The sequence below is a fragment of the Vipera berus genome (assembly GCF_964194415.1).
Source record: "Vipera berus genome assembly, chromosome: 5".
Classification (NCBI taxonomy): domain Eukaryota; kingdom Metazoa; phylum Chordata; class Lepidosauria; order Squamata; family Viperidae; genus Vipera; species Vipera berus.
Window position 1 is genome coordinate 95,207,861 of NC_138207.1, and position 64,085 is coordinate 95,271,945.

At 44.2% G+C, this 64,085-nt stretch overlaps 1 protein-coding gene across 1 annotated transcript; it reads left to right on the top strand.

Moving 5' to 3' along the window:
• Positions 1–14,320: 14,320 nt before the first annotated feature.
• FAM13C (family with sequence similarity 13 member C) lies at positions 14,321–59,068 on the top strand (the record flags this gene model as incomplete). The annotated part of the gene is given in 16 exon segments (XM_081329134.1): positions 14,321–14,380; positions 14,382–14,426; positions 14,429–14,682; positions 23,949–24,129; positions 26,033–26,154; positions 27,536–27,599; positions 38,220–38,307; positions 41,630–41,840; positions 43,622–43,760; positions 45,329–45,410; positions 49,220–49,422; positions 50,822–50,905; positions 54,113–54,208; positions 54,980–55,164; positions 56,223–56,324; positions 58,945–59,068. Coding segments are annotated over 16 exon segments (2,040 nt in total).
• Between the last annotated feature and the right edge of the window lie 5,017 nt (positions 59,069–64,085).

Consider the following 64,085-nt stretch of genomic DNA (forward strand, 5'->3'; position numbering starts at 1 on the left):
GCAGCTCCTTTGGGAGACCTTCTCTCATCAGTCCATCTACTCTCTTGATGGCTATCCTCTGCTTCCCTTCCACTATAGATTTCCTGAGACCTTCACATAATGTGCCTAAAATATAATAATAATTTAAATCAAATCATTTGTGCCTCCTCAAATGCGAATGCCAGGTTTTGTCTGATGATTCATGTGATTTTTTTCCCTTGGCTGTCCATAATGTTATCAGGAATACTCTTGTTACCCTGCTTCTTTAAGGAGAGTCATGTGGAAAACCCTTGCCTCCACGGATCTTTGTGGGCATAAAGGTAAAGGTTCCCCCGCACATGCGTGCTAGTCGTTTCCAACTCTAGGGGCCGGTGCTCATCTCCGTTTCAAAGCCGAAGAGCCAGCGCTTGTCCGAGGACGTCTCCGTGGTCATGTGGCCGGCATGACTAGATGCCAAAGGCGCACAGAACGCTGTTACCTTCCCACCATAGTGGTCCCTATTTTTCTACTTGCATTTTTACGTGCTTTCGAACTGCTAGGTTGGCAGAAGCTGGGATGAGTAACAGGCGCTCACTTTGTTACGCGGCACTCGGGATTCGACCCGCCAAACTGCCGATCTTCTGATCGACAAGCTCAGCGTCCTAACCCACTGAGCCACCGGGTCCCTCAAAATATAATAATAATTTAAATCAAATCATTTGTGCCTCCTCAAATGCGAATGCCAGGTTTTGTCTGATGATTCATGTGACTTTTTTCCTTGGCTGTCCATAATATTCTCAGGAATACTCTTGTTATCCTGCTTCTTTAAGTAGAGTCATGTGGAAAACCTTTGCCTCCACGGATCTTTGTAGGCATAGACATCAGCGTAACATCTGGATAACTTTTCTAGGATCTTCATTGCTACCCCACCAAGTGCCCAGGCTATCTTAGACTCTAGAATTTCCTGAAGGTCTCCCATGCAAGTATGAACCAGGCCCAATTCTGCTTAAATTCTGAGACTAAGTAAGGTTTGCCAGATGCTGCTAATTGCTGACTTTCTTTGACCAAAAATTCTGCTGGAGCAGCTTTGTTGTGTGTGCTAATGCTGTTGGCTTGCATGAAGGTCCTGATAGCTGTTCAACTTTCTGTTCATTTCATGCGCCCCGCAGCTGCAAAACCCACAGATTCAAAGGTTATGATCTGTTGACATTCTAATAAGCAGTTGAGCTGTTTTCAAGAAAATATTTTATGGCTATTGGTTGCCACAGCTATAGTTTGGTTACTTGTGTGTGTAAACACCATACCAAATGGAGTCATTGATCCATTCCATTCTCCAGTAAGAGAAACATTGGAGGAGAGCTATTTTTAATGTACTTTTTTTAAAAAAAAAACAACCTTCAAGTTAATCTTCTGTTTGCTGGTTTTAAGCCCTCTGGTTACCATGGAAACTGCCACAGCTCCTAACTGTGTGCTCCTCAGAGACTTAATTGCATTCCAAGTTTCATAAACTTTCTATTAACCTTCACCTGGCAGGGAGACATGTGTGAAGCCAGATAATGAGCTGAATTAATTGTCTAATATGATGGATCTCTTCTCCTCATCTTTACGTTTCTTTCCTCAAATATCCTTCCTCTCTATCACGTCAGATTTCCTGTAAATGCTTGCAAGGATGCGTCTGGCCCTTTCTGCCATAGCAACTGACAGCAACATCCAGGGTGAGAGGTACTCAAAAAGTCCAAGATGGCACAGGCTTGATGTGACCGTGAAGAATGACCACTGACTTAGTATATATCTTGTAATGATTTGTAGAGCTTGGCAGGTAATCCAACTGGGCCCGGACTCTTATCATTTTTTTTTGCCTTTTAATGGCCTCTGTTATCTCCATCATGGATTTTTCCCATTTAATATGTTTTGCATATTTTCTGGAAATTTGGTAAGTCTGCTTTTTTTAGGCGCTGCTGTATTTTTTCTTTTGAAGTTGCCTCCGCATCGTACAATATCTCGTAAAAGTCTTTGATATTGTTTTTTTTTAAATTGTGTCATCTTGAAACTGTAATTCACCTTTTGAGTCTTGCAACTTGTTTATCAGTTTTTTTTCTCTTTTTCTTTTTTCAGTCTATATGCTAACCATCTCCCCGGTTTTATTGGCATTTTTCAAAAAAGTTCTGTTTAGCCCTTTTATTCTGTTGAGCCATTATTTCTGCCTCTACTAAGTTTAGTTTATGCTTTGTTACCTCCATTTGCTTCTTAAGTATTTTCTTTAAGTATTTTCTTTCGTGGGTCTATCTGGCCTGGACTGAGGGGTTTAATGTTTTAAATTGTGATTTTAATTTTTTGCGGCTAGACTTAATTTTATTTTATTTTTATTTTATATTGTATTGTTTTTAAATTTTGCCTTGTAAACCGCCCTGAGTCCTTTGGGAGTAGGGCGGTATATAAACCGAATAAATAAATAAATAAATAAATATTTGCGCTTCCAATTCTAATTTTCTAAATTCTTCCTTCAACTTCAAGTGGAGCCTTGGTGGAGCAGTGGGCTAATGCCTCCCTAAGTAACACCAGCTGCCGGCAATTAGTGCAGGTTCGAGTCCCACCAGGCTCAAGGTTGACTCAGCCTTCCATCCTTCTGAGGTAGGTAAAATGAGGACCCAGATTGTTGGGGGCAATAAGCTGACTTTGTAATAATGCCGCTTGTGGGGGGGAAAGCCCTAATAAGCAGGCATATACATAGAATGAAGGCTATTGCTAAGCACATTGGTTTGTGCTTAAATTGTAAGCCGCCCTGAGTCTTCGGAGAAGGGCGGAATATAAATGGGATTAAAATAAAAAAATAAAATAAAAACTTTTAACTGTTGGTGTTTCCTTTCTTTATTCTCTTTAGCAGTATAGGTTATAGCCAGCCCTCTGAAATATGCTTTAGCTGTGCCCCACACATTTATTTTTATTGAAAAGTTTTTCAATACATTTTATCTTTAACAACCCCTCCCCACCCACCCCCTTCCCAACCCCACCCAACCCTCCCCCCTCCCCTTTCCCCCTCCCCTTCCCCGACTTCCCAGAGCTAAATACAAGGTATAAAAGTAAAAACAATCATAAACAACCATATGCTAACATCAATGAACTATTAAGTCTGTCGCACTTTAGCTCTTATAAAGTGACAACAAGCAATACAAATATCACATCAATACTTATTCAAATGCTAAGTGAAACTTTTTAGTCCCTCTGAAATATGCTTTAGCTGTGCCCCACACATTTTGAAGTGACGTCTTTTCTTTCTTATTTATTTTAAAAAAGAAGTCCATTTCCTTTGTCATCTTTATTGGATTGTGATCTGCCCAGATATTAGTTTCTATCACTGTTCCTTGTATCATCGCGCTAAGTTCCGGGGATGTCCGTATCATATCAATTCTAGACCATGATTTATGTCCATTTGAATAATACGTATTTTGCAGTGTGCCAGGACACAATGGAAAAATTTGGTCTCTCTTGAGAAGAACTTGGAAGAATGGATAAGGACATCTTCTTTTGGGATGGCCTAGCTTGATTGCTTTTGATCACTGGGTGTTCTTGGGATACTGGTGGGCAAGCTTGGCCTCTCTTGGAAAAGCTACTCTACTCAGTGGCAGGACGTGAACATCTCAGGATTGTAGCTTGTTGGCAACACACTATGCAATTGTCAGACTGGCCCCAACTTAGATGTCTAGGAAGCGAAGCTCCTTGATTCCATTTGATTGAAGTGATAGGTTCTTTTACTACAGTTACTGTAAGTGGTTGTACCGAAAGTAAAGCTAGATCTGAGTATTCCTGTGCAAAGTTTACACTTTTCCCTGTTTACTGGCCCTCCCCTCCCCCTTGACCAGTCCACCAGTGTCCAAGAGTATGCCATTTTGACATTTTGGGAACTGCTTGGATGCTTGGCACCTCTCGATGTAGTTTTGCATTCTGTTCCCAGGCCAGGTGTCCTTGGCAGCTGGTTCATGCTGGTTTGGCATTTCTGGTTCTTGTCAATGTGTCTCCCCTCCCACATTTGTCTTCTCATTCCCATGCCTGAACTTTGCCTTCTGCCTTTCTGCCCTCCCCTGCATTTTATGGCAGGATGCCAGTGAAGTGAAGAAGCTGAAGATGGCAGACCTGACAACTATTTAGTGACAGCAGAAGGACTAAAAATGGGTAACATTGGGGCCCCTGCCCTTCCTTGCAGGCCCAGATCACTCCTGTAATGTATTGGGCTTGTTTTGTTAAAGGAACACCATGTGGGTAATTGCTGGGAGATTGCTTGAGCAGGGAAGCTGGCTAACGGCTTCCAGCTCCTCAGACAACCCATCTCCAGCGCCGATATTGGTTGCCTCTAGGGCGGCAATAGGTTGCTTTAAACCTATTGGCCGCCGCCTAGAGTCCAGGGTATAAATTGCTGCATTCACAGCCTGGATTCTCAGTTCAGATCCTGCAAACAATAAACAATGTTCTTTGCTGAACTCACTCGCCTCGTCTTCGTCATTGAGCAACAAACCTAGTACATAGCACTGGTGACGAAGGTGGGATCCTGCTCCTTCAACTAAGCTGAAAGTCACTAGGGGAGAGGCAGCGTACGCCTGGCGGGAAAAGCAATTCCCCCCCCTACGGTCTGCTAGCACAGCCACGCTAACGACCACGCGTCCAAAGGACCAGTCCCTGGGCAATGGAGGAGCAGGATTCAAAGATGCTGAGCACCAGCCACGAAGACCAGCAGAAATGGCTAAGGTTGGAAAGCTGGAAGAATTCAACATCAAGCAGCCAGAAGAGTGGTCCTCATATCTGTCCAGGGTCGAGAACTACCTTCAAGCGAATCAGGTCGCCGAGGACGGACTAAAGGCTGCCACGCTCCTGTGTGTGTGTGGCCCAGCAACGTTCAACATAGCAGAGAACCTGTTCGTGCCAACGCCTTTGGAGTCCATATCCTTCGTGGACTTGAAGAAGAAGCTTGGAGACCACTTCCAGCAAAGCTGTCAGTAATCGCTTGGTGCTATGCATTCGAGCAAAGATTACAGCAACCAGGTGAAACTGCGGCCGAGTACATTGTGGCCTTGAGGCAGGCCGCATGCCTGTGCCAGTTCTCCGACGTCGAGGAGAGACTACAATACCGGCTTGTCTGTGGTCTCTGCAATCGAGAGCTACAGCAGAAGCTCTTCACCAAAGAGATTCTATCGTTTTCAGATGCACAGAAGGAAGTCATGGCGGACAAAGCCACCGGTGGGGCCATACGAGCCATGCGGCCTGCCAAAACTGCACAACACGAAGAAACCGTCCACCACAAGGACACCGAACACACAGAAGACCCTGACGACGACACAGAAGTTGACAAGCTACACAGACAACTCAACCAACAGCATAGCAGCAACAAGCAACATGAGGCCACTTACAAGGCAGATCCCTTCCTTAGATGTCCAGGTTGTGGTGGCCGCCACCAACGCTTGGACTGTAGGTTCCGGACAGCCACGTGCCGGCCCTGCAGGAAGACAGGCCACATCGCGTCTGTCTGCAGAGGTCGCCAGAGGGACTGGCCGTCGAGTCGCCAGTCGGAAGATCCGACCAGGAGAGGTACCAGGGCCCCTGGACAGTACAGCGTGGAGTTTTGCTCTAGCCACAGGAGCATTTGCCGCATCGGGGCTCACTGCCCAATTAAGCCCAAGTATAGACTTCAGGTGGAGCTGCAAGTGGTCCCCTGCAAGATGGAGCTGGACACAGGCTCCGCCATTTCTATTATTTCCCTTGAAACATTTAATTTCGTTTGTAGTCGCAGTAAGAGATGGGCCAAGCTGAGGCCTTCTGACATTGTACTAACTGATTTTCACAATGCCAGAGTCGCAGTCAAGGGTGAGGCCACACTAGCCGTTAAATTTAAGGGGTTTTCAATGTGTATGTACCTTTATTGTGCTGCTAGCTAGGAATCACTAGTATTAGCTAGGATGGAAACATATTAACTCACACTATTGTTGTACCTTTTCTTTTGTTGCTATAATGTTTGTCCATTCTAAGGGGGAGGGGTGTAAAGTATTGGGCTTGTTTTGTTAAGGGAACACCATGTGGGTAATTGCTGGGAGGTTGCTTGAGCAGGGAAGCTGGCTAACAGCTCCCAGCTCCTCAAACAACCCATCTCCAGCGCCGCTATTGGTTGCCTCTAGGGTGGCAATAGGTTGCTTTAAACCTATTGGCCGCCGCCTAGAGTCCAGGGTATAAATTGCTGCATTCGCAGCCCGGTTTTTCAGTTCAGATCCTGCAAGCAATAAACAATGATCTTTGCTGAACTCACTTGCCTCGTTTTCGTCATTGAGCAATGAACCCAGTACATAACAACTCCTTCTAAATTGTTTGTGAAGCACGGACAGCTCCAGTATATATATTCCTCAAATGGGTATACACATTTGCATCACATGCTTTCAGGCTGAGATGTAACAGACGGAAAGTTAAAAAGAAATTAAACCAAATAATGCCACATACACTGCAATATATTGTAAGATTAAAAATAGATACAGCAGTGTAAAGATACAGTTAAATTATAGAACATTTATACCTTAATATGCTTTCATAAATAAAACAATTTTAACCAGGAACCAGAAAGGAGAGATAAACTTCCTGTGTAATGTGTATTGCCATTCGAAAATCAGAAGCATTTAATAAACGTAGTAAATTTAATTTAATAAATGACATCCTGAGAGCCACCCTCTGTCCAGACACTTTTGAACATACTGTGTGCTTACTTTTTGTGATGGCCAGCCGTTTGGGACAAATACAAAGCCACTTTCCCTATTCAGGGCATACTCTGAGGGAAGGAAAACAGAAATCAGATGCCTTTTTTTTTAAAGATACAATCTGAATTTCTAGTCAGAGAAAATAAGTGCCAGGTGATGACATGATGTTTAGCCTCAGTAGCACAGATGGTAAGAAGTAGAGATTGTCCTGTAGCAGAAAACTGCTCAATCTGCTCCTTCGTATAATATGCATAATCTAATTACACATTGCAACCTGTTTTAAAACTAACAATTTATCAATGTAGCACTGAACAGAGAAGCTGAGGGGTAAAAATGGTTCCACCCAAGTGCGCTTGTTTGGGTGTATGCACATAATTATGAGTTGAGGACAGAATAAATAATCAAATTTACTTCCAGGAAAAACTATGAATTGAACATTCAGATGCGAGCCTTTTTTTTTTGAAGGCTTTCTCTCTGATTTACCTCCTGCTTTGTGATAAGCAGGGTAGTTATTGCCAGAGACAGATTATCATTCAACAAAGTTCAGCTCAGCTTAGATCTGATACTCAAAACAAAATCCTGAGCAAAAGAGTTTTGAGTCAGGTTTGTGCTTATATCAAGTATTGATGGATTTGGTAATTATAGTCAACAAATGAAATTGTCCACAAATCCTGTCTACCTTGAATTTGCCCAAGACATAAACAATAATGGCAAAATTTGGTTCAACAGAAAAGAACTGATGGAGCCCATTCTGGAAGCTATTTCAAGGGGAAAATCCAACACAGGTTTGTGTGCAACCCAATAGACTTCAAATGAGACTGAGCAGACGTGGCCTTCCAGATTCAAAAGAAACTCGGCCAGTGTATCAGAAGCTCCATTGAAAAGATAGATATAAGTTGCTCTGGATGTCTTCTAGGGTTGGGCCCCAGCATCAACCTAGAGCTGTTGGTACATGTTAACCTCTTCTTGTTGGGACTTCCAAAAGGGAATTGCCAATTAGGCCAATCAATCATTACTCAAGAGAAGCAAAAGTCCTCCCGTTATTTAATATTTATATGCTGCGTTTTCTCATCAGAGAACATGATTTGTGAGGGCACTTAATTCAAAGAACCCAAGAAACCATTAAATACAACAAAATGTGTATGTTTGTGTGCCACATTTGTACTTCTTTTTTAAATCACACATTACCAATCATAATTAAAAAAAAATCAGAAAAGCTGTTGCCAAACTTTTCTGATTCATAATGAGGTATGAATGTATTCATTCCTGATGTGCTACATCATAATTTTTATCTGGCAAGTAATTGTTGATACCCTTTTGGTCTTCAGGGTATTGCTGAGAAGATGGATCATTCCTTCCTATGCAGCCTTTACATGATTTCTCATTCTGGGGTCAACTCAAGCTTCCAGGATTTGTTTGGGGGTCAAATCAAGCCACTAGAGGTCATTTCAGGTGAACTCAGACTTGTGGAATGATGCTGGCCCGAACACCCAGTTCCAGGCTTTGGGGGTTCAACTTCTACAGCTCTTTGGTGGCCAACCGAAGCCTCCATGGGTCATTTGGGGGGGGTGTCAACTCAAGCTTCCAGGGCTCATTACAGCTAAGTGTTCATTTTATTGGTCTAAAGTTTAAAAATAGTAAAGGTTTTTTTAAGAAGTTCCAACATATAACATTCCTAGAATTTCCTTTTTTGCTTTACTTAAGTTACTAAAATTTCAGACTCAGGTTTATTCATAAACTTTGTTTTGCCATGATGTCGCCTGGTAGTTTATCCAGCCTTATCAAATAGCACCTGAGCAGACATCAGCACATAAATTTATCTACAGTGGCTTAAGCAATAAGGCAAGGTAGAAGCATCAGGAAATATGTCTTCTGTTTTATTGTGATGTGAAACTCCTTCAGACCCTGAAGTATTTTCCTTCAGTGCCAACACCCATGCCCATTTTCATAAGTGTAGGGAGAGAAGCCTTAAAGGAAGAGGAACAATGAGCTAATAAAATACAGCCTCATCCTTTTTATTTTTGCAACTCATCAGCTGGTTGCCAATTGGAAAAAAGCGGATAAAATTCCTTAGAGAGATGTGATGGGGGAATATAGTCTGCAATGCATCACAAAAATGAAAGATGAAAAATAATAAAAAATATATACTTTTATAAGGAGCACAAGGAGCTCCTTAATACATGGTGCTGTAAGGATTGTTGTTGTTGTTGTTAGCTGCGAAGTCATGTCCGACCAATCGCAACCCCATGGACAACGTTCCTCCAGGCCTTCCTGTCCTGTACCATCTTCTGGAGTCCATTTAGGTTCACGCCTACTGCTTCAGTGACTCCATCCAGCCACCTCATTCTCTGTCGTCCCCTTCTTCTCTTGCCCTCAACCTTTCCCAGCATTAGGCTCTTCTCCAGTGAGTCTTTCCTTCTCATTAGGTGGCCAAAGTATTTGAGTTTCAGCTTCAGGATCTGGCTGTAAGGATAGAGGTCACAAAGGTCACATTATTTTAAATCTGTTAAATGCATGCAAATCAAGGAAAAGACTATTTAAAAACTGTGTGCTTATTCACAAGATCAGTTCTTTAGCCAGGCAAGATCTCTTCCTCTGTTTTTCCCTAATCTCTGAAACTGTTCCCACAAGGAAGCTTAAAATAATACAATTTTGATACCATTTTATACTTAGCGGCATATCAAAGTGGTGATTCCCCAAAGACCTAACATAACAAGGGAAGCAACAGAACAGCAACCACAGACTCTGGAAAGTAAACAACATTAGGAATTGGCTGGAATCTTTGTCATATATTTTGCAAATGGGAAGTTGGCACCCTGAAGAGTGTAATATCCTGCTTCAGAGATGGATTAAACTGCCTCTAGGCCCTGGGCAGTCTCATAATTTCAGCCCAGCAAAATAAATCCATGAATAGTTTACTTGTATGCAATGTACTGTTGCTAGAATAACACATTGGAATCCAATTATCTCTATCATAATATAGATTTGGAGACAGTAAAAAAATTCTATGCATCAAACACTGTGCCTGTTTTGGATAATGGATAATCCAGTCGGTCCATTTCTAATTTTAATTCTTACTTCTCTTTCTGATGCTTTGCAAGATGCCTCCACGCGCCAGGTGGGATCCCTAGAGAAATAAGGAAAAGAACAATCACAGCTTCCATCACTGTTCCTGCGCTGTCCTGATTTTTGCTGCTGCTAAATCTATGTCTTCACTGGCTAATTGTACTGAAAAGGGTCTTCACAATCCAGATGATCTGAAGCTTCGCATCCTCTGTCATCAAGTTCTGAAAAACCAACTGATGTGTTACGTTTGTGTGCCTTGATGAGAATTTACACACAGTAGACTTTGGCTGGGGGTTCTTCTCTTTCTCCCATAAAACAAATGCTAAACAAAAACCCCCTCTCTCTCTCTCTCTCTCTCTCTCTCTCTCTCTCTCTTTTCCCAGTTAGTGGGCATCCTTCCAAACCAAGTTGCTGCTATGTCACGTTTCCTTATGTAAGAATTTCCCCAGGAATCTGATGGAACTATAACTGCTTGGAGCCGGTGCTTCCCTTCTCAGCAGAGTGTCTTCCTGTTTGCACATTGATTCATTTAAGAGAATCTAAAATAAATTAAAACTTCAGAGGTGATAGGGAGCCTAGAAGATGCTAAGTTCTCTGGGCAGCTTTGTACCTTCACGCCTGCTTTTTTCCCCCTAGGCATTAGCATTGTGTTATAACACACCTTAGGGATCGGGGGCGGCGGGGGGAGTGTGAATGTGATCCTGGTGATGATTTCTAAATGGGATTCTCTTCTCACTGTTATTTTTTTTCAGGCTGAGGATGCTTCTCTTTCACACTTTGCTAAGGAAAGCTTAGGCTTTCCAAGAAGACTCTCTCTGCAGCCTTTCTGCACACAAATCTACAGCAGCTACTTCCAAACACCTTGCTTCAGGAATCCCTCCTCAGCTTTAAGGACAAGGTAGTGAAGGTGCAGGAGGCAGAGTCCCCCTCCCCAACTGGTCTTCTCTTGGCACCTCTTACCCAGCTGAACACAGCCATGGTCAAGTGTGAGCGACAATTCTCCAGTCCTGCTCTGAGGACTCAGCACTGAGCCCAGATCACAGCAGTGGCAAACGGTGGCCAAGCAGATGCCCTGCCTAGGCCTTGGAAGTACCAGAAGTGATTTGAAAGAGAGCTATTGTCAGAACCCACTCCAATCCCACATCTTAAGAAAGCAGAACTCTTGCAATTTCTTCCAAGCAGGAACTTTTATTAAGAGTAGGTGATAGCAGGCATAATAGACAGGATCTGAGATTTCCTGCGCAACACAGTAGATTATAGTATCCCCAAGCAGGACCCCACCACATGGGACATGCCCGATATGGGACAGCCGATCCCCAAGTGTTAAGTCCGTTGTGGGAAACGGGGAAGATAACATTGGCTTATCTCCAGCTCACGCAGTGAAGGCTTCTTCACACCTCCCTCTGAGAGCGTAGACATAAACCAGGCACTGAGGTTACATTCCTTATTTCCTCCTTTGTTCTTAACTGACAGTTTAAAAGATAGAGTTCAGAGAGGGAGAGATAACACAGGAAACAGGATACAAACCCAATAAACAAAATAAAGGATTTCATTGTAGCGAATAAAGGAAGTGAAAGCAATAGCCCTGCAGGCACATCCCCCCTCCCCCTTGGGAGTATGGCAAAACCCAGGAAAAGGTGGAATGAAATAGAAATGAAATGAAATAAATTAGGAATGGGTTATGACAGCTATTTTAGTTCCCATGGAACTGTCAGCAGGAAGTTCCTTTGGATGAAATGCTTTTGTGCATCCCAGAACCCTTTTTTTTCATGATAAGGACTACTTGTGTCTCTACAAAAGATCCTTTCTCTCTTGCCCATCATTACTATTATCATTTGTGCCCCCCACCCTCTTCTTTTCCTCTTCACTTAACATAAATTCTCATTAAAAAGTATAGTTGATTCTGGAGAAAATCAAATGCGCACAAGCGATTAGTGTAATCAATACTAACCATGGCTTGCAAGTTCAATAGCAAATCTCCAAGACTTACTAGGAATTATCCCTGCACTTCCCAAACTCAAGGAAGGTGTATTTCATTGCCATCAGCTGCGATGCCTTCGAACAAGCTGAGCAAACATTTAATTCCCTCCGATTACAAATGTATTTTGCTAAAGACGGAAGTCCTCATTTGCTTTAGAGAAAAACATTCTTTAGTGGCTGTTCCACCAGGCAGTATAAATAAAATGAGCCTCTGGGGACAAAGGGACCTAATGAGCTATGGGCAAACAAATTCCACTTCTGGTTTATTGCCATTCATAGCAGTTTTCAGCCTCTGGTTTCCACTTCTGTCAATGTTTTGACATCCACCAATGAGACATCATGGATTGCAATGACATCACTGTGCCTCAAATCTGTCAGGTTAGCTCAGCACATCTGCCAAAGCAAAACAAGATAGTTCTGTGTTTTCTATTAAGTTGGCATGGTATGTGTGTGTGTGTGTGTGTGTGTGTGTGTGTGTAGAAACGGCCTTGTGGCTTCATCCTGCTCTCACAAAAACACTGCACCACAGAGCAGTGAAGAGAAAGACAACTGGAGCAGAGCAGCTTCTTGGGGTAAGTCTGCCCCCTTGGTGGTTCTGGACCAGGCCAGACCCAGGCCAGACCCAGTCCTGCTGCAGAGGAAATGGCAACAACTGTGAGAAGGGGCCCAAGCAGCAGCCAAGACTGATGCCCGTGTTTACATCTTCACCAAGGAGATTATATATTCTAGAGGAAAAAGAGGGGAGAAAAAGGAGAGGCAAACTAGAGATGGGCTTTTGATGCAAAAAAAACATCCTGCTCCAAGGCCTGGTCTCCTTGCACTATGAACATCACCAGGGCTGTTGCCAGGAGCCAGCCTCTCCAACAGTTGCCAAAGCCTTATTGTTTCTGGATGTCCCACTGATGTCACTCCAAGCTAGCTGCCTTGAGAGCAATAGCCACCTTCCCCGCCTCCCTCCTTCCTCACAACAAAAACAGCTGGAAGAAGGAACAAGTGAGGGGGGTAAAAAGGAAATGAATGCATTGGGTTGAAAGCAAAAACTGTTCTCAGCATGGTGGCTGAACTCTGCAGACTTTGATTTGATTTATTTGCATCATGCCTTACAAATAACTCAAGGCAGTGAAGATATCCAACTCACCTTCTCATATATATATATATATATATATATATATATATATATATATATATATATATATATATATATATATATATATATATATATATATATATATATATATATATATATATATATATATATATATATATATATATATATATATATATATATATATATATATATATATATATATATATATATATATATATATATATATATATATGACTCCAGCTCTGGGGGAAAGCTTTGAGTTGCCCAACTCATGGGAATCAATCAATCACTCGAACAAACAGGGTTTTATTATCATTATTTTCACCTTTCCTTTCCTTTCCTTTCCTTTCCTTTCCTTTCCTTTCCTTTCCTTTCCTTTCCTTTCCTTTCCTTTCCTTTCCTCCCCTCCCCTCCCCTCCCCTCCCCTGTTCTTTCATGAGACACAAATTAAGTTCTGGTAGATTCTTTCTACAGCAACGGTGGGCAGCATCTTTCAGCCTCACCCACCTGTTTCAGAGTCAGCGACATAAACCCTGTGTCCACCAGGTTCATCCTCACCTTCCCAGTAACTCTGGCGTGGAGATGTCCTGCTAGCCATTTGGACAGGACAGGTCCTCACGATCTCAGCCCACTTCAGAGGGGGCCCAATCCGTCCAGAGCGGGTTTTACTCTTCAATTTGGCTCTTCCATTTCACCCCGACCCTGCTTCTGGCCTATCAAGAATCCCAAGCCCGCCTTCAGCACCTTGGTGGCGGACAGCGGCCGGGCTCCGCTCGGGGCCTCAGGAGGCCGTTGAGTCCGGCCGGGGCATCGCAGCCTCGGAGCTCCCGGGGCACCTGGTCACCTAAGGACCCAGATTGTTGGGGGCAATTAAGCTGACTTTGTAATAATGCCGCTTGGGGGTGTGTGTGAAAGCCCTAATAAGCAGGTATATACATAGAATGAAGGCTACTGCTAAGTTTGTAAGCCGCCCTGAGTCTTCGGAGAAGGGCGGGATATAAATGGAATTAAAATAAAAAATAAATAAATAAAATAAGGTCCCATTGGGGGTGGGGTGGGGTGGGGGGGGGCTCTTCTTCTGGATGACCCAAAGGACCGGAAAGAAGAGCAGCTGGCTGGGCAAGCCTGGAAACAGCCCCCGCCCTCCCCAAGGATTCTGGCGCACGGTTGTTGCTGCTGGGGGCCCACCGGAGCTTTCCGGCTTTTTTTTTCTGGGGAGGGGCTGCCATTTCCCGGCTCCGCGAGCGCTGCAGCGGGGCCAACCGCGGCGTTGCCTCCCCTTGCAACAAGAGGACAAGAGCGCCGGTCGTCTCTGGGGGCAGCCCCGGCGCCTCCGCCTTCCCCGCCCTTCCCCTTGTAGCTGCTGGGGCGCGGCGCCCTCTCCCTCCTCCGCCGGCGAGGCTCCCCCCGCCCGCCCCTCCCCGCCAGGCTCGGCCGGAGCCGCCCGAATCTCCCGGAGGTCGGGCCCGACCCTGGCCATATGCCCGAGGCGGGCGGCGCTGGCGGGCGCCCTCTCCTCCGCGGAGGCCCAGCGGGCTCCTTGGGCGGGAGAGGCCGGCCGGGGCGGCGGGAGGCTGGCGTGGCGGCCCCCCCCAGCGGCTGGGAGGACGCGGAGCATGTGCAGAGCCGGCCGAGCACCGGGCCGCCGCTGGGCGAGCTGGCCGAGCGCCGCGTGAAAGGCTCGCTCTGCCGGGGCCGGCCATGCCTCTGGCTGGGCTGCCGGCGCGGAGAGGGAGCCGGGGAGGCGGCGGCGGCGGCGGCCCGCGCTGAGCCCGCGCCCATGTTCTCCTGCTTCTGCTTCAGCGTCCAGCCCCAGAGCTTCGGCAGCCCCAAGCTGCCCGAGTAAGTGCAGGGGCCGGGCCAAGCGGGGGGCGTTTGGGGAGGGGTGTGTGTGTGCAGACCGGCCTGCTGGGTCGGCGGGGAGCTCGGTGGTCAGGGCGCCAGAGCTGGACAAGTCCCGCGGGCTCCGGGGACGGAGGGAGGCGGCCCAGGCTGCGGAGGGCTCGGGGCTTGGGCACCGGGGACCCAGGAGCGGAGCTGGAAGAGGGGGCGGGCAGCTCTCGGCAGGCTCTGGCTTGGTCGCGGGACCGGAGGAGCTCCGGGGGGAAGGAAGAGACGATTCATTGGGGGGCGGGGGGGACGTTGGCCGGCGCAACTCGCGACGGCTGCCTTAAGGTGCAGTTCCCTGACCGGAGAGGAATCAGGGGTAAGTGGCTGCTGTCCAGGGTCCCTCCGCAGCCGAAGTGCGGATGTCTTGTCTCTCTGTCTGTCTGTCCGTCCGTTCCTCCAGGTGGGCTCCGAGATGTTGCTGGAGCTCGGGGAAAAAAAAACACCAGAAGGGGCCTTCAGCCGAAGGAGGCGCCTCGCGTGGGGGGTTGCGTCCTTTTGGGAAGCCGAAGAGCGAAGAAAGGCAAAGATGGTCTCCTAGAGATCAAGTGGGCTGCCGGGAGGAGTCGGCGCTGTCCTTTTCACAGCTCAGCGTTTGCATAGAGGAATCTGAAAAAAAAAAACATCCTTCAAACCGGTCCTGGCCCACCTGCAACTCAAGGCCTGCCCGTCTCCCAACAGAACCTCTGTGTTCAGTGGCAGTCTATCCCTAAGGACGTGTGTTGGGGGCCATGTGGGCTCTGGCCAGGCACAAGGGAGGGGGGTGGGGCAGGAGGACCCCAAAGGACAGCGCAAGGCTTGGACCTGATTGTCGCCCAGATCTCCCATTTCCAAGAAGAAAGCCTAGGGATCTTCCTGATCTTCTTACGTGTTTTTCCACCGCAGGGTCGAATTAGGAAAACGATCTGGAAAGGAAGGAATTAATCCTCCTTTCTGAATATGGAGCTGGTGTGATCCGCCACTTTCCAGAGATCCAAAGAAGCCCCCGTGTTGATGTTCTCAGAAAGCAGGGCAAGGCAGGGCAAGGCAGTGAAAAAACAATGAAGCCTGGGGCTGTCTGAGGGTGTCAACTGGGATCACTGAATACAACATCCAGGTTTAGTGGCAGCCTCTCCCAAGCACCATCCTCGGTTGAGTTAATGCCTCATCCCCATCTTGACTCCTGGGCGACGCTCTCGGTTGCCTTTCCTGAAATGTCTGTCGAAACTTTTCACACGCTGAGAAAGAAGGATGAATTGAAGAGGTTTCTTCACAAGTTTTGGACTTGTACTTTATCAGCCTTCCAGTTTTCTTTTAAAATTTATTTTGAATTTGTTCTGGAGGAAGTTGGGAAGCTTAATCTTTTCCTTTGAACAACTTGTACCTATATCTTCCTTGCCTGGGTCGAAGATGCTGCTGATCCCAGCAGGGGAATGTTGTATTTCCAGGCGGAAATACAAGATTTTGAAGAAAATAATCTAGCACAGCTGAGATTAACTGTACAGTCTCTAATAAAAACTAAGGCCAAACTTCTGATGCTCATGGCAGTTAAGCAGAACCTGACAACATTCCTAGGAACTTTCAAGAAAAAGTCCCATGGGAATCCTCAGAACTGGCAAAGTGGTTTAAGTAGTGATATGTCTGGGGTCAGATTTACGTTGAAGGTGGTCCTGACCGTGAGAACAATTAACCACTGGAATGACTTGCCTTCAGAAGTTGTGGATGCTCCATCACTGCGGGCTTTTAAAAAGAGACTGGACAGCCACTTGTCTGAATGGTACAGGCAGTGGTGGGATTCAGCCTGTTCGCACCACTTCGGCAGAACCGGTAGCTAATTGTTTTGTTGCCCAGGCCCAGAATGGACTTCCAGAAGCGGCATCCATGCAGAGAAGCGGTTGTTCACCTATTTGAATCCCACCACTGGGTATAGAGGGTCTCTTGCTTGGGCAGCGGGTTAGACTAGGAAAGGGCTTTTCAACAGGTGGTACACATATCACCTGTAGTCCTTTAGCACCTGGCAGGTGGTACGCGAGCCCTAGCCAAGTGTAGTGGGGGAGGGAACCAGCTAAAGCGGTGCTGCACAGACCGGGAGGAGATCAGCTGGAGCTGCAGAGCTTGGCAGAAGCCCCAGGATCGGTGCATGTGGCAACATGGTAATTGGAGCTTCCGGCACACCTGGAAGGGAAAAGGGGGAGGGGGAGGGCAGAGAGAAGAGAAGGTATAAAAGGGGCAAAGGGAGGCTTTTTTTTACAAAAGCAGTGAGGAGAGACAGAGCGAGCGGCGGCAAGTTTGGCGAGCGCCCTGTTTTCAGGCAAAGGGTGAGTGAGGGAGCAGCTTGTTTTCGGGTGAAGGGTGAGCGAGTGAGCTGGGCAAGAGCCCAGGATCAACGCGCGCAGCTACAGTTGATCAGCACTTCTGCTGAGCTGCCCAGAACTGCCGATCAGCTGGAGCCCGGCGCTGATCCTGGCGCTTCCCCTGAGCCCTGACAGCCCTGCAGAAGTGCGAATCAGCTCTCAGGGCTCAGCAGAAGCAACCAGGATCAGCACAGAAAGAAAGGAAGGAAGGAGATGGGAATGAGAAGGAGGGAAAGGAGGAGAGGAAGGAAGGAAGGAAGGAAGGAAGGAAGGAAGGAAGGAAGGAAGGAAGGAAGGAAGGAAGGAAGGAAAGGGGAATGAGGAATGAGGAATGAGGAATGAGGAATGAGGAATGAGGAATGAGGAATGAGAAGGAGGGAGGCAGGGTGGGAGGGAAAAAGGAAGGAAGGAACACCCCCCCACAGACACACGGTAACTGCAATGTTAATGCGGCCCTCAGTGAAATTGAGTTTGACACCCCTGATATAAAAGGTTGTTAAGTGAACCTGGCTCCTCCATTGACTTTGCTTGTCGAAAGGTTGCAAAAGGGGATCACATGACCTTGAGACACAGCAGCCATCATAAGTATGAATCAGTTGCCAAGCATCCGAATGTAAATCACATGACCCTTGGGAATGCTGAAACGGTCGTAAGTGTGAAAAATGGTCATAAGTCACTTTTTTCAGTGCCGTTGTAGCTTTGAACAATCACTAAGCAAACTGTTGTAAGTCGAAGACTGCCTGTACTTTATCACTTTGTTCCTTTTTGTTTGTTTTGATCATCAGGTTTTTGACACCTTGCTAGGCAACTGGTGGTACTCAGATATTGCCATATCCCAAAAGTGGTACAATGGGTGAAAAGGTTGAAAAGCCCTGGACTAGAGGACCTCCAAGGTCCCTTCCAACTCTCTTATTCTGTTTTTCCTATACAGAATGCAGTGGAGTTTTGGTGGCATATGATAATACATATTGCATTTGGCAAGGATTGGGCATTTAAGTCCATTTATTGTCAATGATATTGTTGTTCGTTAGTTGCGGCGTCGTGCCCAACCCATCACGACCCCATGGGCAACGTTCCTCCAGGCTTTTCTGTCCTCTACCATCTTCTGGAGTCCATTTAAGCTCACGTCTACTGCTTCAGTGACTCCATCCAGCCACCTCATTCTCTGTCGTCCCCTTCTTCCATTGCCCTCAATCTTTCCCAGCATGAGGCTCTTCTCCAGTGAGTCCTTCCTTCTCATTAGGTGGCCAAAGTATTTGAGTTTCAACTTCAGGATCTGGCCTTCTAAAGAGCAGTCAGGGTTGATCTCCTCTAGCACTGACCGGTTTGATCGCCTTGCAGTCCAAGGGACTCGCAGGAGTCTTCTCCAGCACCAGAGTTCAAAGGGCTCAATTCTTTGGCGCTCAGCCTTTCTTGTGGTCCAACTTTCACAGCCATACATTGCAACTGGGAAGACCATAGCCTTGACTGTACGCACTTTTGTTGGCAGGGTGATGGCTCTGCTGTCAATGATATTATAAGGCCTCAAAATAGCCGGTATAGGATAGGTACATCCATACCTGCTGCAGAATTGGCTTTCTGTTTATGTATCACTCAGTCAGTTGGGCGTGATGAGAGTCACTTCCTACTCATTGACCGAGTTATCCATTTGATAAGCCTTTCCGTGTGGCAGGGCTGAGGAGCAGATGGGGAGAACTTCTTGGAGATGTCTTCAAGGGCAGTAGACAGTTTGCTCTGGGTTACTGGTGGCCTATATCACTCTCCAGAGCCGTGCTGCGACAGTAAGTAATATTATGCCTCTGAGGCTTCCCCCTGTCCGTGTGTGCCGGAGTGTTTTCAAGTCTGAATTGCAGTAACCTTTCCAATATTACTTTGCTGCCAACACAAATATTTAGAAATAGTTTGGGCATGTGATTGGCTGGCAGTGGGATTGTGAGAACCCAGGCAGTTGCTCTATAAGGTAAGGAAATAAGGGTTTAAGGCTTTTATTTATTTATTTATTTATTTTTAAAAATCAGGATTCTAGGAAGCTGAGGGATTCATCACAGTACTACTATTGCTCCCTACCAACTGAACAACTGTTTTTTTTTATTGAAAAGTTTTAAAATACATTTTTGAAACATATACCCCATCTACTCCACCCCTCTCCCCATCCCTCCCATCCCAACACACACGCCCCCCCCGACTTCCCAGAGCCGAATACAGGGTATTACATCAAACAATCTTACTCTAAAATATTCTAATTACTATAATTACTCTTTAAACCCTATTGCACTTTAACTCTCCTTAACCATAAAAAAGAAAAATAATATAGCCTCTAATTACAATAACTAATAACTATTCAAATGCTAAATGATACTTTGTAGTCCCATATTTGTTCTGAATAAAATCAATCCATCTTTTCCATTCCACTATATATCTCTGTTGCGAGTGATCTTTCACATATGCCGAGATTGTAGCCATTTCTGCCAAGTTCGAAACTTTCAAAGTCCATTCTTCAATAGTAGGCAGGTCCTCCTTCTTCCAGTATTGCGCTACCAAAAGTCTTGCAGCTGTTATTAAATTCAGCATCAATTTGGTTTCTATAGCAGTACAATCAACTGAACAACTGTTTAGTTCATCACAATTTCTGTTTTGTGAGAGCCCTCATAGAGCAGTGGCTAGAATGCAGCATGGCAGGCTAACTCTGCTGACAGCCAGAAGTTCGATTCAGACTGGCACAACGTTGACTCAGCCTTCCATCCTTCCGAGATGGGTAAAATGAAGATCCAGATTGTTGGGTGCAACATGCTGACTCTGTAAACTGCTTAGAGAGGGCTGTAAACTACGGAGCGGTATATATGTCTACGTGCTATGGCTATTGCTAAGTGGTAACTCGTACACGAACTGAGTCAGAGAGGATGCAGCTGTATCAATTAACAGGAATTATATATCAAATTTCAGGGGTAAATAAGGAATAGCGACTGAGTGTGTAATGTGTGGAGGGGAGAGAGAGATAAAAAAAATCCTGTCACACTCTTTTTTATTCGGTAATGTTAGACCACGGGTGTCAAACTCGCCGCGTCACGTGATGTGTCGTGACATTTCGAAACTTTTTTTGCATTGCCGGAGCCAGGATGGGCACGGCCTCTGCATGATGCAACTGGCCCGTGGGCCGGCAGTTTGACACCCCTATGTTAGACAAAGAACAAGGGTCAAATTCTTACATAAGACGATTTTAAAAAACGAGGAATGGTTATTGGTTATATTGCATAAAAGGTAAAAGGTAAAGGTTCCCCCGCACACGCGTGCTAGTCGTTTCCGACTCTAGGGGCCAGTGCTCATCTCCGTTTCAAAGCCGAAGAGCCAGCGCTTGTCCGAGGACGTCTCCGTGGTCATGTGGCTGGCATGACTAGATGCCAAAGGCGCACGGAGCGCTGTTACCTTCCCACCGGAGTGGTCCCTATTTTTCTACTTGCATTTTTTACGTGCTTTCGAACTGCTAGGTTGGCAGAAGCTGGGACGAGTATCAGGCGCTCACTCTGTTACGCGGCACTCGGGATTCGACCCGCCAAACTGCCGACCTTCTGATCGACAAGCTCAGCGTCCTAACCCACTGAGCCACCGCGTCCCTTCCTTATATTGCATACGGCAGGTTTAATTATTAGAGAACGCTGGATGACATAGTCCACTGCAACCTGGTAGACTACAGCTCTCAAAACCTCTACAGCTGCACTACGACTGGCTGCGAAACAGGAGATTTGAGGAAGCCGGAAACAGCCGGTTAAAAAAAGGGTGAGATGAGCACTTAAGACATGGGTTTTTACCTATGATTTATTGAGATAATAATAATTATTGGTGAAGTGTATACAAGACTATCTATTTTGGTTTGGGCCAAGCTGAGTTTACACAAAACATTCATGCAAACCAATATAGATGACGGCTTGGTAGGGACTAAGTTCAATAGACCAATCTCCCTCAGGAATCATTTAAGGCGGCTGTGTTATCAACTCTGGAGTTAGTGGAGGTAAGGAGGGAGATGCCTTCAGGAAGCAGCAAACAAATGCATTTCTAATCCTTTGGTACCATCCAGTGGTCCTGTTGGGTCATTGACATAAAGCAATAGCAATAAGCACTTAGACTTATATACCACTTCACAGAGCTTTACAGCCCTTTCTAAGCAGTTTGCAGAGTCATCATCTTGCCCCCAACATTTGGGGGTCCTCGTTTTACTGACCTCGGAAGGATGGAAGGCTGAGTCAACCTTGAGCCCGTCAGGATCGAACTCCTGGCAGTGAGCAGTGAGTTAGCCGGCAATACTGCATTCTAACCATTGTGCCACCAGGGCTCTAGGGCTTTGAGAAAGGGGAGATCTATGCAGAGGCTTGTCTGTCAATCTTGCTGCTTGGCTCCCGGATGTTGTGTTTCCAACTAGGTGATATCTTTGACCCCACTGAAGATGTTACCTAGTTTGGTAATGAAACGTCCGGGAGCCAAGCAGCAAGCTCAGAGGACAAGCCTCTGCCTAAATCTACCATCCGTGCTACGGATATTCTCCGTAGTTACCAGGGGATCTGTAGGGGAGATCTGTTCCCCAAACAATGAAGAGGAAAGCATTCTTAAGTCCAAATAAGGAAGGAAGAATGCGAAAATATCTTAAAACACCTCCATGATTCCAATTAGGGAGCATAAAGAAGGAAGAAGTAATCCATAACCGGATTCTCTTTTCCAAGCCAATTTTAATAAAGGTAGTTTGAGTCTTCATATTGAGAGGTGTGGTGGCCTAGTGGTGAAGATGCTCGCCTCCCACTCAGAAGATTGACAGTTCATTCCTAGGCAGTGGCAGATGTTTATCTCTTTAGGGCACAAAGAAAAAATATCTGCTGAGAACTCTGTGTGGCGTCAGGCAGGGCACCTGGCTGCTAAACGCTCAGCTCCATCCAGTCACCCCGACTCAAATTAAGAGATTACAGGGTTGTAGTTTTAATCTTAATATTTATTTATTTATTTATTTATTTATGTATTTATTTATGTATTTATTTATTTATTTATTTATTTATGGGATTTGTATGCCGCCCTATCTCCCAAAGGACTCAGGGTGGCTAACAACGATAAAAACACAAAATACAAACATTAAAAGGTATTAAATCAAATTATCCCATAAATAGTCCAATTAAAAACACAATAAAACTAAATTAAGAAAACCTCCCTTCCATCAGTCCAGGTTGGCCTGTTGAAAAAGCCATGTTTTAAGGTCGCAATGAAAGGAACGGAGATCCGGGGCCATCCGGAGCTCCAAGGGGAGTTGATTCCAAAGGGCAGGTGCCCCCACAGAGAAGGCCCTCCCCCTGAGGGTCGCCAGTCGACATTGTCTGGCCGATAGCACCCTGAGGAGGCCCTCCCTGGGTGAGCGCACAGGGCGATGGGAAGTCGTTCCTGGCAGCAGACGGTCCTGCAAATATCCCGGGCCTAAGCCATGTAGGGCTTTATAGGTAAGAACCAGCACCTTAAATCTCACCTGGAGGACAACCGGTAACCAATGCAGCTCACGCAGGAGGGGTGTAATATGGGAGTATTGGGATGCTCCCATCACAACCCATGCAGCTGCATTCTGCACCAGTTGAAGCCTTTGGGTGGTCTTCAAGGGCAGTCCCATGTAGTCCCATTGCAGTAGTCTATACGGGAGGTAATATGAAGTATATTTTTGGGCCGATCTACATCTTGGGGTCAACAATCTACCACAACACTTTTCCCCCCTAAATATTGCTGTACTTGTGAGCTTGATGCAGCCATGAACAATTCTGGTCCATAAACTCCATTGTCTGTCTGTCTGTCTGTCTGTCTATCTATCATCATCAGTCTGTCTGTGTCTGTCTGTCTATTATCTATCTATCTATCTATCTATCTATCTATCTATCTATCTATCTATCTATCTATCTATCTATCTATCTATCTATCTATCTATCTATCTATCTATCTATCTATCTATCATCGTCAGTCTGTCTGTCTATCTTCTACTTATTATCTTTATCATCTGTCTATCTATCTATCTATCTATCTATCTATCTATCTATCTATCTATCTATCTATCTATCTTCTATTTATTATCTCTATCATCTGTCTGTCTGTCTGTCTGTCTCTCTCATCTCTCTCTCATCTATCTATCTCTACCATCTGCAATTTGGCAACACAAAATGGATTGGAACCTTATCTAAAGGAAGACGAACCAGACAACCGAGATCAGGCATGGCATGACTTTTCCAAGCTATGGAGCTGTGGAGTCCTTGTGGCGCAGTGGTTACAATGCAGTATTGCACGCTTACTCTGCCCATAGCCTGGAGTTCTATCCTGACTAGCTCAAGGTTGAGTCAGACTTCCATCCTTCTGAGGCCAGTAAAATGAGGACCCAGATTGTTGGGGATGATGTGTTGACTCTGTAAACTGCTCAGAAAGTGCCGTAAAGCACTAAGGAATAGTTTATAAATCTAAGTGCTATAGTGCTATTGGTATTGGTCTGGATGATTATTCAGGCTGGGGTCCAAGCTGGGATGGTGAAAACCTACTGTTAATTCCAAAAACCACACACACACAACAGCAAACCCAGGAGGATTGTTTTTTTTAATCTGGCAAATTTGCATTAGTTGGCTGTAGTAGTTAATTCTTAAAGTCTGGGATTTCTTTACCCTCTGTGTAAAAAGTGATGGTATATAAAGAAATTTTATTGTTGGCTTGGTGATTTTGATGGGAAAGTCCATTTAGGAGATACGAAAAAGCAAATTTGTATTTTTCAGATAACCTGGATGATCGATGTGTCATTTCGAGCATCACCATTTTGCTCCCTGTTTTGCTGGCTTAAAATTCTTCAGAGTGCTTTTAAAGATGTGCTTTTATTTATTTATTTTCCCCCAGAGATGAAAACAAGGAAAACTACCCAGACAAATCTGTAGTCTTAGAGGAAAGTCAGGCAGTGTTTCAAGACACGCCGACCCCCTGCAATGGCACTCTAAGAATTGGCATGGGGAACTTAAAATCCAGAAAGCCTACCTCCATTCCAAAAACGGAAAATGGGAAAAACCGTGAAGAAAATCAGGTAATTTGCTTGCAGATACCTGCTGTAATTTCATCAATAATAAAAGAAAAGCCTCGGGATTATCTTTTTATTTCTAAGATTGGCTGGTGTCCTCTGGCATGGGGGGCATGGTACAGTAAATGCAGCTCAAAAGCTTGAAATAAATCCTGAAAACAAAGACAATGTAATCTCTAAACATTCCAGTTCAATTGGGATGAGATGGGAACATTTCTTAAAAAAACCCGTTAAGACTACGAGACTTTTGCAGACATTTTGGGTTGGCCATTGACTTGTATATGGGTTGGACATTTTAGTCTCTTTTCTTCAGTAGTAAACAGCAGTTTTTCTCCTGAGCTGGAATTCTGATTTGTGTGTGTGTGTGTGTGTGTGTGTGTGTGTGTGTGTGTGTGTGAGTGTTTGTGTGTGGATAGATTGTAGTTTCTTGTTAAGGTTAATTGTGGGAAGTATCTGAGGAAATCAACTTTGCGAAAAAGATGCCGTGATTGATTTCTTTCTGCACCAAGCTTGTTTGTGTTTTTATCACTCTAGGGCGGCCATATGCAATTTTTAAATTCTGCTTGTTTTTAAAGTCTAATCAGTGCTGTTGTGATTCAAGGAGCTTATTGTCTTTCGTTAGCCAAGTGAAAGAGAGAGGTTAATGACAGCTAATCTTTCTTAGCCTTTCCTGCTGTGTAATACAAAATGCCATTTCCAACTGTTACATGGGCTGAGTTGACCTTTCTGACAGTTGTCCTCCCATCAGTATCTCTCTGAAACTTAATGGCATCTTCTGAAACAACCCTACAGAAGTCAGGAAAGGGGAATTTTGCTGCTGTCACTCTGTGGTGTGTGACACAATCTTTTGCGTACTGGGAGGACTTGACTTCTTCCAGTTCAACCTTGGCACTAAAGCTAACATTAAGATATTCTAGGTAGATGGAGCAAGGAACACTCTTTCTAAAGCACCTCATTCTGAGGAGAAAAAAAACTTAGAAAAAGCTCAGAATTTAATATTGGGAGAAGCCTATACTTTCTTCAAAGTCTCAGGCTTGATGTAAAAAAAACAAAAAAAGTAACATCGATATGGCTGCGAAGAGATGTTTGCAAGCGCGTGGGCAAGATGAACCAAAATATCTTTTAAGTTAGAGGAGGAAGAAATTTTTTTCCCCGCTGTTGCATAGGAAACGTCAGAATGTTATGTAGCCCTTAGGTTTTTCGACTGATTTGATTGATAACGCGGACGGCTTCAAAAAAGAGCGAAATTTTTTTTTTGAGAAACAATCTTCTAATGACTGCGAAGGTTCTGAGGAACAAGATGAGGAACAAAAAGGGCACTCTGGTGGGATGCAAGAATGCACTCAGAGGGTCTCACCCGCACATCCCCACGTTGTCATCTTCATATTTGCACAGGTAGTCCTCGTCTTAACGGCCACAATTGAGCCCAACATTTCCATTGCTAAGCAGGATGGTTGTTAAGCCCCATTTTATGATTTTTTTTTGCCACGGTTAAGTGAATCACTGAAGTCTTTAAATCAGTAACACCGTTGTTAAGTGAATCTGGCTTCCCCATTGGCTTTGCTTGTCAGAAGGTGATCACATCACCCAAGGACACAGCAACCGTCGTGGATGTGAGACAGTGGCCGAGCACCTGAATTATGATCACGTGGCCCTAGCAATGCTGCAATGGTTGTAAGTGTGAAAAACAGCCATAGGTCAGTGCCGTGACAACTTTGGACAGTCACTAAATGGATTATTGCAAGTCAAGGACTGCAGCAGAGGATGAATTTTTGACTTCCCTCTTCATCTTCTTTCTTCCCCTCCCCCTCCCCATTTCGTCCTCCCCCTCCTAAAACAGATGTTCAGCATCAGTCTGGCTCCCAGTTACTCGAATGTAGTTTTATTTTGCTCTTCCCTCTTTGAACAGGAGATGGGAAATGCAGGATCCTGGCTCCCGGACTGCCAGAAGAAAACAACGACATCAGCTACTGAATATGCTGAGAACATCACACTGAGATACCAGGAAACAGCTCTCAAATTTCAACCCAGGTATTCCTTTTTGCATAAACAAGTCCTGGTGGCTTCTGGGGACAATATATTTTAGCGGCTCACACAACGTGATTCACCCAACTCAAAGCAGGCTGTATTCACTCATGTTGGCATCTTGGGTGTCGGGCAATGCCAGCCCCCTTCTTCCCTGTTTTCTCAGTTTTACCTGGGCATCAGATGAGGTGGTGTATCCACACAGAAATATGAAATTGGAGAGAAATCTGGAAAAGAAAGAAACGTGGACTCCTGTTCCGTGGATTTCTCTGTTAGGACCGGAGCCTGAGATATTTTCTGCTTAAGACAAAAAACAACAACAAACAACTCTAAATGAAAAAGGGAAAAATTAGTCGTCTTTGAAAATAGTGTGCAGGCATAACGCTATGTCCGGCAGGAAGATGCTGGAAATTGTGATTTCTATCGGAATAGACACTCTGGGCTGCGGAGTGTTACAGTAAGTCAGAAATATTAGCTAAATATGAAAAGAGACACAGACTTTCTAAAGGTGGAGATGTTAAAATTTCTAAACTAGAAATTTGAAGGGGATTTGCTTATTTTACCTCAGACGGTATAGGCCAGGGTTTTTCATACTTGCTAACTTGAAGATGTGTGGACTTCCGCTCCCCAAATTCCCAGACCAGCAGATGGGCTATGTCTATCTGGAAAACTAGCCTACCACATATGCTCAGGGTATTGTAGTGACTCCTGTCTTTGCTAGGGAAGATAAAATGTAGCTGAATGGGGTGATCAGTGAGAATTACAGGCCCTTAAGAAAAAAGAAATGCGCAATTCCACGTCAGCATTTTCTACCCTGCCTCCCTTTCATTAATCCAAGATTTCTTCCCGTTACTGACCGAAGCGAGCTGGATATGATTCATGGGGTAGATAGTGAGGATTAAGAAATCACAAAGCAGATCAGACGGTCAAATTTTAGCTAGTGGAGGTTTATCTAATCCAAAGTGCAGTTTTTAGTTTTTATCTGGTGTTCACTGAAACATTTATGTGCACGAACCTTGCATTTGTTTTGGAAAGTATCAGCGTACTGCTTTTAATTACGGAAACATCTCTTCTTCCGTTCATATATGTCATTACGACAGAGCAGGACATTTATTAAGATTAGATTAACAACATAAGGAATAATTACAGTGAACACATTTCTGTAAACTTTTAAGGACTGTAAATGCAATAAAGTGGTTCAGGAAATAAAATTCATTTCCTATCGCCTAACATTCCACTCCGAGATATTTTTTTAAGTGGATCTCTCCTGGTTCTGCTTTTAAAGAGCTATGCAAAATCCAGAAATGGGTTCATTTAATGGAGTTTCTCCACAGTTAGGTTGATTGGAGGAAGGGGCTGTGATTCTCTGCTTCTCCCCATTTTGCAGGTCAGATCAAAGTGCATTCATTTCACCAAATGATGCTGCTGAACATCTGCAAAAGCTCACTGAGGTAAGTCTATCAGAAGCCCAAAGATGTTTTTCCTAAAATGGTGTCAGCATCTTCCTTAAGCTAAGAAGAGTGATGAAATAAGGAGCTCACGTGTGGTCTTCAAGCACCAAGTAATCATCTTGCAGGGCTGCGATTCTGTCAAAGACAGAGGACACAGAGGATGATGTATGTCAGTGTTTCTGAACCTCAGCCACTTTAAGATGTGTGGACTTCAAATCCCATAATTCCCCGGCAGTGCTGGCTGGGGTATTCTGGAAGTTGAAGTCCACACATCTTAAAGTGGCAGAGGTTCAGAAACACTGATGTCTGTGCTACGGTCATATTCCTATGGTTATTGGAGTTTTATTATTCTTTTATGATATTCTTTGTTAACATCATACTGTATGTACTGTGTCAGAATCCATTTATATCATATTCATAAATGTATGTTTCAAACATTATTCCATGGATTCTGCCATCTCCCGAAGAGGAGAGAACGGATGTGTATTGAACCAGTATTAGGCATTTCAAAGGAAAAGAGAAGCCTTTTGAACTGGGAAAACAAAAGGGGGGGCTAGCATCTGGCTTGTGTCACGGAAGAGGGCAATAAACATAAAGGGTCCTAAGTTCCTTTTTCCCACGAGAGGGATGATATGAGGTAAATGGGGGGGACTGACCAAATGGGGTTAAGGGGGGTTAAACCGGGAACTCTTTATAAGGGTTTAGTTCATGGGACAATATTAAGTCCTGTCTTGTATTCCTACAACCAAGCATGTCATAGTAAAGATTCTTTTTGGACTAGATTTGACTCCAAGAGTTTTTGTCTTCCTAAGACGTGGTTTGGGGTGGGTCCTGACATACTGTGTATTTTATATAACTTTTCTAAGCTGTTCAAGTTTATTTATTTTTTGGCTAAAGCGACCTAAAAGCAATTGTAGAAGAAAGTAAGTAACTAGGAAGTAGACAGAGACCTTCTTAAACCCAAATTTTATGGAGTTCCTTCTAGTTAGAGGAGCTAAAACTGAATAATCAAAGCTTAGATAAATATAAGCCACGATGACTAGAAACACTCTCATAAAAGTCTGGAAAAGATAGTGGGTTGAGTTTTGCATAATTGGACATGTTTGTATTGTGGTTTGGGCATCCCTGCATGAGAAATTGATGGCCTCTTGTTTGGGGGGGGTGCACTTGTGTATTTTATAAATCATGTAGTTGACTAAGCGGCATAATTCATGACATTCTAGCATGGCCATAGTTTGATTTTCATTCTGTTCTGAATGTTGAAATGCTTTTGAAGACTCTGAAACTTTTTCAGTCTCTAAGATATTATGGGTTGCCTAAGAAGGGTTTTGTGAATTTTAGAGAAGGGCGAAAGGATGTGCAAAACTGGAAGAGATGAATTTCAGCCTTTCCAGCTGATAGAATAGCAAGATAAATACGAAAAAAAGGTTTTCCAAGAAATACTTTTTAGGAGATTTTTCCTGGCTTGACTGAATAGGGAAGAACCAACTAGAGATCCTTGAGGAAACATCTCAGTGGAGACAATAAATGACTCTGTGTTGTTGTCTTGGGCATAATAGAATAGCAGCCTCAGTAAGCTTATAAATATATCTGCAAGGTTCTGTGGGAAACATGTATAATGAAAATACTATTGTGATAAAACTTGCTGTTGCAGGACAGCATAGAGATGAATGAATTTAGATCATGAGGGCTGCAGATTGAATGTTGCCTTTGGATAAACCCTCCTTCTTTGCTCCTCTCCAACTATTCTTTTGAACTTAGGGCTTGAGAAGAAAATCCACAGTATGTCCTATGTGGTAACCTCAGGATTGTGCCAAGGAAAACAAAATAGTTCTGCCTCTTGCGTAAACTGCGAGGTTATTTGCATGTGCTTGTTTTGTAGACTTAGTTCTGATTGTCCAAATTGTGGGCAACCACACGAAAACACCCAAGTTGGTTTATAATTGATGAAAGTCAAATGCTTCTTAAGTGACTGAACTTTTGAAGGTGCCATCAACCATCAAGCCCATCTCTCTTGAAAAGTGGAAGCAGTGCAAGAAATTGGGAGTCAAGATTATGTCCAAAACCAGGGGGAGGCAATCTTTTATGACTCGTGGACTTCAACTCCCAGAATTCCTGAGCCAGCATGGTTCAGTATGGAAACCTCTCCATTTTTCCTCAGCATAGCTGGCTCAGGAATTCTGGGAGTTGAAGTCCACGAGTCATAAAAGAGCCAAGGTTGCCTACCCCTGTCCAAAATGAATACAAGTTTATTTCATGCTAGCTTTCTACAAGAATCTGAACTACTAATGGTCAAGGCAAATTGGTGGTAGATAAGAGTCAATGGAATTCAAGGTGAGCTAGACTAAATTCTCTGGTAGGGGCAAAGGAACTCAAGACCAATGATGCATTTGACCCCTCCTTTGGGCTCAGCCTGGTGTCTCCTACAGAAGCTTTTGATATATATTTTTTAAAGAACAAACTCTGAGAATCTTAAACTGATTGAATCTAACTCTGAGGACTTTCTATGCTTGATTCGGTAGAACTATGGAATAAAGACACATAAAGGCCTGTCAATAAGATTTTCACGATTTCCATTAAGAGCTCCAGAATCGTCTGCAGTTAAATTCTCTTTCTTCAGATTTATTATAATCCGTATGTCACACTCATTTTCTCCTTATTGAAGAGGGCGGGTGTTTGAGCCAGGATGGGACTCCTCGTGATACAACATCCTTTTAAATCTATTCTAACAAATAACTCAGAATTGACTCTAAAAATAGCACAAGATGCTACACCCCCTTAAAACTGCACTATACTAATTGAAGTTATGTAATAATTGCATTAGGGGGTATAATCACATTATATAAAACATATTGCCACCTCTGGTGGCTGCACCCAATTAGTTCTTTATTTTGGCTGAGGAAAGTAGAAATACATTTGAGGAAATAGGAAAAGTTAGGCAACACAGCCTTTTTAGTAATTCACTCTAGGGCAGCTCTTACTCCATTTCCATGATAGATGAAATGATGCACCATTAGAAATGAATCCAGCACTAGAAATGACTGGTTGCATTTGCATTGCATTTGCATAGCCCCAGAGTTTGCTGGGAGGAATGGCTCAACATTGGGACTTCATCCAGTGGATCAAGCTAGCCATTTGCATAGCACCAGAGGTTGAAGCCAACTGAGTCACTGGTTGCGTTTGCATTGCATTTGCATAGCACCAGAGATTGCTGGGAGGGGTGGCTCAACAGAAGTTGAAGAGAATTGGGACATTGTCCAGTGGATCAAGTTAGGAACCTGGGTGTCTAATGGTGTCTGAACCATACAACTAAAGATCTTAAACAGGAAGGCTACAAGAGAATTGCACTGCCTCTGTGTGAGGGCATCTAACCTTCTGATCAGAAGTATGTATCTAAGTGTTGGAAGAAAGGTCTTCATCGTGGTTCATCCAAGCTGGGAATAAACATGGCAACTGCTTTGGGAAGAAGGCTGTAGTTTATTGGAGAGGAGAACCAGGCAGGAATATGTCTGGCAGAAAAAGGGAAAGGGCTGAGCACATGTAGGGAGTGGGTTTTTATACCCTCTTGAGCCTTTTGTTTGGAGTGATTTCCTGTTCCTGTTTGAGGCTATTTCCTGTGTCATGTATTCTGAGCTGAGTCTGGGTTTAACATTCTGGTATTCTGACGGTGATGGGTTACTCCTATTATGTCCAAAGGTCATGTCCTGCTTCCCCGGGGCTGGGGTATGTAGATTTTAGGTGTCTTTGTCTTTTTAATCTCCCAGCTGGGGACCTGCAACCTTCCTGGATTTACATCTGCATTTGTACAGAACTGGTTTCCGCTTGTGGGAGGGAGACCTGGAGCTATCAAGAAAAACTAGGCATGCTTTCCTGCCTCTTTAAGATTCTTTGGAGGAAATATATTTTTCTGCCCTTTTAATATTTCCTTCTCTGAGGGGCTGACTTCCCACATAAGCAAAAGTGTAATCTTTAACATCTGTAGTTCGAAAACAGCAGAAATTCATCCTTGCTAAGTGCTTGTGTTGTTACAATTGTACAGGTAATCCCCCAGGTACGAACGTTCACTTAGCGAGTTTTCACAAAAATGAATTTATTCAGAAAGGGTACTTACGTTAGAAATTCAAAATTGCTATAAAAAGAGGCCTCTGTAGCTGTGTGACTTGGATTCAGTCACTGCTGCAGTGTTGGCCATTTTTAACACTGTGATTTGCCTGGACGGTTTGGTTACAAATGCAAATTCCTGAAGCTGGAAGGGATTGGTCACATGGCCAAACAAGAGCGAGTGATTTTTGCAGCTGTTGCCACTTGGGCCTGAGGACTGGATTGCTAGAATTGCTTCTGTAAGTATTTTTTTAAAAAAATTGTTACTCTATAGTGGAAACTGCTCTTCATTTTAAGTACCGTACTTTGCAAACTATTTTGTTTGCAAAGTACGGTACTTTGCAAAGATAAAGTTTCTTTGCATTTTCCTTGAAACTGCTTGTAGAAATGCTAGCCAGCATCTACACAAAGCATTCTATAACATTGTGTTTCCTTGCTTTTATTTTGGAGATTAGCATATATTACTGCAGTTTGTAGGTTTTAAATTTAAATTTGCCTCCAGAAGTTGTGGGCGCCCTATCACTGAAAGCTTTTAAGAAGAGACTGGATAGGCATTTATCAGAAATACTCTCTTGTGACAGCAGTGGTTTAGACTAGATGACCTCAAGGTCCACTCCATCTCTGTTACTGTTGCAAGCCGACAGTTCTGTAAACCCTTCCTCCGTCTCCCCCCTGGGTGCCTGGCCGGAGACTCTTAAGCTAATTAGTGGCACGTGGTTGTTTTTTTTTAAAGCAGACTAGCAACAAATGGATTTTTTTTTTAAAGTAGTTGCAAACTGAGAACTCTGCAAGTCTGCTTGGAGGCAATTTAGTTTCTGAGTGGAAGGTTGCACTGGAAACAGCTGATGGGTAGCCAGCAGCAGTGGGGAAAGCTTCTCAGTTAAGGGAGCGATCAATTAACAAACTGGAGGAAATAGAGTAGTAAGTCAGATCTTCGTTCATTTAATGGTCCATTTGATTCAGTTAATGAATTTGATTTTAAAAAAATTGTGAAACTGAGTCTGATTCATTTGACACATGTTCGTACCTCAAGGACTACCTGTATTTTAGAATGTCCGGTTTAGTTCAGTGCAACACTTGTTTTATTTTTGTGGTACTGTTTTTAAGTTTGGACACCCTCCTCTTAATAAGCAGATTGCTACTTTACATGGACCGATTGCTTGTCTGGAGTCCTTGGTTGTGTTCTTCAGGCTAAAATTAGATGGCCAACTCGGCTGGTTTGTTCTATTGAGCTGCTCTGCTATCAGCACCATCTTCCTCAAAGACCCTGCAGGAGAAGGGCAGTATGGACAACTGTTGGATTGGTAGAGAGCTGTTGACCTTAAACCTGAAGCTTCTGGTGTGTCCCTGTATGATAGATATAGTGCCGTTGCTGAACTTAATAGGGATACTAAGGTGGCAGATTCAGCTCTATGTGATGATGATAAAGATGATGGCTCAACTGAGCAGGGGATCATGGTCCACGAGGAAGAAGTGGTTTTGGATAAGGGAAGGTGGGAATCAGGTATTGCAAATCAGCCATGTCAGATGAACAAGGTATCTAAATATAGGAGCCGTGACCAGGGGGGCTTTTGCCCAGGTTCGCCTGGTGCGCCAGTTGCGGCCTTATCTGGACCGGGATGCCCTACGTACAGTCACTCATGTGCTCGTGACCTCCCGGTTAGACTACTGCAATGCTCTCTACATGGGGCTGTCCTTGAGGACCACTCGGAGGCTTCAGCTGGTGCAGAATGCAGCCGTGCGAGTAGTAATGGGAGTGTCCCAATACTCTCATGTAACACCTCTTCTCCGCGAGCTGCATTGGCTTCCAGTTGCCCTCCAGGTGAGATTCAAGGAGCTAAAGCCCTAAATGGCATGGGTCCGGATTACCTTAGGGAGCACCTGCTACCAGCATCAGCTTCCCATCGTCCTGTGCGCGCCCACAGGGAGGGCCTCCTTAGGGTTCCACCGGTTAGAGATTGCCGGCAGGTGATTCCCAGGGGGAGGGCGTTCTCTGTGAGTGCGCCCGCCCTTTGGAACGAACTGCCGATGGAGCTTCGGACTGCCCCGACTTTCGCTCTTTTCGCCGGGACTTAAAAACCTGGTTGTTCGAATTGTCTGGCCTGGACTGAGGGATTTTAAATTTTAAAGTATTTAATTAAATTATATTAAATTAATTTTAAAATTTAAATTTTATTGTTATTATGAATTGTGGGCCTGTACTAATTTAATTCCATTTTTTTCTCTTTTTGTACTGTTTTAACTGCCCTGTGAACTGCCCTGAGTCCTTCGGGAATAGGGCGGTATATAAATCCAACAAATAAATAAATAAATAAATAAATAAATAAATAAATAAATAAATAAATAAATAAATAAATAAATAAACCAGCCTTTTGGCTGGTGACTTAATTGTACGAGATGGGGGTCTTGAAACAGGTGAGGTGTCTGCCTCGTGCTTTGCCAGCAGAGAGAAGAGGCGCATTTTTAAGATAGTCAAGAATGCTAATAAGGACTGTGAGGTTGACGTTGTTGTGTATCTTGCCATGAATGATGGACTAGAAGACCTCTATGGTCCTTTCAACCCTGTTATGCTGTTATTCCGAAATGTTGAATGAGGAAGTTCAGCCTTTGTACCTAGGTGTTTCCCCCAAAAAATAAGATCCGGTGGGGTTTTTTTTGCCTCCAAAAGAGGCACCAGGTTTTATTTTTTAGGGGTGGGGGTGTCTTTGCCACAGTCATTCTATTTCTATTTGTAGGTCTTTGTATTTTGCTATCTTCTCCAGTTCTTTCTCGTCTATTCTGCTGTCTCCAGGCGCTACCACGTCCACTATCCAGCCTTTTTTCCCCTTTCTTATCGACAATTGTTAAGTCTGGGGTGTTATGGGGCAGATGCCTGTCTGTTTGAATTCTAAAGTCCCAGAGCAATTTTACTTTTTCATTTTCTCTGACTTTCTCTATTTTATGGTCTTGCTTGCAGGCAAATGATATTTCTTGCAGATCTTCCAGTGCACCATTGTTGCTAGTGGTCCACTGTTTCTTCAGCTTCTTTGCACAGACGGCACTCATTGTCTGTTGCCGTCTTCTCAATTCTGGCTTTGTATGCATTTGTCCTTAAGGCTTGGTCTTGTGCAGCCATTACTATATTATTGTTATGGTTATTATTGTCGATTTAATCTGGGAAGAGTTCGATCCTGTGACTCCTGAAGAAGTGGACAAGATCATGGGGAAGCTGAGCTCCACCACGTGTTTGTTGGACCTGTGCCCCTCCTGGCTGACTTATGCAGCCCGGGATGGGACACGAGGCTGGCTCCAGGCAGTGATTACTGCTTCTTTGAGTCAGGGTAGTTTTCCCGCCGCCTTGAAGGAGGCGGTGGTGAGACCCCTCCTCAAGAAGCCTGCCTTGGACCCAGCAATTTTAAACAACTATCGTCCGGTCTCCAACCTTCGCTTTTTGGCGAAGGTTGTTGAGAGCGTGGTGGCGCAGCAGCTCCCTTTGTTCTTGGATGAAGCTGACTACCTAGACCCGTACCAATCGGGCTTCAGGCCCGGACACAGCACGGAGACGGCATTGGTCGCGCTGGTGAATGATCTCTGGTGGGCTCGGGACAGGGGTTGTTCCTCTGTCCTAGTCCTTTTAGACCTCTCAGCGGCTTTTGATACCATCGACCATGGTATCCTGCTGCGACGTCTCAGGGGGTTAGGAGTGGGAGGCACAGTTCTCCAGTGGTTCTCCTCTTACCTTCTGGGACGTTCGCAGTCGGTGTTGGCAGGGGGGCAGAGATCGACCCTGAGACCTCTCATTTGTGGAGTTCCTCAGGGATCGGTTCTCTCGCCTCTCCTGTTCAACATCTATATGAAGCCGCTGGGTGAGATCATTCATGGTTTTGGAGCTGGGTATCACCAATATGCTGATGATACCCAGCTTTTTATTTTGACCCCAAACCACCCCAGTGATGCCCTCGACGTGATGTCTTGTTGCCTGGAGGCGGTCCGGGTCTGGATGGGGAGGAACAGGCTTCGACTCAACCCTGACAAGACTGAGTGGCTGTTCGTGCCGGCATCCCGGGAAATTCCGATTATTCCATCATTGGCCATGGGGGGTGAGCTATTACCCCCCGTAGATAGGGCCCGCAACTTGGGGGTCCTTCTAGACTCACAGCTCTCTTTGGAAGAGCATATTGGAGCTGTGACTAGGGGGGCCTTTGCCCAGGTTCGCCTGGTGCGCCAGTTGTGGCCCTATCTAGACCGGGATGCCTTGCGCACAGTCACTCATGCGCTCGTGACCTCTCGTCTAGACTACTGTAATGCTCTCTACATGGGGCTGCCCTTGAGGTCCACCCGGAGACTCCAACTGGTGCAGAATGCAGCCGCGCGAGTTGTCTTGGGAGTTTCCCGATACTCCCATGTTACACCTTTGCTCCGCGAGCTGCATTGGCTACCGGTTGCTCTCCGGGTGAGGTTCAAGGTGTTAGTTATGACTTACAAAGCCCTTCATGGCATGGGTCTGGATTACCTACGGCAACACCTGCGGCCGGCGTCAACTTCCCTCCGTCCAGTGCGCTCCCACAGAGAGGGCCTCCTCAGGGTGCCGCCGATCAAAGAATGCCGATTGGTGACCCCCAGGGGGAGAGCGTTCTCTGTGGGCGCGCCAGACCTTTGGAACCGCCTACCGGTTGAGCTCCGGATGGCCCCCGACCTTCGCTCCTTCCGGCGCGATCTCAAAACGGGATGGGGTTGGGTTTTTAAAACTAGTTTTAACTTTAATATGTATTGATTTTATGGGCATGATGTTTAATGGCTTTTTAATTTTTGTATTCGATTTTTATTGTGTATTGCCCTGTTCACCGCCCTGAGTCCTTCGGGAGAAGGGCAGTATAGAAATCAAATTATTAAATTAAATTAAATTAAATATCGATGTTCTCAAGTGGTAAAAATACTCAAGGCTGATGAATTTTCAAAAAGTGGAACTTCGCTGTATTAGTATTGCTAAAGCCAGCACCATTCTTTCTAATCACATATTCTATCAGCTGCTTTTGTGCCATAATTCATAGTGGGGGTCAGAGGTGAATTATGGATCAGGCAGATGCAGGAGGGAAATCTAATAAAGGAATGTGTTTTCTCTGAATGGAGAACTTATGCACAGCACCTATCTCCATTCTTTTACTGTTAGTTTCTGAAGTTGCTCCTTTTTATTTTCTTGGCATGGATGGGAGCAACGGCCAAGCCTTTCTTTGTGGAGTGACCAATGATATCCTCCAATTTGGACTAGATCACGAGACTACACTTTTGTGGACAACACTGTTCACTAAGTCTATGTCAAACTCCTTAGTATCCGAACTTCTTTCGGAGGGATGATAAACATGCAGACCTTAACTCAGGGACTCCTAATAACCCTGTGGTCAGCTCTATGTGGTAGTCCTAGTGCAGGGGTCGGCAACCTTAAACACTCAAAGAGCCACTTGGACCCCTTTCCCAGACAAAAGAAAACACTGGGAGCCGCAAAACTTGCACGCGGAGGGGCGGGGGAGCTTGATTGAAGAGTTTAATTAAAAAGAAAAAGAGGCTGCTGTGCATGAGTTCTCTCTCTCTCTCTCTCCCTCTCTCTCTCTCTGTCTCCCTCCCTCTCTCCGATCTTCTGCCCACCTGGCAAGCTGGCTTCACGTTGTTCTCCGACAAGCTGACACACATTCTTATTGGGCTGGCTCTCCTGCCCTTGGTCTGCCAGTCCTCTTCCCCCACTCAGTCTCTCTCTCTCTCTCTCTCTCTCTCTCTCTCTCTCTCTCTCTCTCTCTCTCTCTCTCTCTCTCTCTCTCTGTGTGTGTGTGTGTGAGAGAGAGAGAGAGAGAGAGAGAGCTGCTGCTTTCTGCTTTCTGCTGCTTCCTGTGGAGAGGCAGCAAAGGCAGGAGCCCTGCCCAATAAGCTTGTCAGCTTGTTGGAGAACAGTGTGAAGCCACTATCTTTTTTACACACACAGAGAGAGAGGGGGGGAGGGAGGGAGGGAGGGAGGGAGGGAGAGAGAGAGAGAGAGAGAGAGAGAGAGAGAGAGAGAGAGAAGGGAAGCGCAAGTGCCTCTCCTGTCTCTGTCTCTCTCTCTCTCTGCAAATGGCGGAGGAGGACTAGCAGCCGCAGGAGAAGGCTGAAAGAGCCGCATGCAGCTCCAGAGCTGCGGGTTGCCGACCCGTGTCCTATTGGCTTCTGGATGTTTTCCTCAAGGTCACCTCCATAGGCCTCCACGTTCACTTGACAGATGAAACAGGCAAGATTTTTGTGCTAAAGTGTATTGATGGAATATCATTGTCTGTGTTAAACCTGGGATATGATAGCCAGAGAAGCCACAAGTAGATAACTAACCTTGCTTTTTTGGACTTGCCTGTAGAAAGGGGTGACAAACTGCTTGTTTTTGTTGTCGAGCTTGAAGGGAAATGAAAACTGTGTCTTATCCCTTCCAAAAATGGAACATCTCTAGCAAAGCAAACAGAAATGGAACCTGTCCTGCAGCTGTGCAACTGACCTCTCTCTTCTGCATTTTTGCTAAACCAGGAAGACAGTCCTCAGCTGGTGGCTTCAGAAGAACCAGCCTCTTCATCATCCTCAACCAGCATGCACATTGACAGAGACTGTGGTGGTGGTAAGAAAACCTTCGGTTAATGCATGCCCTTGGGTTTTCATCATTAAAGATCCCTGAAAGCCTTTGAATGTGATGTGGTACATTGGTGAATCTGCCAAAAGAGACTGAATTCAGGTATTATTTCAGGACATAAGATCTATCACGGTTTAGGGCATAATAAGAGAATATATATATATATATATAATTTTATTTGGATCAGGTCTGCAACCCGTGGCTCCGGAGCCGCATGCGGCTCTTTCAGCCGTCTCCTGCGGCTCCCAGTCCTCTGCCATGTGCAGTCCAAAAAAAAAATGCGGCTAAATAAGTTCAACCAATCAATTCAAATATGCAGGGTAGGTGCATATCTCGCCTTGGCTCCACTCTTCAGTCAAACTCTGTTCTGCGCATGCGCGCATGTATGCGCATGCGCACACATTTTTTGCAGCTCCCAGTTTTTCCTTTTGTGAGGGAACCGGTTCCGAGTGGCTCTTTCACTGTTTCAGGTTGCTGACCCCTGGATCATACAAATACTGGTGGCTTTAGAAAAAAACGTATATATTGTAAAGGCTCAATTCCATCCTAACAAAATTAATTTATTTTAATTAACCAAACAAATAAACAGATAAACAGACAAATGCATGTACATACATAGATATGTACATACCTACATACATACATGAGGTGCAAATATGTTTCTTAGATCAACCTTCCATAGAAAAATGAAGACACTCAAAGTCTTTGTTTTCCTTTGTGTTTGGGAGATCCTATTTTATCCCACATGTTCAAGGTAAGCATTGGCCCAACATAATATTTCTACTCCTGTTGCTGTCATTAGCCCTTCTCTATCTCCTTTTTAGTGGGCATATCAGCCAAGAAAAAACTGTGGGAAGAGAAATATTTAAGGGTCTCCAAATCATGTTCAATTTTGAGACCAGGTACAGTAATAATAGTAAGAATAAAAAGCCAAAAAGTAAGCTGGACACTGGGTATCTAAAGGTTTAGGGACCTGGTGCTTTAATTAAAAGGCTCTGGAAAGATATCCTAATTCTCACTGAATTGATGGGCGTCTCTTTCTAGGCCAGGGCTTTTCAACCAGCAGTACGGGTACCACCCATGGTAAGTTGGCACCTGGCAGGTGGTACGCGACCATCTTGGGGGAGCGGAATGACAGTTTGACACCCCTGCTCTAGAGCAGGGCTTTTTCAACCAGTGGTACGGGTACCACCTGTGGTACATTGGCACCTGGCAGGTGGTACGCGACCATCCTAGAAAAGTGGTAGCGGGGGAGGGGAATGAGCTGAACTGATGGCAGCACCGCACAAGCCTGAGCGAGAGACGGCTGGAGCTGCAGGGCTGTCAGGGCTCAGAGGAAGCACCAGGATCAGTGCCACTTTCCAGCTGATCGGTGCTTCTTTGGGACTGTCAGGGTTCAGTGGAAGCGCCAGGATCAGCGCCAGGCTCCAGCTGGAGCTCGGCGCTGATCCTGGTGCTTCTGAGGCCAGAAGAAGCGCCGATCAGCTGGAATGTTGCAGCATCTCCATTCAGATGCTTGGCAACTGATTCATATTTATGACAGTCACAGTGTCCCAGGGTCATGTGAAGTGACCAAAACCTGCTGCAACCACCCAGCAGAGGGGAAAAAAAATAAAAATCAAACACCCCCCCACCCCCGCTGCCAATCCTCAACAGAAATGCTCACAACAATGAAAACCTTGGACAGGCAGGCAGGTGTCTTGCTCAGCTGTGGCTTGGGGGGCACTTTTTTCAGTGCCATTGTAACTTTGAACAGTCACTAAGCGAACTGCTGTAAGTCGAGGACTACCTGTACTTCATCACTTTTTTCCTTTTTTTTTTTTTGGTCATCAAACTTTTGACACCTTGCTAGGCAACTGGTGGTACTCGGATGTTGCCATATCCTAAAAGTGGTACAATAGGTGAAAAGGTTGAAAAGCCCTGTTCTGGGTGATTCTGAAGACCTTTCTTTATCTTTCCCACGAAAGAGCCAAGTTGGCAATGCTGAAGACCTCTGTGGGCAGGGGAGAATTTTGCATGTAGCTGTAAGCTTTGCATCTGGGCCTTTTACGGACACATCACGGCTTCTTGTAAATGTATTATCACTTCTGGGCTGATTTTCAATTTATCTCTTGCACACAAAGTTGTCTTTCAATGCTTAATTTAGTTATGGCAGGAACTGAGTGCCAGCAGAGTCCGTGTTTCTGTGCCAAAAACCCATCATTCAATTCTTCACATCTTAAAAGAGCACTAACAAAAAAGTCTGGGCAGAAGTCCTAAGGATTGCCATTTGCTAGTGGAGTGTTTTCCTTTTGGCATTTAAGTCCTGGAAAATATTTATCTAAAAGAAAAGGACTTGACTTACTTTTTAATTTCAACCCACCTCACTCTATGTGAATTGTGCAGAGTTGATTGATCTATGATCATAAAATGATAGAAACTGTCAGTTCAGAACTCATGGGAATGGAAACAAAGTCAGATGCATCATTATGCCTGCCAAAATGTTAAGTATTTTAGTTTCTTTAATCAGACTTATTAATAGCACTACTTCTTTCATAAATGCTAGCTATTAGGCTTAATCAATCATTCTGGTGTACAAATTTAATATCGTGAAAGCATGCTTTATACTTTTTGGTTGTAAATGGTTACAGGCTTCACTTTTCTTATAATTCATAATTATGCGTTTGATATTTTGATTGGATCAGAAGAAATGGGTCTGTCTTTCCAACCTTTCACAAAATTCCTCTATTTGTGTGCGTGTGTGTAAACAACACAAGATGCAATAGTAATATAAATGGGAAAGGAAGGAAGGGAAAGGAAAGGGAATTCATATAAGAGGGTATTAATAACAATGGCTTGTGTATCTTTCTCTGCAATACAAATTAGTAGAAAGTAGAGAGCAATTAAGCCTAAAAATATGTAAAGCCAGTAAATACCATCTGCTGCTGCTTCTGATAATGGTGTAAATAGGGGAAAAAAACCATTGTTATTGTTTATTTATTGCTTTTCCTCCCAGATGGCACCTTCCATTTGCAAAACCCAGAATATGGCAAAATCTCCTTCCAGCGTTTAGCCTGGCTACATATTTGGCAGCAAGAAGCGAATCAGTTAAGATGCGTTCTCAATCTGCAAGCTGATTCCAAGAGTTGTGTCAATTGCATTTTATCACCGGTATCAATTACTCTCCTTAGCTGACCTAATCTTCAGGCGGAGGACATTTTTATTCTAGTCTATTGTGGAAGTGTTTCCTTCTTGGTGCGGCAGTTCTCTTTTAATATGGTGCTGATATTGGAATTTGCCATGAGAAACCTCTTTATCCTTGATCTTCCAGACCCTGCTCAGGAGTGCCCAGAGGGCCAGACGGAGGCCAGCGATGGACCTGAAGACCAGGATGCTTCAGGGACTTGCAGGCTGCTGCATCACATCACGGATGGAGATTATCCTCTATTATCTCCTCGCTGCTCTATCTTCAGCCAAAGCCAGAGGTTTAACTTAGACCCTGAATCGGCTCCTTCCCCACCGAGTGCTCAGCTCTTCATGATGTAAGCTGCACTTTCCCATTTTCCAAGCACAAACAACCTTGTTTTCCTTTGAGGGCAAAAGTGTCTTCTTCCGGAAGTGCTACTTTGGGGCAAGCAGACGTTTCCTTCTTCCTGGGATAATCGGCATCCATGGGGATGCCCCAGATTTAGTAAAGGCCTCCAGCCTCTTCTCCGACAGCTGCAAATCCTTGATGAGATGAATCATTCAAGCTGCACTGAGTTTTGTAGGAAGGATTCTGCCGCCCCAGAGTGACTGCTTGGGCCCCTTATTTGGTAGCATCAAAACCTTTTATCAGCTAAGAGTCAACAGTTGTGAATTGGTTTTCTCAAGAGAGCAAATTGCCTCTGGGTTTTTAATAATAGTAAAACTAATAAGCTGTTGCACTGGAAACATTCCTTCAGTGTGGCTGATTTAGGGATGGTCCTTATCATTACCTTATAAGGCAAGTTAGCATCGTGGCTCCTACTTTAAATCACTGGAGCGCAAACCAGCCCAGAGTGAAAAAGGAGCACAGGAAACTAGATGTTTCAGACAAGAAGAGCTGCAATAATGAAAAAGAGGGTGTCAAGAAGGTTTTCTTAGTTTCATTTGTAATAATAATAATAATAATAATAATAATAATAATAATAATAATAATGATGATGATGATGATGATGATGATGATGATGATGATGATGATGATGTTGGAAGGGACCTTGGAGGTCATCTAGTCCAACCCCCTGCTCAGGCAGGAAACCCTATACCATTGCAGGCAAATGGCTGTCCAGTCTCTTCTTAAAAACTTCCAGTGTTGGAGCATTCACCACTTCTGGAGGCAGGTTGTTCCACTGGTTAATTGTTCTAACTGTCAGGAAGTTTCTCCTTAGTTCTAGGTTGCTTCTCTCCTTGACTAATTTCCATCCATTGCTTCTTGTCCTGCTTTCAGGCGCTTTGGAGAATAGCTTGACCCCCCCTCTTCGTGAGATGCGGAGGAACATAAATAATACATTACAAAAGAACTGTTTATTTAAAATTAATAATCAACTATATGCCAAATAGTTACACTTTTCTTTGTGAATTTATAAACTGTTTTATTGAGGAGACTTTAAGCCGTGTGCAAAGGTCAATAGCTGCAGCCAAAGAATATGAAATGATACACAATAAAGGAAAGGCAATATATCATAATAGGTTTAGATCTTGCATCTCTCCAGTCTTGCTAATTAAAGCTTAAGGCCAGCATAGAAAAATCCCGGGGCTTCTTAAGTGCCCTCAGTGAGGCTTGTGAAAACTTTGCTGGGGTTTCTACCTTCAGGAGTCTCTCTGGAGTTCTTCTCGCCAGAAGAGGATCCTTAGCAGGGCCCAGTTCAGGCCACGGCGTCCGTCCGTGTTCCAGCATTTTGGCAGACTCGCCAGCCCAAAGGAAGCTGCTGATAATCATACATTTGACAACTCCAGAACTGGATGTGGAGGAGCTTTTGAGCATTTCACATAGGCTGCCCAACTTGTGCCTGTTCCTCAACTGACCGCCATGATTGTGCCTTTAACTGCAGCGTAATTCTTTCGTGGGTGATTCTGTTTATCTGGTCCTGCTATAAAATCACCTGCTGGCTTCTGGAGATTACCTAGTTCTTAAGGAAACAAGGGCAAGGCAGGTTTTCCACTTCTGCAATTCTCCCCTGGTCTCTTCTTCTCTCTTTATTTTCCATCTCCCCATATCATCATAGCATTCCGGAGTAGCTGGAGCCCTTATTTGGTAGAATGGTACCCTAAATGGATGTTTTCATCATTTTGAATGTCCCAGGCCAAGAAGTTCTTCCAGAGGCAGCTGTGAGGACAGCAAAGTGTCCCAGACCGTGGTACAGCTCACAAAGCACCTGCAAAGCCTAAAGCGGAGAATCAGGAAATATGAAGAGAAGTTTGAGGAGGAGAAGAATTACCGGGTAAGGAGCTAAGGGATCAGCCAGATTCCCATACACAGATCATGAAGGACTGAGAGGCTGCCTCTAAATGCAACGAGACAAGAAGACCTGGGCTTGATGGGTCCCAAGGAGTGTAGAGTGGCTTCAGTCATTCCTGATGTTCTCAAGTGCTAAAGCAAAGGCATTTGAGATTATCTGAGAACCTAGTGTAGGAGATATGACTCATGCTTATGAGTAACCTTATGATAAGCACGTGACCTCATGAAGGCTTAGCTAGCTAAGCAATGATGTCATAAATACCTAAGACTGGGTTATCAGCATATCTTACCACACCACACAAAGCAGTCAGCAACAACCAGCTACCACCAAAACTAGGAAATAGCAGATTATCTTCTTACTATGGAGGCTGGCAACCCCCCACAGTAATTACTTTGCAGCCATTACACAGGACCGAAGGGAAAAGTACATCTTGACTGAATCGACCCATCTGATAAAGTAAGACTAAACATTTTTTAACAGGGCTTGGGGTGGGGTGGGGGGAACCCCATGCTTACACTGTGTGTGGTATATTTAAACAAGGAAGAAAAATACTTTAGCATTGAGACTGATAAAGACTAGTGAGATTGGTCTCACTCCTGGGCTGTGAAGACGATAAAGCTATCTGTAGCTTCTTGGAAGTTTTCAAGAAAAGATTGGACAACCATTTGTCCAGGATGGAATTAAAGACTCTTTGTCTTGGACTAGAAGACCTGCAAGGTCCTTCCAGCCCTAGGATTCTATGATTTTAAGGTGATATACAGGGAAACATATAGGAACTGTCTGTGCTGTGAGATGGGCAGCTACATAGATACGATAAATAAATGCAAGTGAGAGAGTAAAGGAAGGAAAGGAAGAGAAGAGAAGAGGCATAGCAGAGAGAGGAAAACACAATTCTCTTTAATCCCACCACCTGCAGGCCAGGCCTCCTTGATAGGAGAGGACTGTAGCCCTTGGCATACAAACGGGTCTTCACCCAGCCCTTCTTCAACCCTTAGAATGTCTAGATCAGGGGTAGGCAACCTTGGCTCTTTTATGACTCGTGGACTTCAACTCCCAGAATTCCTGAGTCAGCTATGCTATGCTCAGGAATTCTGGGAGTTGAAGTCCACCAGTCATAAAAGAGTCAAGGTTGCCTACCCCTGGTCTAGAGGGACCCCAGGTTCAGAAGACGTGATCAATCACTCCAGCTGTGATCTGATCTAGATCGTCCTCCAATATTATCTGGAAAGTTGATCTGGCTTCTCTAGACCAGTGGTTCCCAATCTGTGGTCCGCGGACCCCTAGGGGGCTGCAATGTCATCACAGGGGGGGGGGTCCACAAAGGCTTGAAGAAATGTTATGATTTAAATCTTAAGTCTTGGGGGTCTGTGGCCACGGTCAGTGGCCACAAAATGTATTTAAAGTGGTGAAGAAAAAGGTTGAGAACCACTTCTCTAGACTAATGACACCAAGCTGTATCTTGGCAGGGGTACGTGTGATTTAAATATTGGTGTTGGTAACATTATAATCCACTTTTGTATAGTTTCTCTTTTTCCTCCTTTTCCGTGCAGCCTTCTCATGCTGACAAAATATCAAATCCTGAGGTAATGAAATGGATGAATGACCTGGCCAAAACTCGTAAACAGCTGAAAGGTACATATTGCCACTGTGTCTAGCCTGTTTCTCACAGTACCAGAAGCTATGGATGTTTGGTATCCAGCCTCATGGATGGAAAAAAAGGGCAGAATCTTTCCTGAGGCACTTGCGTTCTCCACCCCATCCCTCATATTGGAAGAAAAGCCAGTTCAGCTCTAACAGGGCAGAAAGGCATTTCTTACCTATGTGAAGGATTTCTTGGGCTACAACTGATTCCACACAAATCTTAAGGTAAAGGTTCCCCCGCACATGCGTGCTAGTCGTTTCTGACTCTAGGGGCCGGTGCTCATCTCCGTTTCAAAGCCGAAGAGCCAGCGTTTGTCCGAGGACATCTCCGTGGTCATGTGGCCGGCATGACTAGACGCTAAAGGCGCACGGAACGCTGTTATCTTCCCACCGTAGTGGTCCCTATTTTTCTACTTGCATTTTTATGTGCTTTCAAACTGCTAGGTTGGCAGAAGCTGGGATGAGTAACAGGCGCTCACTCTGCTACGCGGCACTCAGGATTTGACCCGCCAAACTGCCGACCTTCTGATCGACAAGCTCAGCGTCCTAACCCAATGAGCCACTGTGTCCCCACACAAATCTTACCTCACTCTAAAGGATCCATGGAAAATGTTATTTTTTTTCTCCCTGCACCCTAGAGAGAGAAAAGAATGAAGTCCCCTTTACACTCACACTTTCTTGGAGATGTAACCAGCAAGGTCTGTTTTTGTGCAAAGCCAACAATGCTGGTTTCTGTTGCTTTCCCAAGAAATCCCAGCCCTTTGCTGGATCAGCCCGGCTCTCCACTGACGGAGCTACTGCAGAGCTAATAGATTCATTGTGTGGATGGATGCCTTTCATGCATCCATCCTAAAATACCAAGGTTGATCTTAGGATACCAAATGAACTTTAAAAACTATTATTTCCCTATTCAGTATGTCCCAAGTGTCAGATTTCTACCAGATGACAGGTGTCTTACATTTTCGTGATAACATGCACTGGAGGCTCCAGAAGACATACAGTGTGACTTTTTAATGACATTTAAAAAATTTTTTTAAAAAAAGTTGACTAATTTGATCCATATGATTACTGCTTCCATTTGATTACAAAGGCCTGTGCAAAACAGATAAAGTGCAAGGAAGAGAATTAATGAGCAAAGCTGGAAGCTGAGTTGCTAAATTGCCTCTATCCTGCCGAGGCCACTGAGAGATGTGTGTGTGTGTGGGGGGGGCACTGAAATAGCCTTCAAGCAGGAATAATTACTTCCTTGCCTTCTCTAGTCTCAATCTGTACTTTCCCTCTGCTTCACACCAAAAATGTGTAAAAAAGAAAAAAAGAAAAAAATACTGGACATTGTGTACTATTTGGCTATCAAGTTAGTGGTTTACATATTTGACTATTAGGTTTGGATTTAGGAAAAAATGGCAACCACACAATTCTCCAAGGTTTTGCGTGGATTCTCTCCTAACACTTCATAAAACTCCCTCTCATGCAGAAGTTGGATTGGCAGGTGAAAATGGCGTGTTTCCAGAGGAGGTTTGGGAGTTGCAAGTTTTTGTATTTTTGATTTTTCTTGCAATGTATTGTTCTGCTCTATGTTGCAAGCTGCCAAGAGTCTGTGTACAATTGCATGAATAACTTGTGATGAACAGATAAGATGGCCCTGCTTTGGATAAAATTGCAGAAGTAGCCAGGGTCTGCCCATAGCATTAAAACCGAAGCAAAGAACAGTTCTGTCCATCATTGCTCTAGGAGCCTTGTCCAGAGCCCGATTCCTCAAACATTTTGCTCTGTTGCTCCCCAGTATGTGGAGAAAACACAGCAAGATATTTCAATCCACATAAAATAAAATTACTATGCAACTACCCAGCAAGTTCTGGTTTTCCCAAACTCCCATTTGAGCTGTGGTGGCGCAGTGGTTAGAATGCAGTACTGCAAGCTTCTTCTGCTGACTGCCGTCTGCCAGCAATTCAGCAGTTCAAGTCTCACCGGCTCAAGGTTGACTCAGCCTTCCATCCTTCCAAGATGGGTAAAATGAGGACCCAGATTGTTGGGGGCAATTAAGCTGACTCTGAACTGCTTAGAGAAGGGCTGTAAAGCACTGTGAAGTCAGGGGTGTCAAACTGACGGTCTGCTGGCCGGTTGCAGCATGCAGAGGTCATGCCCACCCCAGCTCCAGCAATGCAAAAAAAGTCATGATACATCACGACACGTCAAGTGACATGGCGAGTTTGACACCTGTGGTCTAAGTGCTACTGCTATTGCTCTTTGTGGTCATCAGCTCAATAAGGTCCATAACTCACTCAGCTTCAGACAGTGGCTTTTGTTGTGTAAGAGAACTTCTGTGCGTTCTCTTTCCGGTGGCCTCGCATGACTTCTAATAATCCATAGTGAGTTTGGCTTATCTGATCATAGAGTTAAAAGGAACCTTGGAGATCATGAAATCCAACTATAAAGAGATAGAAGAGAGGCTCATAATGGTGTCTGTCTGGTTTGGGACAGTTGTCTTTTGCCTTCTCTGTGCCTTTAACAGCTTCGTTTAAATACCGAAAGACAAGGGCCAAGGCAATGGACCTGTTCATGTATATTGTAAACCACTAGGTCAGGGGTAGGCAACCTTGGCTCTTTTATGACTCGTGGACTTCAACTCCCAGAATTCCTGAGCCAGCGTGGGGGAATCTTATGGCCCCTTCATGACTTGTGGACTTCAACTCCCAGAATTCCTCAGCATGGAAACCTCTCCCTTTCCCCTCAGCATGGCTGGCTCAGGAATTCTGGGAGTTGAAGTCCACGAGTCATAAAAGAGCCAAGGTTGCCTACCCCTGGACTAGGTAGACAGCATGATTATGTTGCCCAAATATGGGCCATGGTTGAGGTGGGAAATCTTCAGCACCATGTACAAAATGATGTCTTCTGTTAGGTTAATGGACTCGAGTCTTGAGATCTGATGTCTGAGACTGAATAAAGGTTAAGCAAGACCTTCTTCCCTTGCTAGATGTACATTGTGTGGAGAAAGAAAGGAACTATGGGAAGGATTAGACTTTTCCTACCCTCCAACTCCATCAAGGCACTGTGCATGATTTCTCTCTCTCCCCCCTCTCCCAGTAACAGGGAAAATGGAACTGAGTGACTGGCAGCCATGCGAAATTGGCTTAAATATAAGAGTCGAGAAGCATGTGGTTTGTAAAGGGTTTTTTTATCCCATTTATATCCCGCCCTTCTCCGAAGACTCAGGGTGGCTTACAATCTAAGAAGCACAAATCAACGTGCTTAGCAATAGCCTTCATTCTATGTATATGCCTGCTTATTATTAGGGCTTTCGCCCCCCCCCCAGCAGCATTTTTTACAAAGCCAGCTTATTGCCCCCAACAATCTGGGTCCTCATTTTACCTACCTCAGAAGGATGGAAGGCTGAGTCAACCTTGAGCCTGGTGGGACTCGAACCTGCACTAATGGCAGGCATCTGGTGTTACTTAAGGAGGCATTAGCCTACTGCTCCACCAAGGCCAATTTATAGGTATAAATACCATAAATAAATTTTCTAGGCATTCCTAATCTTTTTGCCTTGTTTTCCTGAGCTTATGTTATAACAGGTTGACATAAACAAGAGGCAAGTTCACGAGAGACCAGAACTGTCTCCTATCTATTCTTGAGGGCAACCGAAATAAGCAGTTTAGTTTTTACTTGCTACCTCATCTGAAACATTTCTTTTGTGGGCCATTAATTGTCTCAGATCCCTTCGTGAGCACCCCAGATCAATGTAAGGGTGCTGTGAGAAGCTGTAGATGGCAGGTACAGTATTGTGTGAACTTTTCTCACAGAGCTGAAACTCAAAATGTCAGAAGAACAGAGCTTCTCCCTCAAAAGAAGCCAAAGGAACTTTCCTCAGGAGAGCTGCAAAGAGGCCGTGGAGTTGGATTCAGCAGATTCTCCCACCAGTCCTTCAGTGGAGGAAACCATGGAAGTGGTGAAGAAGCAACTGAAAGAGAAGCGACAGCAGCTTGGTCTCCCTGAGAACATCAAGGTACCCAGTCCTTGCATAACACCTACAGTAGATTTGCTAAAGCAGCCAGGTTCAGCAAACCTGGTTTAACTGCTGACTTGCTTGACATGTGCCTGATGGCTTCTGTCATGTCCTATCACCTTCATGAGCTTCCTTCCACACTGACTTGCAGACCCCGTGTTTATGCGTGAGCTTCACGTGAGCGAAGAACTAAAGTGGTAAAAAATTACTTGAAACATCTGTGCAGAAAATCTGTGCGTTGGTGGTCTTTGGCACTAGGGTACAAATGTATATTATTGTCACCTGGTACAAATGTGGCAGTCGTGATATTTTACATCCACACAATTGGTTTTAAATTACCATCTTGTAGCCTGTTTGGTGTCCAAAGATTGTCTGAAGATTCTGGGGTTTAGGTAGAAACTCTTTGGCTTCTGGCAGAAGCCATGATGAGGTCAAAATGATGTTGTATGCTCTGCGTAAACAGACGAATATGTCATCTGTGGCAAGATGCTACGTAATGTGTGACAGGACTGGCCTCTCCTGAAGGGCTTTTCAAATCAGAGTCATGCCTGTGATGTGGAATGGGAGAGGACATTGGAGCTCAAAGAGAGAGCAAAAGTCTTCATCCTCAAGCCATTAACTGAGTTAGTTGTCTAGGTCAGGCATCCCCAAACCCCCAGCCCTGAGTTGTCCAGAACTGGGCCACTGAAGCACTCGGATCCCCACTTGCGTGAGCAGTTGGCAAGCACGTGCGTGCACGCTCCATTTGTGCACGTGGCAGACGTGCGTGCCTACCACTTGTGCAAATGGAGCTGTGCACAGGCACACTTGCCAGCCACTCAGGCAGAACCGTTCTCTGTCCTCCCCCACCAGTCCACAAAGCTGAAAAGGTTAGGGAATTCTGGTCAACCGCTTCTTTGTGTAGGCAATTCACAAACCATATTAGAAGCATAAATGTGAGTCTTCAAATTTAACCTTGTAGGCAATTAAAATTACCTTCAGTTTAGATATATTTGTTTTGGGTCTGTGATGAACCAAAAGGTAATTAGCTCCCATGCACTTCTAAGTCGGCCTTGTTCCATCAACCTAAAGGGATCTTGCAAAAAAAAATATCCAGACCGGTTCAAGGAGAAAATGAAGCTTGTGGAACCAAAATGTAGAGTGTGCTGATAGCTGTGCAAAGATGCCGATGAGTGAGATGCATTTCACAGGTAGGCGCTTGGTGGTTGGTCACAGTTACCTTGAGTCAGCCAGCTTGAAAGCTGTCAAAGCATCATTCAAATTCTGCAGTAAAAAATGCAACCTGTAACTTTAAAAAAACCATGTGAGCTCATTCGTATTATTTTGTCCACCCGTTTCCCTCCATCAGAATAACGCTCAATTGTTAATTTCTCTATAAATCATTCTTTTTTTTAATTAGACTATGACAAAAAAGCAAATGGCTTTGGAAAAACTCAGTCTCCAGAAAAGCCTACTCTATTTTGAAAGTATTCACGGACGGCCTGTAAGTATTTCTTAGAAAGAGAGAGATCAACTTCAGGTTAGCCATTACAAAGAGTTTTCAACAGGAAATGGATTCTGAGCTTCCCCAGCCCACCTGCCAAGGTCAGTTTGAACTAGATCCAGTACTTCAAGCAGCCTTCCACCATTTCATGTTCCATAGCTTCTTGAACTACGTCTAGCTCTATCATATCTGTCTCTTAACTCTGCCTTCTATCGATCATCCATTCTTCTCTCTGTCATCTCTCTAACAACTCTCTCATCTGTCTGTCATCTACCTATCCCCCACCCCTTTTCATTTCCTATATTTCCTATATTTTCCTATATTTCCTATATCTATCGCTCACAATTTAGAAGCTACTCAGCTCCAGATGATTGTAAGAAACTCTGAACTTCACTAGCATGAGAGCCATATGGATCTTGTGGGGGATGCTACTCCTGAGGGCAAGCACAGCAATATGGAAAGTACCCTTCCTTGGTCCCAAGACCTAAGAGTGTTTTACTGAGTGATCAATTCTACTCAATCTCATCACATTCTTGAAGACACGTTGTGTTTCACAAGTACAGGACCACTGGATATTGGTACATTCCCCCCCCCAGCTAGTTTTAGGGATGCGGTGGCTCAGTGGGTTAGGACGCTGAGCTTGTCGATCAGAAGGTCGGCAGTTTGGCGGGTCGAATCCCGAGTGCCGCGTAGCAGAGTGAGCGCCTGTTACTCGTCCCAGTTTCTGCCAACCTAGCAGTTCGAAAGCACGTAAAAATGCAAGTAGAAAAATAGGGACCACTCTGGTGGGAAGGTAACAGCCTTCTGTGCGCCTTTGGCGTCTAGTCATGCCGGCCACATGACCACGGAGACGTCCTTGGACAAGCACTGGCTCTTCGGCTTTGAAACGGAGATGAGCACCAGCCCCTAGAGTCGGTAACGACTAGCACGCATGTGCGGGGGAACCTTTACCTTTACCTTAGTTTTTTTAAAAAAGTGCAGTTGATATATCCCATCACACTAATCGGTGTACCAACACATCCACTGATAGGTCAGATGAAAGGGCTAGAAAACAGTTGAATTAATGAATTAATTATACAAATTAAAGCCAGCCTGAGCTTTCACTGAAAATAATATCTAAGTGCTTGGCCATTGCCACCTTCTGGGATTTCCCCCCCTTACTCTGATGTTTCCTGGTGATCTCCATCCACGTCCTAACCAGGTTCAACTTATCTTTCAAATTTAGCAAAGGTCAAGTAGAAACTGCCACTTGATGTGAAGAGATGGAACAAACTAGTCTGCAACAACGGGTTGGTTGGCTCGCCTTGCCTTGCCTTGCCTGTTCTCCCTCTTTCACCATCGAGACATATTCACAACCGTTCATCCAATACCACAGTTCCCACCCTTTCCTTCCATCCACTTCCTTCCATTCATAGCTAAGTCCTCAATATGGTTGCTAGTCTAACAAGATGCTTCTCTTCCCACTAAGCAAACAAGATGGGCTTTGAGATGTTGCAGGAAATTGCTGCTTCACAGCCCCCCGTACCTTGAAGCAACTTTTGGACCTGGCATCCAAAGTGTTGTGCAATTAAGAAAGAAAGGAAAAAACAAATGGAGAGAGGAGGGAAGGTCAATGTGACAAAGCTTTTCATCTGCTGCAAACCACACTAAAGGCTTCTCTGGAATGCATCTCACCTACTAAACCAGCTTAGCTCTTCTTCTTATCTGTTTCTTGTCTACTGAATCTGAGCTTATTGACTGTCTTCTGCAATACCATTTTAACCTTTTATTGGTTCTCTAGCACAGCTTGTTTCTTTATTAATACTTGGGCTTGTGTGTCTTGGTGCGACAGCCCTCAATGCATATTTTGTACGTTCTCCGCTGACGATGGATTATAGTTGAGGGATGACAGACAAGAAGGACTCGCCCGTCTGGTTTGAGTCTGTGTCCCATTGGTGTATCTTTACTGATAAGTCCATTTCTACATTAACATACAGGGGTTTTCAAATACAAAAATGCATCTGAATATTTAAATATACCCTTGCCGAATTTCCTCTCAATATATGTATATTTCCCTGCAAAATATATTTTAATACATGATGCATCTTTGAGTTAAGAATTAAGCTGAACATTGAGAAATGGGTAAGATTTGGTGCATTTGGCACATTTGACTAGGAATATTAGAACCATTCAGTTTTAACCCTTTGAGGCAGAGATCAATGCCTCAATATCAAGCCCATTTTTCCACATAGAACCGCCAAGCTGGTGCTCTGAATATAAAATTTCTAAGAGCCCTTGTGGCGCAGTGGTTAGAATGCGGTACTGCAGGGTACTTCTGCTGACTGCTAGCTGCCAGCAGTTTGGCAGTTTGATCCTGACCGGCTCAAGGTTGACCCAGCCTTCCATCCTTCCGAGGTCGGTAAAATGAGAACCCAGATTGTTGGGGGCGATAGGCTAACTCTATAAACCATTAGGAGAGGGCTGTAAAGCACTGGGAAGCTGTATATCTAAGTCTAAGTGCTATTGCTATTGCCATGAGAGAGGAGGACTGTTTTGAAACCTCTTTCAACAGTTTTAAGGAGATGCCATGAACTAAATAAAGCTGGCATCAATGTATTATTCACCTTACTGGAGGTTCCACCCCTTTATTCTCCTTTATTCTCCCCTGAAATGTTGAGGTGGTAGCAAATCATGTCCTAAGTTCGCAGAGTATGGACAGCAAGGGATTGGCCTGGGATGACCAAGGTCTGCCAGTCTTAATGCTGCATGAGCCAGATTTGGTTATAAGAAGTTTTGCAGTTGCCAGAGGCAAAGACTAGGGCGGGAATGTGAATTACAGTGTGCCAGTTTGCTGCTAAGGAATGGTGGAGCACCAGTCCAACTTCTGATTGGAAGTGGTGCTTCTCTAACACAAGGTATTACAAATCGCAAACATATGTCTTATCTTTTTAAATTCTTGGAGGAAAAAAATAAACCCAGAGTGTGCAAGGGGAATACAGAGTCAGTTCTGATAAATGGTTTCTTTTACAGAAGTATAGAACAGTATTCAAATGAGGACAAATGATATCCCATCAGTATAGAAGTATCACTTTGTTTTGTGCCTCACATTCCTCGTGTTGGAATTTAAAAATCCAGCTAGAGACTTCTGTTGATGGATTGTGACTTTTAAAGAGAAAATTCAGATGTTTCTTCAGAGCCAACCTGGTGCTCCTTACTTTTTCTTTCTAGGTTAGCCAGCAAGACAGGAATTTGATGAAGCCTCTTTATGAAAGATACAGAATTATAAAGCAGCTTCTATCAACGCCATCTTTGATTACAACTATTGTAAGTCTCATGAGGATTGTCTGATGAAACGCACCACCGCACCAGGCGATGTTTCTTGCAGGCTCTTTTCAGGTTGTGCATTAGCTTTTGTTTTATGCATAAGGCTCTAGTCAGTACATTCATTCTTCAGGAAAGAAACCCCATGGGACTTACTTGGACGTATGTTCAAGTAGGGTTGGAATGGGAGTGCTGGTTGATAGTATCAAAGCAATCTCTGCCCAATTATTACAGGTATGGAAAGGGTATGTGGTTGGTGACCACTGGGGTTTAGATATAACTCTGGTTACTTGCACAGAGAAAGGTCATAGTTTCGTTAGAATTCCACTAAAGACAGTCAGAACTGAAGAAGCTTCTTGGGTGAGAAGCAAAACATTTTCCAGAGAAAAAAAGAAAAGAAAAGAAAAAGTCCGGTTCCCTTTTGAAAAGCATCTTTGGGACATCCGTTAAGGATAGTTAGTCTTTACCGAAGAGTCTCAGAGAACAACAAACATATATTTCAGAAAGTGTTAGACACTCTGTTAAAGTGTAAATTTACACTTCTCTTCTGATAATGAGCGCTAAGACCTTGACTAAGGGTCTGCAGCTTTTAACATGAGGAAAGCCTTGGCCAACCAACAGTTCTAATACTTAAATACAAACCAAGCCAGTCTCTTTATTCATATAATTTTTTGCCCTCTGGAATTAACGTTTCTGGTCTGCTTCATTTGAAGGATGCTTGGGTAGGCAGGCAGGCAGGCAGCCTAATAATTCCTTGTTCCCTGTCCCAAACAGGAAGAGGAAGATTCTGATGAAGAACCTCCTCAGAGTAGCTCCACCGGGTCTCTCCATTGGCCTCCTGAGGCACAGATGGCTCATTCAGATGAGGAGAATGAACCCGCCTTTGTTTCATCTCTGGATGAAAAGAAAGTGTTGAAACAGCCGACCCTCTCGATGTCCAATTTACATGAGGCTACCATGTGAGTGTCAACTTCCCCCTTGCTGAAATGATGATGCACCTGTTGGTTTCAGGGATTATTTATCTATCTATCTATCTATCTATCTATCTATCTATCTATCTATCTATCTATCTATCTATCTATCTATCTATCTATCTATCTATCTATCTATCCTATCTGTCTGTCTGTCTGTCTGTCTGTCTGTCTGTCTGCCTGCCTGCCTGCCTGTCTGTCTATCTATCTATCTATCTATCTATCTATCTATCTATCTATCTATCTATCTATCTATCTATCTATCTATCTATCTATCTATCTATCTATCTATCTATCTATCTATCCTATCCTATCCTATCCTATCCTATCCTATCCTATCCTATCCTATCCTATCCTATCCTATCCTATCCTATCCTATCCTATCCTATCCTATCCTATCCTATCCTTCTGTCTGCCTGCCTGCCTGCCTGCCTATCTATCTATCTATCTATCTATCTATCTATCTATCTATCTATCTATCTATCTATCTATCTATCTATCTATCTATCTATCTATCTATCATCTATCTATCTATCCATCTATGCTATCATATCTGCCTGCCTGCCTGCCTGCCTGCCTGCCTATCTCTCTCTCTCTCTCTCTCTCTCTCTCTCTCTCTCTCTCTCTCTCTCTCTCTCTCTCTCTCTCTCTCTCTCTCTCTCTCTCTCTCTCTCTCTCTCTCTCTCTCTCAAGCTTATTAAGTGCTCATAGGAAAGAGGAGGGATTGTGTTTGCTTTGGTGATTGTGTTCAAAGGGATCATTAGGGCACAATGGAAGTCTGCACAATTGGTGTAAATTCATCTTCTCCTGCTACCAAGTAATCATAGATACACTACTCCTCTTATTACATGGTTTTGAACTTCCTGGGAACGAGGTAGGCAAAATTTTCCTATAAGCCCTTGGTTCCATCAGCCTCGAGGAGATTCTCCGGGGGAACCACCTATCCCGCTGCATGCTTATTTGGGATTCTGATTTGCTCAACCATCTTATCGCCTTTGGAGTTTTCCAGTCCTTCAGATCTTAAAATTCCAGTTCTTCTTTTGTAGGCCTGTACTACTGGAACATCTCCGAGAGACGAGAGCTGACAAGAAAAGGCTAAGGAAAGTATTACGAGAATTTGAGGAAGAGTTCTTTAGACAAACAGGAAGGTGAGACAGCCATATGCATGTTGAATCTCAACACTGTGGATGGGCAGATCCTGATTTAAGCCACTGTAAACCTCCCCAAAATAATGGTCCACCACAGGAAGTTTTTAATGGGTTGGAGGCATAATTGCACTGACTTGTTAGTATTTTCCAGCCTTGTGATAACCGAGAAAAGTATTCTTGTTTTCTTCGTTGAAACTGAGGTAAACTGCACCGTTCAATTCCAAAAAGTTTGATTCCTGAATGGTATAATAGCAGAAAGTACCCATCTGCAAATGTGTAAAATAGGTTAAGAATCATTCTTACGGAGAAGTACTTTCCGTCTAAGCACTTGGCATTCCTGGAAATGATAACATTTGTATCCTCAGAGCACATGAGCAATTGTTAGGAGGACGCTGAAGTCTCAACACGCACTTTGGAGACTGTCTTAATCATTCTGCAGGATTATTTGCACGTCACTTACAACTTTGGCAATATTCTGCAAAGAAGCTACATGAAAATAGCTTTGGTGATACTCTCTTGTTTCAAGTTCTACCCTACCTTTTTACCACTAGTTTTCTCAGGTAGAAAAAAAATAATAGAAAATGATTGAAATCCATAAAATAACATCATGAACCACCAACTCAAAAGGTAGAATAGAATAGAATAGAATAGAATAGAATAGAATAGAATAGAATAGAATAGAAGAGAAGAGAAGAGAATAGAATAGAAGAGAAGAGAAGAGAAGAGAAGAGAAGAGAAGAGAAGAGAAGAGAAGAGAAGAGAAGAGAAGAGAAGAGAAGAGAAGAGAAGAGAAGAGAAGAGTTGGAAGGGACCTTGGAGGTCTTCTAGTCCAGCCCCCTGCTTAAGCAGGAGAACCTATACTGTCTCAGACAGATGAATGTGTAGTCTCTTCTTAAAAATCTCCAGTGATGGAGCGCCCACGATTTCTGGAGACAAGCTGTTCCACTGGTTGATTGTCCTCACTGTCAGGAAGTTTCTCCTTAATTCCAGGTTGCTTCTCTCTTTGATCAGTTTCCAACCATCGTTCCTTGTCCTTCCCTCTGGTGCTTTGGTGAACATCCTGGCCCCCTCTGCCTTGTGGCAGCCCCTCAGATACTGGAACACTGCTATCATGTCTCCCCTATTTCTTCTTTTCTTTAGACCACCCAAACCCAAGTCCTGTAGCTGTTCTTCATATGTTTTAGCCTCCAGGCCTTTGATCCTCTTTGTTGCTCTTCTCTGAATTTTTTCCAAACTCTCAATATATTTTTTGTGATATGGTGACCAAAACTGACTGCAGTATTCCAGGTGTGGTCTTACTAGGGTTTTATAAAGCGGGACTAATACTTCGTGTGATCTTGATTCTATGCCTCTGTTTATACAACCCAGGATTGTATTGGCTTTTTTGGTTGCTGCTGGCTCATAATCAAGGGATCGTCCGCTAAGACTCCAAGGTCCCTCTCACAGTTATTGTTTTTAAGTCAGTCTTGCCCAATCTGTATTTGTACCTTTGATTTTTCCTGCCTAAATGTAAGACTTTGCTTACAGTCTTGACTCCTTCCTAACTTTGCAGCAATAAGCAACATGCAAGAGATTAGGCTCAGGAGAAGACCTTCTTTTGTGGGCTTGACAAATGGGCTTTGGAAATTGGGGGCACCAATAAGAAAGGACCTCCTTGCCAAATATAATACCTAGAAACAATCATATCAAGTAGATGCATCGCATTTGTGCCTAGAAGAGGTAGCTCATTTGTAAAGTGTGAGCAACTCTGTTGACTTACCCCCAAAGAAATCATTTTTCAACTGGTGCACCATGTGTAGCATCAGTTCTTAGAGAGATAACTGACTTTCCCACCAACATCTCCGTTAGGGGAGAAAGTTACAAGAATTGCGAGCTTTGAGGATCTTATTGGTGCAATGATGGCTCCCTTCCCCTTTCTGAAGCTGATAACTTTTTCCCCCCTTAGGGACAGCAGGAAATAGAGCCTTGGCCTGGAATTGTCCCCTTGTGGGTCCAGTCCTCAATCCAGCCCTCATGAGGATTTGCAGTCTTTCTTAGCAATGTATACTTGCTGCCATTCAGGAGAAAGGAAAGAAGGTCCCAGTGTGACAAAAGAAAGTGGGACTTAGTCTGCCCTCAGGATATATAGCCTTTTAATCTCTTGCACCTGTTACTTGTCCCAGCTTCTGCCAACTTAGCAGTTCGAAAGCACGTAAAAATGCAAGTAGAAAAATAGGGACCACTACGGTGGGAAGGTAACAGTGTTCCGTGCGCCTTTGGCATCTAGTCATGCTGGCTACATGACCACGGAGACGTCCTCGGACAAGCGCTGGCTCTTCGGCTTTGAAACGGAGATGAGCACCGGCCCCTAGAGTCGGAAACGACTAGCACGCATGTGCGGGGGAACCTTTACCTTTTTAATCTCTTAGGACTAACCTGTGCAAACAAGCATCTAAATCTCCTGGGCCTGGAGGGGTGGCAGATATATTTCCTTGGATCTAATTTGGATTTTGCCCTCTCACCTACCCTCTCTAGATTCCCCTGGAGTCTAGAAGTAATGACAGTTTCCTGATCAGAAGGGCGTTGTGAACCCTTGCTACTTCCTTGCTGAGGTCTGAATGCTCATTTTGCTATTTTGCAGGAGTCCCCAGAAGGAAGATCGGATCCCCATGTCAGAGGAATATTTGGAGTACAAGCACATCAAGGCCAAACTCCGCCTCCTGGAGGTTCTCATCAGCAAACACGATGTCTCCAAAACCATCTGAAGCCAGTAAAATGTCCTGTTGGAAAGAGGAAAGAGGCCGTCTGGGTCTTCCTGCCCAGTGATTTGCTCTTGCGCTTCCTTACGGTGATAAATGCTCAGGTGAGCACAGCAGAAAGGTCTTGGAGCAGGCATGAGACTGCACAAGGAAGGAGTGACTGGATGGAGGGCAGATCCTTCCCTGTGAATTCTCTCCTATTTCCAGAGTCTGTTTTCACCCGGACATTTGCCTACTGCTGAGCTAAAGGGAAGCAGCAGCCCTATGCAATTTCAGGAAGGTGGCTTGGGATTTCCCCTGGGTCTCTCAAAGCTCTGATGGAACATACTTTGGATGCTTGATGTCCAAACTATCTGGCCACCATCATTTGGACAACGATGCTCGAAACATTGGAAGGGCAAAGGAGTAGCGAAGATGAACTGTTTATTTGATCTGCGCTTCCCAGAGGGAAGCCTATGCGCATATACTGTAAAGCTGAGCTTTGTTGGTATGTCCAAAATTATGAATTCTTGAAGGGCAAAATCTTGTGAATTATAAAATCCCAGTTCAATTAACCCTTCAAAATTCATTGCACAATCTCCCCTATGCCTGAGATGTTCCAGAAGTCTTACCAAGGTCTCATGAGAATTCAGACAAGAACCACAACATGACAAGCCTCTTTGTGAGATTTTTTGCCCTTCTGGCATTGAAATCTCATGAGATTTATTTGGGTTCAGGGAGATTTTCCAAGATTCAATCATCTTGTGGAAGGGCCAGTTCAGGAATCTTGGTGTCACCCACTGCCTGCTTGTCACCACTTTTTGACAAGAATGTCATAATTCCACACAAGGAATGACACCCATCTTATGGAAGCTGTTATGATATCTTCCTCATCGGGATGTCATGAATTATGTAACATGGGTTAGTCACCCAAATTGCAATTGCAAAGCAGAATACATGGTGCTAAAGGACAGAGTTTGGCTGTTGAGAATCTCCATCTTTCCCCATCTTCCTTTCCCTTTTGAGCAAACAATAACGAGGCAGCTTTTGGTGCTTTTGATGCAAAGATATGAGCAATGCTTAGTGAAATTCTCATAATAATTCTTGCAAAAATATTCAAGGGCCAGTTGGGAGCATCTGGGCTATGAGGCCAGTTCTCAATTCCCAGGACTAAATTATGCAATAATTTTTAAAAGTTTGGGTGAACTCTTGTTCTGTGCGCACTGAAGGAAATTTTTGGAAACACAGTTATTTGCAGAGTTCAGCTAGCTGTAGAGAAAATTTTAGGTGTGAGGTTGCTGCCAAAGCTGGGTCAGTTTTGTGTTTATCCAGCTGAAGTGTTTATATATCAAATTCCCTCTTTGTTACGGACATCAGCATATCTGCATTCTGTGCTTTACCACTTCTGACTTTTCCTAAATAGGGTTGGGTGGATTAGGGCATAATGCCTTTGGGTGAGTTGTACTGAGAAGCCCAGCAATTGGAAAGTGATCTCTACACATTTTCCTTGCTCTGCAGAGGCTTAGATCTTAATTAAACCTTGGGTCAATCAATGCTCAAGAGCTGTCTCCTTCCCAAAGTGGCCTTGCCCTGCTCTGCCACTCATGTACTTTGGGAAAGGTTCTGGATGCTGCAAAGATACGTCGAATGTTCAGTTCAGGCTGTGGAAGTGGTGGAGAAGCACCAAGAACAGGAATGTTCAATTTAGACAGGGAGGCCATGCTTTTGGAAAACACATAACCGGATGGGTTATTCTACACCTTCTTACTGAAGAAACAGGCTATCTTCTGAATTATTGCCCCTGCAGGCAGCTAACTAGATTATCCTAGTTTCCTGATTTTGCACAAAAAGTGTACAACTACTTTTGTCTGAGTGCTGGAGTTCTCTTCGGATTGCATTGTGATATCTACTAAGAGTACATAAACATGGGCTGATAGGGAATACAAAGTGAGAAGTGGACCAATTTCTCTCTTGGACACTTCAACACTGCTGTCTGACTTTAGGTCGAAGCTTTATAATAGAACCCACTCTCCTGAAACAAAAATACTAGAAGTGTAGTTTATCCAGCTCCACGATCGCTTGGGTGTGTGTGTGTGTCTAAAAATACATTTGCATTTGTGCGTGAGTTTAAGTATGCATGTAGGTGTGCTGACTAATTCTCTTCCATCCCAGAGCCAGGATTTGGGAAAACCAGAGCTCCCCATCTGTCCCATAAAACCAAGAAGGACCTATGGACCTTCGGGTTTAAGCTGCCTATAGGAAGCTTCTGGGAAAACAAATTCCACCAGCTCTGTCCACTCTATAAATGGCCAGGGGAATCTAATGCCATCTGGAGGACTATACTGTGGGTTCATCCTGCTTGGAGTACATGGAGTATGGACTTTCTCACTTCCCCTCCCATATTATCCTTTCCCTGTCCTTCCGCACCCACCTTCTTCCCCAGCCTTCTTCCATGTTCTTTCCTTCTGGCACTGAATGGAAAAACCGAAAAGTGATTCCAGAAGCCCCAAGACATCACAGTGGGGAAGGGAATCCCATGTAGAAGCTCAGCTTCTCCTTCTTGGGAGGTTGGAAGTGAAGTGAGGGAGTGGCCAGTTGTATCCTCTTCAGCTTCATACCCGCCAGTTGCTGGCCACATGCACACCTGTCAGTTCTTTAAGGCAGAACAGGTCAGGAGGCAGACTTCAAGTCAGACTGGATCCATCCTTTGTTTTGAGAGAGAGAGACAGAGAGAGAGAGAGAGAGAGACAGACAGAGAGAGAGAGAGACAGACAGAGAGAGAGAGACAGAGAGAGAGAGAGAGAGAGAGAGAGAGAGAGAGAGAGAGAGAGAGAGAGAGAGAGAGAGAATGAATTTTGGCTGAGTTTTCCTTTCCCACTCTCTTTCATGTACTCTAGTGAAACAGGGAAGAATCAGCCTGTTTCCCAACTTAACACCCTGTTTTTCCACCCATCCCTTCTGTCGAGTCTCTCCAATGTCATCTCTGTGGTCACATCCTGCTCCAAGTGCCAGTGCTCCATAGAAGCAGAAGAGTTGTTGGGACTTTTAAAGCAACTCCTGCAAGTTTGGAAGGTTCATCCCCTTCCCAGCTGTAGAAATGCATTCTGTTTTGGCACTCTGCATGTTGGCACGCAGGTCACTCCCTTTATAATTGAGAATCGTTAAGTGATTGGCTGCTTTTTAATGGCTCAGGGCTATCCTTTGATGTTACTTAAGGAAAAGGCCATCCAGATATGGAAATGGTAAGTGGGAGGAGGGAGTTAACCCCTGTATTAAGCATGTTAATGAGGCTATTTTAGGTATGAATGTGAAGTTTCAGGTGAAGTTTGCTTGTGATGCGTGTCTATCACAATCTTCCTCATTCTTGGGTCTTGATGATGGGTCGAATTAAACTCCATCATCGCTAAAGACTGTGACAACTGTAGACCAAGATATTGAGAAGATACTTGTGTAGAGTATCTATGGAAATTTAGACCTGTGCCTTAACATTTGTCTTGGTACCCATAACTAATTATAGTCGCCTAAACGCATACATGATAACGTCATGTATACAGTCTTCACTAAACAAGTCCCATTCCTACCCCAGATAGCTTCAGTTCCCAGAACTCCCCCCACCTTTGGGCGAGAATTCTTTAAGGAGAAACTCATATATGGAGAAGTGCTGAAGACAAGGATACCTGTAAGAGTAGAACAAAAATTCGAGTGTCCCATTATTTTAATGTTCTTTTAATTAGATATTACTTTGCATCTTCCAGAACAAATCTCTCACCCGTGATGGTTGGAATAAGTTTAGTGGGTAAATATGCTTTGATGTAGAGACTGTTTTGCAACGCAACAGTTTTAAGATGCAACAACTTTGACAGGCTTAGTGTTGGAAGCGCCCCCCTTCTTGGACAGTTTGTGACACAGGCATTGTCAGTTTCTTGATACTTAGATTGTAATGTGGCTGAAAGCAACAGCAGGATAAATTCACCCTCACAAGCTGAATGCTTTCAAGTGGCTACAGAGCCTAAATCCTGCAATGTGTTTAAGTGGCTTTCCACACTCAGTGGAAAGATAACTTTAACACGGTTGTTCTCATTTTCATTATCCTTAATTGTGATTTTTGAACCTTATTTCTCCATGCTTCTCTTTCGCCCTGTTGGGCGTGTCCATTTCTTTGTTTTCTGATTAATGTTGTGATGCTGCTTTGCTCATGAGCTCAATAGAAACACCTGGGCTGCCACAACCAACAGGATAAAGTGGTCACTGATCACATCCATAAAGTAGCTTCCCCAAGGGAACACAAGAGCGAAACAATACAGATAATTGTTCATCTGTTTACTGTTTCCAAAGTAAGTGTGGTTTGGTGGACCTCTGGTTTATATACGCTAATATTTTTTCCTAGCGTTGTTTATTTTAGGAATAAAAAAAATAAGTGCATCACAGTTCAGAGTTATGTGCCATCCATGTTGAGAGTAATGTATTTATGCAGTCCACACAGTGGTTTTCCTATCTCGTATCTGTGAAAAAAAGACTATTTCTTCACCAAAAGAATGGCTTTCCACCTACGATAAGGAACATACAACAGATACTGAGACAGTAGGAAAGGTTTGATAAAAAAGAGTTTACACTCGGTTGAAGGATGGCGAAGTTTTGTGAGGCTCTAGGGGTGTCAAACTGATGGCCCATGGGCCAGATGCGTCACACGCAGGCCCCACCCGCCAGGCTCCGCTTAGGCAAAAAAACATCACAATACGTCATGATACGTCACGTGACGCGATCAAGTTTGACACCTGTGCTCCAGTGTGACAAAAGTGAAAAGCGTAGCATCTTGTTCCTTTCTGATCACTCTCTGTCCTAGAAGATTTAATCAGATTAACGGAGATAAGACCAAACACTTCTCTCATTTTAATTCCTGTAGCATTTTTGTTTTGACCTTTCCATGCACACCAAACACAAGGGGTGAATTCAGAAGGATGCAAATTAATCAGGAAAAGGTCATGGGCTAAAAAGGTGTGTTTAGCCTAAGTTGACCACTGAAATTAAGTAGTGAAAATCAATT